General features: G+C 35.6%; 1 protein-coding gene across 6 annotated transcripts; it reads left to right on the plus strand.

Annotated features, from left to right (window-relative positions):
* Positions 1 to 1026: 1026 nt before the first annotated feature.
* On the plus strand, positions 1027 to 59498 carry EXOC1 (exocyst complex component 1). 6 transcript variants are annotated; one of them, XM_039249033.1, is made up of 20 exons: positions 1027 to 1323; positions 2362 to 2460; positions 5847 to 5980; positions 12063 to 12193; positions 14729 to 14888; positions 19241 to 19428; positions 21392 to 21619; positions 21821 to 21953; positions 22824 to 22933; positions 30947 to 31096; positions 37230 to 37335; positions 41709 to 41753; positions 43020 to 43183; positions 43741 to 43848; positions 45538 to 45614; positions 46139 to 46367; positions 53113 to 53296; positions 54551 to 54750; positions 57063 to 57257; positions 59075 to 59498. In XM_039249033.1, the coding sequence occupies exons 3-20, from the start codon at positions 5857 to 5859 to the stop codon at positions 59225 to 59227; spliced, it is 2685 nt and encodes an 894-aa protein (XP_039104964.1). In that variant the 5' UTR covers positions 1027 to 1323; positions 2362 to 2460; positions 5847 to 5856; the 3' UTR covers positions 59228 to 59498. The 6 variants fall into 6 exon arrangements, with proteins under 6 accessions (XP_039104964.1, XP_039104967.1, XP_039104969.1 ...); XM_039249036.1 differs by having other exon boundaries at positions 1027 to 1159; XM_039249038.1 differs by lacking the exon at positions 41709 to 41753.
* The last annotated feature ends 6907 nt before the right edge of the window (positions 59499 to 66405 follow it).

Raw genomic sequence — 66405 nt, forward strand, 5'->3', positions numbered from 1 at the left:
GTGTCCTCTTCTGAATGGGATTCCTGTCTTTGGATCTCCAGCACCTGACACAGTGCCTGGGATAGAGGTGGCACTGTTTGTCAAACTGATGAATGCAAGCATGAATGGATTCCTATGGAACACTTGCAAAGGACTGTGTTGAGCAAGAGCAAAGAAATCACACCTTTGAATTTTCAGCACACTTATCTAAACTGTAGGTTTCTTTGGTCACTTATTTTGTGTTTTATTTCATACGTATTTGGATCTACCGAACTGTGAACTTCTTCAGGGTAGGATTCATGTCTGAATCACTTCTGCATCTGTCAAGGTGCTTGGCATAAAATGAGAGCCAGGAATATAGAATATGAATTACCAGTCTTGCAACCAGCAACCTTGGCATTATCTGTGCTTCTCAAACTTTTATGTGCACAGGCTTCATCTTGTTAAGGTGCAGATTCTGATTCAAAAGATTTGAAGTGGGCCAGAGAGGCTGCAGTATCTAAAAAGCCCTCAGCTGATGCTCAAAGCAGCTGGTCTGAGGACTATACTTCGACTATTAAGGTCACTACATTAATGGTTCTGGGCCATATTTTGGAAGATATTTTAAAAGTACTAACAAAAGAGATAGAGGGAAGAAAGAAAGAAAAAAACAAAAAAAGAAAAATTGATAAAAGAAAGTAGTGAAATCTGGGTCTCACCCCTCAAAAATTCTGATTTAATTCATTTAGACTCTCCATGCTGTAAGTAGCAAGGATCTAGAGTTGACAGAGCTTTATATATACAAAAAATAAAACACTTAATCAGATCTCTTCTTAAGTGAAATTGCGGAAAATACCTGAATAACTCTTCTAAAAAGAAAGTAATATCACGCAACACCGAATTCCAAAGTGTCCAGTCTCCGAGCGACAGAGACCCCGCCCCTGCCTGTCCGTGACCTGCCTCTCCAGCAAGACTTTGCCCCGCCTTGCCACGCCCATCACTGCCTCTCCTTCCTTTTCTACGGGGTCGACTTCCGGCGTGATTTGTCACGTGCCCGGAAATGGGAAGTGGTGGCGGAAGGGCCGCTTCCCGTTCACGGCTAAATTGACGGGCTCATCCTAGTAGCGGTGGCGGTGGGCCCTGTCCTGTCTCCGTCTTGGAGGACCCGCCTCGGCACAGCCGGGCTCGGTCGGGCCTTGTGGTAAGCCTTGGGCCGCGTCTGCTCAGTAGTTCCGGCGACGCGGAGAGACTAGCAGATAGGCGCGCCAAGGTCTGAGGCAGCGTTTCAGCCCCGCTGTTTGCTCCGCGTCCGCGGTCGGGTGCCTCTCACTCTTCTGTCTGGCCTCCCTTTCCCCGCGTGTTTGGGTAAGGCGCAAAGCCCGCTAGGAGTATCCACCAGCTCCTTGCTGCCCTACGGGCTAACCGCAATCCTCACACATTCCTTCCTGGTTTCATCCATAAGAACCAGATTTCATTTGTGCAAAACGGCCCTAATCATTTGCCTTTTGGCGTGGACCGGGAGAGGAGGGCGTGGCAGTGCCTTCTTTGTCCAGATACACATTTTTTCCCTAAATCTTTAAGGCGCATTCCCCTGTCTCTGCAGTTTTCTCTTCTGGATGACAATGCCTCCGTTTGCTGCGTTGTCTCGATAGCGTACAGGGCCCAACCCACGCGGGCACTCGCGTTGACAAACTCTTTGTCACGCAGTGTAATGGTCCAACTGAGTTTAAGGAAACAAGAACCAACACAGTAAGCAGTGGCAAACTGCTTCTGGAACGTGGTCAGACGTAGATTCCGAAACCCGGAAAATAGTTTTAGAGGACCTCTAGTGATTTATTCACTGACTTACACAAAAGTAGTCTGAAGACTCGACCCTTAGAATGTAAATGCCCCGGAGGCACGTCTGTTCTGGTCTTCGTGAACATGTCTATCATATTCACTTATAAAAAATTTTTTTAATGTTTTATTTATTTCTGAGAAAGAGAGAGAGAAAGAATGAGCAGGGGAGGGACAGAGAGAGAGGGAGACACAGAATCCGAAACAGGCTCCAGGCTCTGAGCTGGCCGTCGGCACAGAGACCAACGCGAGGCTGGAACCCGCTAGCCGACGAGATCTTGACCTGAGCGAAGTCGGACTCTTAACCGACTGAGCCACCCAGGTGCCCCTATCATATTCACTTCTAACCTAGAACAGTGAATGGCACATTAGTCTTTGCTGAATGAATACGGGTGCAATAATGCCTTTCATTATGCCTAACTGCTTTATGAGGTATAACCAACCAGTCCTTTCTTGCTTTACGCTTAACCATACACCCAGTTGTTGATTTAGTCCAAAGAGGAATGGTGTGTTAAACGCTGGCCACTATTAGTCATTCATTTGACCAGTTTTTACTATTATCTTCAGGTTATCTGAAGAGGTACTTGCTGACTACCTAAGAAAGAACATAGAACTATTCTGGAGAACCTCTTCCTCTCTTTCAAGAGAGTTCTTGAGCTCTCCAAGGTTATTACCTCATGAACCAATTGGACTGCAAGTGCCTGATTGTTTAGTAAATACAGGAGTGCTCTAGCAATTGAGAGGAGAGATCAACTTGAATTAAGATCTTTATTGAATCAATTTCATATAGATCATGAAATGTAATTAAGGTTTGGATAGTTGATATTCCCTGCATGGAAAAGCACCTAAGGAAAAATTTTAAAACTGCACTGAGCAGAAGGTTTGGAGTGGAAGATTTGTATTTGGGAACTTTAGGAAAATGTTGAGCAGTGGCATGTTGTGATGAAAGCTGTGTTTTAATATTATTTGTTTATCAAGGGTTTGGGGATTGTGGAAGCTTGCAAAGAGATAACCAGGTACAGAAGTGTTAAATGGATTTGGTTGATGTGAAACTGAATTATTGTGTTAGCAGTGGGAACAGAAAGGAAGGGTAAATTATATGTAGATGAGAAATCAGCAGAACGTGGCGGCAGATTTCATGCTGACGGTGGATGAGAATCAAATATGAGAGATTTTTGTTTTTGTTTTTGTTTTTTTAATGTTTTATTTATTTCTAGGAGAGAGAGAAACAGCGTGAGCAGGGGAGGGTCAGAGAGAGAGGGAGTCACAGACTGAAACAGGCTCCAGGCTCTGAGCTGGCAGTCAGCACAGAGCCTGACGTGGGGCCCAAACCCATGAACCGCGAGATCATGACCTAAGCGAAAGTCGGACGATTAACTGACTAAGCCACCCAGGCGCCCCAAATATGAGAGATTTTGAACCTGGACATTGGCTTACAGATGTGAGAGTTGGAATGGGAAAATCTTAGGGAAACTATAGTTGTCATGTTATTTGGTGCTGTCATTTTGCTTAATTTTGAAATGCCTGTTATGTCTTTGCCAAGCTCTAGAAATAGATGATTAAAATATGACCTTTTCCTACAAAAAGCTACCTTTAATGTGGGCGACAATTCAACTAACTAGAAATTTTGGTTTGTAAGTGCTATGTTAGTCAAGCAGAGGGGAAGTGTTTGAGTAATATAAAAGGAATTGTTCTTTTGTCTGTGTGTGACTACTTCACAGAAGAGGTGGCATTTTAGCAGGGTCTTGGAAGAATGAGTTGGACTGTTTAGGAGGAAAAGAATTCCAGGAAAAGGAAATTGTATGAACAAAGCCCAGAGATAGAAATGTAAAGTGGCCATTATGCAGTGTATCATGGACATCAGGTATAGTAGAGCTTTTAATGCAGTGTCTAGGCCCTAGAACATATTAAGTGATTAGTAACATGGACACAAATTTTTGCAATAGGTGGAAGAGTGGTTAGGATGGATGAAGATGTAACAAGATGGGGAAGAAAACAGTTGGGGAAAATTGTACTTCTTGACTTCTATATCCTCTGCAGGGTAGATGGTGACATCATTTGCAGAGAGGGTGGAGGCTGACACTAGAGTTGGGAATTGAAGAAGGTAAATAAAGATTTGGAGCACACTGATGGGGAGTAGGAGGAAGTCTTCAAAGGAAGTGTTAACGGATTGCTGAGCAACAGTTGAAAGTCTAGCTTTGACTGGATTTAGATACTTGTAATGAATGCAGTGAACATGGACATATGGCCTTCTTGAGTGGTATATGGCAGCCCATGAGAAGTGGAGAAAAATACAGTTCATGGAAATTGATAAAACATGGTGAACTAGTCCACAGAGTAAGATAATTGAAGGAGATAGTGTGGGTGAACACTGCCTCCAGGCTAAGTGGAAAAGAAATTAAGCTTGGAGAGACTATGTAGATGATCAGAACCGGAAGGAGAGGTAGGTCAGAAGACTAGAGGTTAAGATGAGGTGAGAAAGGTATGAAAGTGGGAAGATGTGATTTTTTTGTGAGAAAAGCAGTTTTCCGAGTTGGAGCATAGATTGAAGTTTCACAGATTGAGTAAAGTATAGGAGATAACCTAGTTTCCAAATATGTTGTTATATTATAAAAATTCGTTTTGTGTCATTTATTTAAAACTTATAATTTCTTCATTTTCCCATAGAAAGTGTGTTAGAAGTTAATTTCCTAAGCAAGCTTACCTGTATAAAATACTACACAGTTGCATTGGAAATAGTAATATATACATAAATACATATATTTAAAAATAAAGTAAAAAAGACATTTAAAAAAATTTTAACATCAGTTGATGTTTGAAAAAATACATTGAATTGAGAAAAAGGAGGTAAGTGGAAACCCATTTCTTTATTATAGCTTTATTGAGATATAATTCACATGCCATAAAACTCACCCTCCTCAAGCATATAATTCAGTTGTTTTTAGTATATTCCCAAGGTTATACAACCATCACTGCTCTAATTCAAGGACGTTTCATCACCTAAAAGAAACTTCTTTCTCGTTAACAGTCATTTCCCGTTTCTCCTTGCTCCTACCCCTAGCAACCACAAATCATTCTGTCTTTATGGATTTGTCTACTCTGAACATTTCATGTAAACAGAATCCTAAAATATGTGGTCTTTTAACAGGCTTCTTTCACTTAGCATAATATTTTCAAGTTTCATCAGTGTTGTAGCATGCATCAGTATTTCATTTTTTATGGTCATATGATATTCCACTGTATAGATATACTTCATTTGTTGTATCAGTTCATTAGTTGGTGGATATTTGAGTTGTTTCTATGTTTTGGCTGTTGTGAATAATGCTCCTGTGAACATTCATGTACAAGTTTTTGTGTGGATGTATATTTTCAATTCTCTTGAGTATATACCTAGGAGTAGAATTGCTGGATCATATGGTAGTTTCATATTTAACTTTTTGAGGTGCTGCCAAACTGTTTTCCAAAGTGGCTGCACCATTTTACAATCACCAACAATGTATGGAAGAGTTCCTTTTCCTCCACATCTTTACTGACACTTGTCTTTTTAATTTTAGCCATTTGAGTGGGTATAAAGTGGTAGGTAGGTATCATATTTGGTTTTGGTTTGCATCTACCTAGTAGTTAATGATGTTGAGCATCTTTTCATTTGCTTATTGGCCGTTTGTGTATTTTCTGTGGAGTAATGTCTATTCAGATTGTTTGCTCAGTTTTTAATTGGGTTATTTGTTTTTTTATTGCTGAGTTATAAGAACTCTTTGTATAGAAATTTTTTATTTAAAAATTGAGCATGGGTTTTTTTCTTTAAACTTTTTTTTGTATCATAATATTTGGTAAGCATTTCTAAAGGTTTTAGAGTTTGATAACACTGGTTCTCTAATTTCCTTTCCAAACATATGACTTTTTATTTTAATGATGTAGGTGTATTGATATATTAGACTATTCTTCCTATGCTTATTAGCTATAAATAAGATCATTTTTTAAATTACAAATGGAACAATAAAGGACAATGATTTTGAGAATAAGCTTATAATCTATACTCTCAATTTTTTCAGCTGATTAAAAATGACAGCAATCAAGCATGCATTACAAAGAGATATTTTTACACCAAATGATGAACGCCTGCTGAGTATTGTCAATGTCTGCAAAGCAGGAAAAAAGAAAAAGAACTGTTTTTTGTGTGCCACAGGTGGGTATTTAGTGAAAAAAAAAGCTCTTGTTTGGCATTCTTTTATTGTTTTATTCCCTAGAGGACTTTTCCTCCTTGTTTTTAAAATTCTCATTGTCTCTATAATTGGAAAAACAAATTCATTTTTTTAAATTGTCCTTAATTAAGGGGTGCCTGGGTGGTTCAGTGAGTTAAGCATCCGACTCTTGATTTCCACCCAGGTCATGATCTCACAGTTCATGAGATCTAGCTGTGAGTTGGGCTCTGCATGGACAGCACCAAGCCTGCTTGAGATTCTCTCTCTTCCTCTCTCTCTGTCCCTCGCTGCCCCTCCCTTCCTGCCTCTCTCTCTCTCTTTCTCACTCTCTCTCAAAATAAAAAAATAAACTTTAAAAGGATTGTCTTTAATTAAATATTGAGTAGATACAAAAAAGACCTATATCATATATGTAAGGTGTGAAGACTAACCATACAGTGAACACTTGTGTGCTCACCACCCAGTAGAAGAAGAATATTACCATTACCTTTGAAGTGTCCTGTGTGCCCTTTCCATTAAAAAAGAAGTTTATTTTTTTGAGAGAAAGATAGAGTGCACATGAGCTGAAGAGGGGCAGAAAGAGAGGGAGAGAGAGAATCCAAAGTAGGCTCTACACTGTCAGTGCAGAGCCCAAAGTGGGGCTCAAACCCACGAAACTATGAGATTATGACCTGAGTTGAAACCAAGAGTCTGACGCTTAATCAGCTGAGTCATCCAGGTGCCCCTATGTGCCCTTTTCTAATCCCATTCCCTTTCCTCATTTATTAAGAGGTAACTAGTATCCTGAATTTTGGTTTAGTCTTTCCTTGCTTTTCTTTATCATTTTACTATATATGTTTGTAATGTCTGATAACATATTTAGTTTTGCGTGTCTTTGAAATTTGCATGAATTGAATCATAGTGCATATATTCTTTTGTGACTTCTTCCACTCAACATTATGGTCATGTTCATGACTTTTACTTCTGTTCTTTCATATAACCATAATTCTTTCATTTTGACTCCTGTGGAGTGTTCTACTCTATGAGAGTACCATTTATTTACGCATCCTACTAGTGATGAACATTAGGTTTGTTTTCAGGTCTTACTGTTTAGACAGCCCTTCTGTAAACATGTTTGTCCATATCTCTTAGTATATCAGGCAAGAATTTTCTAGGGTAGATCCCTAAGTGTAAAATTGTTGGATTATAGATATGTGAATGTTCAACACTACTCTAATACCAAATTATTTTCAAAATTAGTTACACTGGCTTTCAATCCCACAAGCAGTGCGTATTTTGTGTTCTTTCTCCACATCCTAGTCAAAACTTGACTTAATTGATTCCAACCTGGTGGAAATTGTATGTGAAATATCTTATTGTGGTTTGAAATCTCATTTCCCTGTTAATGAAATTGATGAGTGAAATCTTTTCATGAGTTTATTGACCACTTAGTTTCCTTGTCTTAGAAATTTGCCTTAAAGCCTTTTGCTCATTTCTGTCTTGTATTGGTTATCCTTTTACTAATTTGTACAAGTTCTATATATTTACTAATTCTGTGTTGGTTATATGCATCCCAGATTTGTGACTTGTGTATTAGCTTTTAATGATGCCTTTTAATGAAATTTCTAATTTTACTAAAATCAAATTAATCAGTCTAATCCTTTATGACTTCTGCTTGTTTTTAAAAAAATTTTTTAAATGTTTGTTTATTTTTGAAAGAGAGACAGACAGAGCATGAGCAGGGGAGGGGTAGAGAGAGAAAGAGAGAGACACAGAATCCGAAGCAGGCTACAGGCTGAGTTGTCAGCAGAGAGTCCAACGTGGGGCTGGAACCCAGAAACCATGAGATCATGACCTGAGCCTAAGTCGAATGTTTAACTGACTGAGCCGCCCAGGTGCCCCTCAAAAATAAGTATTTTAAAAATACCTATATATACTTCCCTGGAATAATGAAAGTATTTTCCTACACTATGTTCTGAAAGTTTTATAATTTTGCTCCTCACATTTTAGTTTTTAATTTACCTGTGTCCATGTTTGTAGTGATGAATGTGAGGATACCTATTTATGGGTTCTCTCTTATATCTGGTTTTTATTTTGTCTTGTTTTGGTTCTTTATTTTTCCACCTAAATTTTAGAATCAACTTGGCAAGTTCCAGATTTTGGGGGGATTTTAATTGGAATTGTTTTGAATATGTAGTTCAGTTCGAAGAGAACTTGTATTTTCATAATATTGAGTCATCTTGTCAATGGACATGGAGCAGTTCTCCATTTATCTAGATCTTCTTAATGCCTTTGATTTATTTTTAGAGTTTTAAAGGCTTTCAATAAGTTATATAGTTTTAAATGTTTTGCACCTATATTGTATTTATTCCTAGATTTTTTGATACTACCATAAATAATAACTTAATAGCATTAAAATGTTTTTTTTAAAAAATTTAATGTTTTATTTATTTCTGGGAGAGAGAGAGAAAGGCAGTGTGAGCAGGGGAGGGTCAGAGGGAGAGGGAGATACAGAATCCGAAGCAGGCTCCAGGCTCTGAGCTAGCAGTCAGCACAGAGCCCAACACGGGGCTCGAACTCACAAACCGTGAGATCATGACCTGAGCCCAAGTTGGACGCTTAACCAACTGAGCCACCCAGACTCCCCATTAATACATTTTTTAAAGTTTATTTATTTTGAGAGAGAGAGAGAGAGAGAGAGAACATGTGCACATGAGCAGGAAAGAGGCAGATAGAGGGTGAGAGAATCCCAAGCAGGCTCCATGCTGTCAGCCCCAACTCTGGCTCAGTTTCACAAACCATGAGGTCATGATCTGAGCCAAAATCAAGAGTCGGACTAATAACTGACTGAGCCACCTAGGCACCCCAGTATTAATACATTTTTAAGACTTAAATTTTTTAGAGTAGTTTTAGGTTTACAACAAAATTGAGGAAGGAGGGACACAAATTTCCCATATACCCCATGCCCCCACATATGTTTGGCTTCCCCCTTTATCAGTACCACTGGCAACATTGGCAATAATTTGTTACCAAGAATGAACCTACATTGACATATTGTAATCACTCAAAGACCATAGTTTCCCTTAGAGTTCACTCTTGGTGTTGTACATTGTATGGGTTTGGACAAATGTACCTGTATCCACCATTGTAATATCACAGAATAGTTTCACTGCCCTAAAAATCCTGTGTCTGTCTGTTCAGCTCTCCCCCAGCCCCTACTCTTTTCAACCACTGTTGTTTTTACTGTTTGCATGGCTTTGCCTTTTCCAGAATGTCATATAAGTGGAATCATATAGTATGTAGCCTCCTCAAATTGGCTTCTTTCACTTAGTAGGATGCATTTACATTTCCTCCATGGCTTTTTATGGTCTGATAGCTCATTTCTTTTTAACACTGAGTGATGTTCCATGCCTGGATATACCAGTTTATTTATCTACTCATCTACCGAAGGATATCTTGATTGTCAATTTGACAGTTATGAATAAAGATACTATAAACACCCATGTGTGGATTTTTGCATGGACATAAGTTTTCAACTCCCTTAGGTAAATACCAGGGAGTGCGATTGCTAGATCATATGGTAAAAGTGTGTTTAGTTTTGTAAGAAACCACCAAACTCTACCAAAGTGGCTATATTGTTTTTGCAGTCCCACCAGCAATGTTTGAGAGTTGTTGCTCCACCTTTTTGTCAGCATTTGGTGTTGTCAGGTTCCGGAATTTGGCCATACTAATAGGTGTATAGTAGTACCTTGTTGTTTTAATTTGCATTGCCTTGATGAAATATGGTGTTGAGTATCTTTTCATATGCTTATTTGTTGTCCGTATGTCTTCTTTGGAGAAGTGTCTGTTAAGGTCTTTGGCCATTTTTTAATCAGATTTTTTGTTTTCTTGTTGAGCTTTAAGAGTCCTTTGTATATTTTGGATAACATTCCTTTATTAGATATGTCTTTGGCAAACATTTTCTTGGAGTCTGTGGCTTGTCTTCTAATTCTCTTGATGTTGTCTTTTGCAGAGCAGAAGCTTTTAATTTTATTGAACATTAATACATTTTAAAAATCATTTATTGTTAACATCCAGAAATACAGTTGGTTCTTTATATAGATTTCTATATCTATCAATTGCTAAACTTTCTTATTAATTCCATAGACTCTTTGTAAGTAGTGGCATTTTTCTTCCTTCCTTTATAGTCTTTATATTTTTTATTTATTTTTGTTGCCTTAGTCTGCTGGTTAGGACCATCAATACAGTGTTGACCCCAAAGGGATTATCATGTATGGTAATTGCTGTATTATCATATAGAAATTTTTTTTTGTAGCTATCCTTTACAGTGCTAGGGAGGTTCCCTTTTATTCTTGACTTCTTACTTTTTTTTCTTTTTGACTTTTTATCACGAATGGATGTTCAGTTTTATCAAATGCTTTTTCAAATCATTGAGATTTTCTTCCTTAATTTGTTAGTGTGGTGAATAATTGTACTTGATTTTTCAAATAATCAAGTTCTTGGAATAATCTAATTCAATCATGATATATCATATGCCATCTATTATAACATATATCATTTTATGCACCACAAGAAAAAAATGCTGCAGGGCCACCTGGGTGGCTTAGTCGGTTAAGCGTCCGACTTTCGCTTAGGTCATGATCTTGCGGTTCATGGGTTCGAGCCCCGCGTCGGGCTCTGTGCTGACTGCCAGCTCAGAGCCTGGAGCCTGTTTCAGTCTGTGACTCCCTCTCTCTCTGACCCTCCCCTGCTCACGCTGTCTCTCTCTCTCTCTCCTAGAAATAAATTTTTAAAAAAATTTAAAAAAATTTTTTAAAAATGCAGCAATATTACTTCGATTGTTAAGACATATTCTGATTTCAGAGATGTTAAAATATGGGAAAAAATGTGCATCTCAGAATTAGTGAAATGAAATATTATCTTTTGTATATTCGTTTGGGTTAAGTTTGCTAATGAAGTATTTGTTTGTAGCTATTTGTATATTTGTAGTTAAAAGATTTTTTACCCATGTTCTTTAGTGACATGGTCTTGTAATTTTCTTTTGTACACTGTCTTTGGCCTTGCAACCAAAGTCATAAGGTAAGTTGGGAATGTTTCCTGTTTTTTTGTACAGTGGAATAGTTATGTACATTTAGAATGTTTCCTCAGAAAGCTTGACAAAAGATACCAGTAAAACTGTTTTAGACAAGGTTTTTGGGGAGAGATTTAGTGGTTATAGATCTTTCTATATTTTCTATTCCTAAGTCAGTTTTGGTAATTTACATTTTTTAGAGATTTAACCACTTCATCTAAATTTTTTAATGTATTGGTTCACTCCAATCCATCCACTATTCTGCTGCCAGACTAATTTTTAGAAACACGTTAGAGCACATCATTTACCTAATTAAAATCCTGTAAGTGAACCCCTATAACCTCAGATAAAGGTCCTTTGTGATTTGAACTTTCATCTTTTTTGGTAACTTCATTTCCATCCAGTTTAGTATATGTACAATCCATACTGAAGTGCTTATCATTGTTCTTTAAAGTGGTGTTATGCTCTTTCAAGCCCCTTTGGCTTTATGTATGGTAGTCATTCTTTAGAGCGTTTTTCTTTAAAAAGTTTATTTATTTTGAGAGAGAGAGTGAGCACATGGGTGCCGGAGGGGCAGAGAGAGAGACAGAATCCCAAGCAAGCTCTGCATCATCAGCATGAAGCCCGATGTGGGGCTGGAACTCACAAACTGTGAGATCATGACCTGAGCCGAAATCAAGAGTTGGACACTTACCTGAGCCACCCAGGCACCCCTAGGATTCTTTATAATCTATCTCATACTATTCCTTCAAAACTGATCTGAAGCTTTACTTCTTAAGGAATCTTTCTCTGTCTGACCCTCTCATCTGATTTATTTCCTTTGATACTTTGTGCATTCATCAGTCATAGCATGTGTTAGGAAATACTACTCCTAATTGGTTTAACATAATATATAATACTGGTTAAATAGTGGTTTAGTATCACATATAGACACCTGACAACTATATATGCAATGAGTAGATGAATGGATACAGAATGAGTGAATATTTTTAGTGAAAGTGTCTTTTACTCAACAGTGACAACTGAACGCCCCGTGCAGGTGAAGATGGTCAAAGTCAAGAAATCTGACAAAGGAGATTTCTACAAAAGGCAGATTGCTTGGGCCCTTAGAGACCTTGCTGTGGTAGATGCCAAGGATGCTATTAAAGTATGTTTTTCTTAGTTCTTTGACCTGTGTTCAGAAAGTGTCTTTCATTTTATAACATAGTATTAGGTCTTCTAAGATGACCTACACTTCTTGTTTTGTGACCCTCTGCTTCACCAACTAAGCCAGAATTAGTCTAAAGTATTTTATTAAATCTTCCATTTCCCACACCTCAGTCTCTAGCAACTAAAATTAAAATGTATGCAAGTTTGTTTCATTGTTTTTACTTTTTTTGAGCTACAGTTATGTTTGTGCACAACTTATGTAAACTGGAGCAAAATAACTATATATTTCTGTATTTAGATTAGGTATATTTTGTATAAAATCCATATATAAGTACACCTTTTAAAGTGTCGTATGAGTGGTTTTTTAAAAACCTACATTGTTTTGGTAAAACTTAATTAAAAGTGATGTGTAATACTATAACCAAAGTGAGTCTTTCTCAGTCTTCACAAATTAATGTAAAATCATCATCTGAGGCAACCAGGCTGTCCTTTTGAGACCATGGTTTTGTATTTGTGGCTCAAGTAAAGGAAACAATCGTGAGTTAAACATCTTGTTTTAAGGAACTTAATAAAATATAAGAATGTAAATACTACACTTCTCGCTTAAGCCACACTCAAACTTTAAGGCTTACATTAATGTAATTTCAAATGCCCTTTGATTTAACCCTTCCAGTCTCACACATTTATTTAAAAGGTTCAGAGAAGTAAAAGCTACCTTTGTAGAGTAATCCAATAAAATAAAAGTCTGACTTTGCTCTTACCCTGGGATAAACTTCTGGGGAACCAAAAGCTGGACAAAATGACAGTTGAGTCAGGTGCAAAATACTTTTTAAATGAAGCAAAAACAGCTTCAGGAGAGCTTCACTTATGTAAAATAGTGCAATTCAGAATTCAGATTTCTAACATATGTAGAGAATGCCTTTCTGTAAGTATTTTAGACACAGTAGGCCATTGCTTTATCCCTAGGGGGCACCCAAGACGCTTCAGTAAACTAATAAATTCTTTTACCGTGGGAAAAGATCAAGAGTAGAGACTTTTTTGATACGTTACTGTTTAAAAGAAAATACTGTAAGGGCTTTTTAGAAATGTGTCTTTATTAAAGAGGCTTTTTCCTTCAATAGTTTTGCACTTTATAACCCCATTGACTTGCATAATTTACTAACATTGCTGATGCTTATTTGAATGCTTTCTCACAGCTGACGCTTCATTGCTGACTTTCTTAATGGATTTTATTTTTCATTTTATGTAGGCACCTTGGCGTGTGTACACTATATATGGACATAAAACATAAAATTTTTATACATAGCCTAACATTATTAGCCATTTAGTGTCACACATTGATTTGTGTGAGTGTTGCCACTGGAGCACTCAGCTTCTTTTATGGCATTATGGGAAATATTCCCAGGGAAGAGATCATTTCCCATCAAGTTTTGGATTAGTTGCCAGTACTCTTAGATTTTTTTTATAAGTAATCATGCAATTACCTCTTCATTATAAATGCTAGTTTTTTAGTTTTTGATGCTCCAATTCTGCTTATTAAGGTAATTAGTAGTTCCATACTACCGTAATGCTATTTACCCAGGTCAGGTCCTGCTACCTAAATCATCCCAATTTTTCACAGTGCAACTCTGATATAACTTCGCTTACCTTTAAGGTATTTGCTACATTTTCTCCTCCCCTGAATAACACTTCGAATTAATTGAATATAGTTTTATCCTTTTGTAGAACATTAAGAACATTTGAATCTATGTTTTAATTCCTTGGATGTGAAGAAAAGCATACATCCATATGTTTTCATTTTTTATGGCAATCAAGTGATTCTACATTCAAGGAAGAAGAAGTAGGCTGGTATGAAGTTACTGCTGCAGTGTGGCTTAAGAAACAAGAGAGAGAGCATGATGCACTTCTGTCACAAGAGTTGAGCTTCTTTGTCATTAGAAAGAACTTCCAGGCTAACCAGCATTTTTAATTTTTGAGGCACCTTTACTCATTCTCTATTTTCAAAATTGAAAACTGAATCAGTCCCTGCTTTTTACCTCATTTGTTCTCGGAAACCACACTGGGATGTAGATTGTATTTTTTCTCACATGTTGTAATTAGAAGATATGTTCTTTACTAAAAAGTTAGTGTCATATCACAGTTATGAATAATAGTGCATTATCAGGCAATTTAAAAAGAAAAATTAAGTCCACATCAAAACTGGAGATCACTGTCACCTCATAGACTAGGAAGCTGGGACACAAAACTTTTACCATCCTAAAATTCCACTCATACTTCAGGGGCTTAGGAAAGAAATGACCAAAACACTGTGTTGTTTTTTTTTAATCCAGCTTCTTTGGGGAGGTAAACAAAGTTTTTCCTATAAATTGAATTCCCTAAACCATTCTCTATAAGTCACTTAGCTGATTTTTAATGGTGATTTTTTTTCTTTAAGAAGAACTTCAACTTTTCATTTTATTGAAATGTCAATTGTATAATAATGAAAAAGGGATATGATCAAAATAATATCATATTTTGTATATTTTTATTTCAGGAAAATCCTGAATTTGATTTACATTTTGAAAAAATATATAAATGGGTTGCCAGCAGCACTGCTGAAAAGAATGCATTTATTTCATGCATTTGGAAATTGAATCAGCGATACCTCCGGAAGAAAATTGATTTTGTCAATGTTAGCTCACAGCTGTTGGAAGGTAAAGTTAAGTAAAATTGTGTATGTAAAATCAAGTATACCTACAAGTGTATATATAATTTGACATTACTCAAAATGATTAGAACACTGATTTACTTTATATTCCAAAGGAAGTGCAAAGTAATTTTTCTTATTGCATAAGTGATACTTATTCATTATAGAAATTGATACATTAACTAAATAAAAATCACTTATAAACTTAGTCCTCAGAGATAACCGCTGTTAATCTTCCAATGTTTTTTCTATGTATATTTAAACACTTTTTTAAAATAAGGAGATTCACATTATTTTCTGAAGTACTTTTTCTTGTAATGAAGATTTTCCTTACAATGAACATTTTTCATGTTATTAAATACATTATTTTTAGTGGTACCATAGTATTCCATTTTATGGATATGCCATAATTTAACTAATGGTTTATTTTAAATTTTCCAAATTTTTGCTTAAACAGCTTTGAAATGAATATCCTTGTAGCTGTATTTTTGTGCAGAGTATAGGTATAGTGGTCAAGAACACAACTTGTCAGACTGCTTGGACTCAAATCCTGGCTTTGTCACTTACCAACTATGTGACCTTGGGTTATTCTATGTTTCAATTTTCTTTATCTCAGAAATAGAGATAAAAATTGTTTCCACTCCATAGGGTTGTTGTGAGGACTGAGTGTCTTAACATATGAACATGATGAGAACAATGTGAGGTATATAGTAAGTACTCAAATAAATGGTAGCTGTAATTATTATATTATCAGGATAAAATCGTTAGACATGAAGTTAAACAGGATATTTTTGATCAGTGTATCGTCCGGGATGTTACTACGGATTTTTTTGTTTTATAAGACAAAAATAACTCTACTGTTATTTATTTAAAGTATACAATAAAATTTTATTCTTTTAAAATTTCTTTCATAAAGACATAAACATTGTAAGATGTGGAGATAACAATTTGTGTTATATTCTTTATCTCAAAGAAAGCAGTTGAAATAACAGCTAGTATGCAGGTGAAAGAGTTGTTGCTTCTCTTTATTAATAAAAAAACCCAGATTTGTCCTGCATAATATATATTAGAATATTTAGATTTGTCCAAGCAATATATTAGCATTTTCAAATAGAACCTTCATTCTATTCGGTTGAAACATTTGAAGCAGCCAATATTCAGCCATTTTGACCTATAAAAACTGCAGTTTCAGATGTTTCAAACTGTTCATGTACTTAGCCACTTGCCCCTGTCCTTTCCCTATTCTGTTTTACTTCTTCCTTTTCTGTTTGACTCTAGATATTTCCCCTCAAATATAGTACTGTATTCTTTCCCAACACTTAGTAATTAGTAAGCCCGTTATTGGTTTCAGGTTTAATGTGTGTGCTATGCCCACCAGTGGGGCCCCTGTGTAGGAGCCCACAGGACTGCCATCTCACCAACATTAGACCCCAGTGTCTTGGCAGTTGAGCATGTTGAGGGAATGACTTTCAAGAAGTTGATGGTAATTTTTTATGCCTTGAATACTGGTTTATTTTGTTTTGAATAGCTTTTATTCATTTATTTATTTATGTATTTATTTACCATTTCAGGGTGGAAGAATTTGATGAGGGAATGATTGCTATTCGGTTTTTAATTATTATGTATCTCCAGAACTTATTCATTGCCTACCATGTGTTTTAAACCAATACATTTCATTGAGGCAACAATATGGGAAAATATATATGTGCTACCTGGTTTCCCTTACTAAGAAATATTACTAGAACCAGTTAGAAGAAGATTGCTATTTTTTAGAACAAAGTGTCTAGCTTTAAAAATAAAGACATTTAATTTTTTAGGGCCTAAAACAGTGTAGACATTTTCATGTTTATAAAAGTTACCCCTAATTCAAATCCGTTTTAGGAATGCTGTGAAGATCCTTAAGAATCTGATTTTGAAAATCACTTCCTGTAACTCAGAAACTGTTGCTTTGGTTTAGTGGAGTTCAGAAAATATCTTTTATTAATGTCTGCAAACTTGTTTTAATGTTCTAATGAATTTTGAAATCATAGCCATTGATTCCCATTAAAAAAATAATACACATGTCTAAGCTTTGGATGATGTTAGAAAACATAAGAAATTATCACCATTTACTTTTAAGAGATAAATAATCAGCCAACTACGATTTCATTGTGAATGTTAGCAGTCAATTGCATTGTCAATGCAACTTGAGTGGCTTTTTATTGGTGATAATTGAATGTTTATGCTAGTAAGTGGGGCTTGTCAGCAGAAGGTTTTTAAAGGAAGATTTTGTTAGCAGTTGAAGTAGAGTCAAGTTTTTGTTTGACTTTTTCTTTTTCATTCTTACAACTAGATTAAAAAAAAAATCTTTGACTTTAATCCTTAAAAACCAGTTTGAACTGGTATCTCATGTGGTTTTTTAAAAAATTGTTTCAATCTTGTCTTTTCTAACAGTGTTTTATGACTAATCTATTGTGAGGGAATGTCTGGGTAAAGTTTTTAGGCCTTGAGTGAAAATAACCAGACTAAATGCATGAGTCACAGCTGACCTAAAAATAATTCCCAGGAAATGATCTATTTCCCAGTTTTCTCCAAGGACTAGTCAGTGGTATTTCTTAAAAGAAAGAGAATAGATAAATGTATTTTTAGTCATTGTTGGAAAAAGAATGAAAGAATTAACTCTGGAAACTTAGTGTCCGTGGATCTTTCCACTTTGTAGTTGATTTGGATGTTGTCTTTTAAACTTTAAAGTACCAGAAATTCAAATGAAATATGGGTAGTATTTAAAATTTTTAAACCTGTATACTTTTCTACCCAGCTAATATTCTTTGCTTACTTTCCTCTGCTTTTTTCATACCTTTTTACTCTCCAGAACTGCCTAAAGTTACAGAAGGTGCGTAACACCTTTTCTTCTTATTCTATTCCATATATTTTTATTACTTGCCTTTGTTATGTACTGTTGGTTGCATATTTTATGAAATTGTGCATAGGGACAGGTTTATTACCACAAAATCCATATAGTAATAAAATTAATGATAGGATTCATCATTGACTTCCAAAGAACTGTTTCATGGAAGCCGTTATGATCACTTAAAATATTTGTTTAAATATCTGCTTGTAAGGAGCTGTACAGAATGATTTGGACAGTCCCTGCCCCCTAGTGGCTAGTAAACTATGAGATATGACAGTTTTCCATTTCCACAGTGAACTAGAAAGGACTCATTCAGAGGACAAGGAGCTAAGTGATGCCTATCTAAAGAATTTATATACTGTAATCTGTATTGCCTGGTACCAAAAGTTTTATTCTCCTTTTTTTTTTTTTTTCTGGGACATTATCTAAGTCTGCCTAATTATTTTCTTAAGAATAAATCATTTATTAATTTGAATTGGTTGGTGTTTTTGTAGAACAAATTAACATATGCCAAGTCATACTGAATATAAATATTCATTTTCATACAAAATAATGAATATTTAAAGTGTCCAGAGGTTATGATTTAAGTTATGTCCCGGTAAGTTTATGAAAATCAGTGACTTCAGTTAGAGTTTTATTTAGGGAGTAAAAAAAAATTTTTACACTTTACCTATCCTAACCTCAAGCTTTATATAAAGTCCCACAAGCCAACTGTATTTTCTCAAAAATTGAAACATTTATCTAGAAGACAGCTCATGTTTGACCTTTTGGTCTTTTGTTAAGAAGCATGAAAACCAGTTATATTTTTGTAATTTCAGATAGCCATGTTATTCTTGCTCTTTTTCCTGTAGACTTGTTGAGAAAGCTTCTATACCTGATCTTTAGAAATTTTATCAATGCATGTGAAACTTTTTTAAACAAATGGAAAATTCAGTTAATATTTTCAATAACCAAAATAAATTGTGAATGCATTTTTCATTTCAATTAAAAGTTATTTGAAAAACAGAACAGAACACAACAAGGACAAAAAGAACAGAAAAAAAAAGTTACCGGGGAAAAAGGGAGGAGCAAATTATTTTTTATGTGTCCTAAATTTATAATCATTGTTTTATTAGTGCAACAACCACCTCAGGAAAAAAGATTAGGCTTGCTTCCATATGTTTTGTGTCTGGTTTTGGATTTATTTTTTTAGTTTAATTATATTTTGGGAAATTGTACTAAAGCCTATTTTAACACTTGTGAGTGAATTAGACTGCATGCTTTGTATTTGTTATAATTGTTACAATAAACATTATATTAACATATGCAGTCTTTCATAAAAATAAGAGGTTTTTTTCATATATCCTAAATCATTCTTTCCTATTTTTCAGCCACTAAATGTGACCTGTGCTTATAACTGACTATAAGTACCATGTTATTATCCTTACTGCTTTTTTACTACTTAACGTTTTATTTTTACCCTTTTTAAGAATCTGTTCCAAGTGGAGAAAACCAGAGTGTGACAGGAGGTGATGAAGAAGTAGTAGATGTTTACCAAGAGTTAAATGCAAGAGAAGAGCAGGATATTGAAATAATGATGGAAGGCTGTGAATGTGCAATCTCTAATGCTGAGGCCTTTGCAGAAAGGTTGTCCAGAGAGCTACAGGTGCTAGATGGGGTAAGACATTTTTATAATCTATGAGTGAGTGATGTATAGTGGATTGAGAAGACTGGGGATGTTCAAATTTTACTGCCTTAGCACTTAAGCCTTTATAATGTGATTATTGCCACCTTTCTCTGTAAGCACATTACCAGATGCCATGTCTTTCACTGTTCTTGTTCAAAAAACAGAAGCATTCCTATTAGTGAGGCCAATGAAGGCAGTTGGCTGAAGTTCAGGATTTGGGGAGGGCCTTGACATGAAGTGATGGAAGTAAAAGGTAGCCAAGCAGAAACCAGCCTGAGGGTTGCTTCCCTCCAGTCTCTGAAACACCACAGAACAGTTCAGTGCAAAAGAGTAGCATTTTTGTGGTTTGAAAAAAAAATAGGTACAAATTAGAAATAGGAAAACTAAGGGCACCTGGGTGGCTCAGTTAGTTAAGCATCATACTTCAACTCAGGTCATGATCTCACGGTTCAAGAGTTCAAGCCCCACATCAGACTGTCTGCTGACACCTGGGAACCTGCTTCAGATTCTGTGTCTCTGCCACCACTCACACTCTATCTCTCTGAAAAATAAACATAAAAAAAGAAATAGAAAAATTAGGTTGAAATAAATCATTCTATTTACCCAAAAGGACCAGAATAAGTATAGCGAAAATGAGAGAGTTAGGGAAAAAGGATGTTTGGCTCGTCTGCTGAAATGTTTTGGGATAGCTCTTTTTAATATGTATGCATGGTTTCTGAGTCAGTAAACTAAATGCACATCTTTAGAAAGTAAGGAGCTAAAAGATATAGCTAAAAATAACACCACTAATGTGAGAAAATTCTAACACAAGACCATGTGGTACTTTTTGTTTTGTGTACACAAGTAAGCATTTAAGAAAAACACAGAATGAGGAATATTTCAAAGGCTTAAAGAATTTGGACATTTTATACATGAAAGGTACAGAATTTATGAGATTACACAAATAGTCCAAGTTTACAAGTTTATAACACTCACTGGAAGCAAAGCCTTGAAGAAAGTTCAAGATGTTAAAATGGAAACTGTCCTGGACAGGCTCAAGCCACAGGTCTGCTATGTAAGATAAGAGATATATTCAATGGCTGTGTAGTCTACTCTTATAGTTGGGTTGTACTTACAGTTGAGTTAATATGAATAGCATATAAAATAATATGTGTGGAACTACAGCATCAACTGTGGAATGAAATTCTTTTCATTCCTTGTCCAGGTTTTTTCCTCATACCATGTTAACCTGCCTTCTTAATGTGGCTTAGTGGTTTATGTTTTCTTTTCTAATTAATATTGCATATATGTTCGAAGTTATATTGCTTTCCAATTTTATTTTGGATTTGACAGCTTCCATATTTCAGGAAATTTAGAATCAATTAGTCAGAATCACTTAGAAAGCAATGATAAGGAGATGGTGATTTGTTACTGCTTTGCCTGGGGAAAAAAAAATACAGTAGTTGCAAATGAAAGTGAAAAGAAAGAAGACAATAGAAGGAGCTATCTATGAATATATAGTCTGATCATGTGATCTTATGGTCATGGCTCTTCCACATATATAAATACTAATTGTACTACAATTATAAGTTAGTTCTGTGTATCCTTCAATGACTGGTATACCACTGTTACCCTCTTGGGTAAGGTGGAATTGGATGAAGTTTCAGAACTGGGAATATATCAACACTGATGATTCATTGTGGGGCAGAACCCTACTTATACAATCTGTATAAAATACTGAGGAAATATAAAATACTGAGGCATGGTCCCTAACCTTGATACAGAGGCAAGTGTATCTTCTTGAAATACTGTGTAAAAGGTGGAACATAAACATAAAGCGATAAACTAAGATAAATGCATAGATGTATACCACTCTGTTACTCGTCTGTCAAAGGGATTTAGCAGTATTTCATCTTAACACTTCTTTTAGACATTCAAATAATATGAAGAGTTACTTTTGTTTTTCACTTTGTAGGCTAACATCCAATCAATCATGGCCTCCGAAAAGCAAGTGAACATCCTGATGAAGTTGCTGGATGAGGCTCTAAAGGAGGTAGATCAGATTGAATTGAAACTGAGCAGTTATGAGGAGATGCTCCAAAGCGTAAAAGAACAAATGGATCAGATCTCTGAAAGCAACCACCTAATTCATCTTAGTAACACTAATAATGTAAAACTCCTGTCTGAAATAGAGTTTCTTGTGGTAAGTATGTTTGTAGAATGCCACCACCAACAAAACAAAAAATCTAATGATATATAAAACCCATTTGTAGATTTTTTTCTCATTTCCTTATAAGAATCAGATTTAAAATAATTCCAAAGACCTTAGGATAGGATTGAGTAGCATCTTACCATAAATTTCCCGAAATTACATGTGCAAATGGTACATTTATATATATTCCAGAACCACATGGACTTGGCCAAAGGTCATATAAAGGCCCTTCAGGAAGGAGACCTTGCTTCCTCCAGAGGCATTGAGGCCTGCACCAATGCTGCAGATGCCCTTCTACAGTGCATGAATGTAGCTCTTCGACCAGGTAATGTTCATTAAAGATGACAAAATGTAACCAAGAGTCTGAGACTAAGCCTATAACTTGGTATCAAGTTTTGACAAAAAATACATGGGGCAAGTGGTTTAGGGTGACTTTAGTATTAGCTCCTCAAACAAGCTTCACTTATTTTCCAAACATGTTTCTATTGGTATTAAGAACATTTTCATTTCAGTTCCTCTGATTGACTATCAATGACTCTAGTTAACACCGTGATTTTTCTTTAGTACTGTCCATAGAACCTAGCACAAGTAGATACTTGATTAGACCAGACAGCATGAGGTTTTGCTAAACCAGTAGCTCTAAAACTTCACTTTGCCTCAGAATCACGGAGAGGGCTTGTTAAAACATGTATTGCCAGGCCTCACCCCCAGATTCAGTAAGTCTCGGCCAAAGCCCTAGATTCCACATTTCTAACAGTTCCCTGATGATGCTTGGAGAACCACTGTGTTGTACTATTTTTTTCTTTTGCTTACCTGTCTTTTATATAACATACAAATAAACCAATAAAACTCTGGGTTCTTCAAAACTGATACACAGATACTATTATAAATGTATTAATTGATGGGGCACCTGGAGCTCAGTCGGTTGAGTGTCCCACTCTTTCATCTTGTGTTGTGATTCCAGGGTCATGAGATCGGGCCCCACATCGAACTCTGCACTGAGCATGGAGCCTACCTAAGATTCTCTCTCTTTCCCTCTGCCCCTCTCCCTAGCTCACACTTGCGTGGTTTCTCTCTCTCTCTCTCTCTCTCTCTCAAAAAATTTTTTAAAAGAAAATTTTTAAAATATGTATTCATTGAAGATCAGAGAAATCTTTTTACCCATTAAATCAGTCAAGAAATATTCTGATTTCAGGCCATGACATGCTCCTCGCAGTCAAACAGCAACAGCAGCGTTTCAGTGATTTGCGAGAGCATTTTGCTCGGAGACTGGCCAATCACCTCAACAATGTTTTTGTTCAACAGGTAATTTTATTTCATTATTAAAATTGGCATGTTTCTGTAGCTTTTTAATATATTACCTGAAATTTCACAAAAATGTAATGTGTTTAATTGGGATCACAGTATATCCCTTCTCACTTTTATTTGATCTTAAGATTTTTAAATAAAACTTTAAAACATTTGCTCTTAGAAGTACATTGGGGCTCAAATGCCTCCTTAAGTAGACAGTCTAGTTCCTTCAGCTGAAACTTTCTGACTCTAGAAATAAAATAAATAATATGCTTACTTGTTATGTGTACATTTAAATGTTCTTATTTATAAAAATAAGTTCAAACTTGTTATATGTTTACTGCTTGGCCTATTTTATTTTTCAGTATTTTTGAGGTGAGAACCAGGATTTGATTCAGTGCTTTAACTGTTTCATTGGCTCTATGTATTTATATATATGAAGAAAATGACTGTGGTTCATTTGCAAATTCCATATGATTTAATTTTAAAAAAACTCTTTGTCTACACTTTTATATGACAAAAGAGGTTATAATTAAGATTGTGGCAATAATATTAATAATATTAAGAGTACCTTAGAGGGATTTGAACACAAGGCATTTTAATCTGCCATAGTAGATTAGATTTCTTAGTTTTTCATCTCTTATTAGGATTATTAGGCCAAAAAAAAAAAAAAGAGAGAAATTTTCAAGAAATGCTGTCTGAAACATTGTATTCTTATTTTGTTTTCACTTTGCAGTATTCTAAAACAATTGTATTTACTATATTTTATTTCTGATTAGTTTACTCAGGCCCTCCTTCAACTCTATAACAGGTCCTACTTTCTTTCGGTGCCTGTGAGTACATCAAATTTGGCTCAAGCTTCTCTGATTCTTTTTTTTTTTTCCTGTAAAATTTGCTAAACTTAACAGCAGCAGAATCTTTATAGATTATAACTTTACTGACTTAAGCTGCCTGTTAACCATAATTATAGCTGTTTTTTTTTATGTCCCATAGCCAAAAGTTTCTTTTGGCCAAAAAGGCATTTAATCTTATTCTGCTTGCCTTTCTTCCTGTCATTCTTTCACTCATTCATTTATTTAGAAAACATTTACCGGGTGATTGGGATGCATACCCAGCATCTAGTTGGGACAGACGAGAAGCTGATCCTGTCCTCGAGTAGCTCACAGTCTAGGGAAGGGAGATACAGATATACTCAGGAAGGGTAAATGCCATCATAGCAGTAACATACACAAACATAAAGGAAGACCTCTTAGCTCAGCATGTGAGGAAAACATTGGGGAAGACTTTCTTAATGTTTCACTTGACCTGAAAAGTATCAAGAAAAAAGTAAATTTAGAAGTCACACAGAAAATACTAATCTCATTTTTCTTACATTAGTATTTCAATAATATCTATTTCTGCACAATTCAGTAGACATTGTTGATAGTGATGTTATCCACATTTGTAGATGGTATTGGAAACACCAGAAGGTAAACAGTAGTCCTTTCTGCACCCTTAATTGTTTGTTGTAACATGCAGTTATTTATGATTTTGCCTCCTTGCCTTGTAAACTAATGGCTTCGTTTAATATGAATGCTTCCAGTTCTGAAAATCTAACATGTATTGTTATATGTGAGTGATGCATGTTGAAAAAATAGAATGTTGCAACAACCTGGGATGTGCTGAAGAAAGTGGAGGAGGAGGATGTCCCAAGTACAGAAAAGAGGTTTTCTGTGTGTTGAATTCAGTGCATCAGTCACCTAGCAAAAGAGTTGGGAAATGGGATATCTCTGTTCCTAGTTGTAGAACAAACTAACTGGGAAAATTTGATTACCATATTATAGTACGTCTCTTTGTCAGTCACCAGATTTTTACTGTGTGCCTATTAAATCCTTGCTGAAGTCCACATGTAAGAATAAGAAATGGCTCCTAAACTTGAGATGTTTATAAGGAGGCATTAAGACTAACGTACTTAAAGCTCTATAGCAATGCATATATTAAATTGTTAATTATATGACTACGTATACATATATATGTATACATAATATATACGTGTATAAGTGCTAAAAAGGTTTAATCAAAAGTGAGGTTACTGAGAATGTAGATCATAAAATATGGCATCATGCATAAGACAAGAGTTGAACAGAGTCTGTGCAGTGAAGTTTTTGGCAATGTATACATATTCAACATGTGTAACTTCTGTACAGAAGAATCCAATAATCTGTTGTTAACAAGGTAAAAGTAATTTAAGAGCATTGATTCTCAGTCTTTTTAAAATTCATACATCAGTAAAATTAAAAGAAATAAAATTTGGAGATTTACCAAGTCATCAACTTTTTATTTTACAAAGTTAATACTTTAAAAAAGAAATTGTGACACCCATTTTCACTATCTTTTTATCTTGGCACTAAAAAAAAGACTATAATTTCAGACTTCTAAAAGGAATACATTTCCCATTATGAGAAACTCTCTTCCATCCTTTTGTTTCTTGGTGCTATAGACCAGTAAAAAGCATCTTCGCATCTGGGAATCACTGATCCAGAGGATTCTTATCTGTAACGAGCTTTCGTATTAGTACTTCCACCTAGCTGTATTTTAATGAAACTTGAAATGTTTTTCACTTCATACTATATATACATATAATAGAGTCATATTTTTAACAACCGACTATATTCTTTTGGCTCTCCTAGATCTTCTTACACACTCAGCTTGCATTGAAATGATAGACTCTTACTCATAATTTTTACATTTAATAAGGATTTGTGTATCTAAGAAGATACTCATCTAAAGAATTAGGTCAGTTACACTACTTAGGATTCTGATATTGAAAGCAGGCAATCAGATTAAGGCTAATGAAATTGAGGAAATAGTTGCATTAAATGTATTTCCTTTAAAAAATTATCTTGGATGTTTTTTTGAAATATTTGGCTTCAAGGGATAATGCTTTCTGCCCTTCTTTGTCTCCTTGGAGCTCCGCAGAAACCTCATAATTGTGTACATTGTCGTTTACAATAGGATGAGAAATGATTATGCACTGAACTAAAAGTACAACCAGGAAAGAGGCTCCTGGGAGGCACAGTCAGTTAAGCATCCATCTTTTGATCTCTGCTCACAGTTCGTGAGTTTGAACCCCACATTTGGTTCTTTGCTGATGGTGTGGAGCCTGCTTGGGATTCTGTCTTTCTCTCTGCCCCTCTCCTGCTTGTGCTCTCTCTCCCTCTCTCTCTAAAAATAAATAAGTAAGCTTAAAAAAATTTACAAGTACAGCCAGAAAAAACTGAAGCTGTAGGGGTTTTGCTCTATGCTTAAGTTTCGGAATTTTTCTTTCAACATGTATTTCTAGAAATATCATATACTAAAATAAAGCCTGTAAAATATTCCACCAATATTCAATTCATTTCACAAAAATTGTTCCCTTAAGCATGTTTCTTCTCAATTTTCTAAACATAGGTTAATGATCTGTAATTAAAAACTTAGAAAGAATTATTATTTAAGGTCAGTTTTTGTGATATTCGAGCTTTGTTCAGATTTTCTTTTTTCTTTGAGAAAACAAAAATAAAAAGAAAGATTTCCCAAATCTTGAAAATTTATTCAACATTTATCTTGAGTGTATCATTTTTGTTTCAAAGTCAGTATAGTAAAGTGGTTAAGAGTAGGACAGTGGAGCCAAACTTCCTAGATTCAAAACCCCGACTCTGCTACCTCCTAGCAGGGTGACCCTGGGCAAGTTAATTAATCTCTTTGTGCCACAAATTCCAGTAATATATACACTAATGAAAATTCATAATGCACTAAGTTTTTAGAAAATATGTTTGTCTTTGGATAAAGCAAATGCCATATTATTTTCAAATTATGTTTATAATAGAATTTTGCTATTTTTAAATGAGGAGAAAAGTACTTTGCAAGGTTATTATGAACATTAGAGTGTGTGTGTGTGTGTGTGTGTGTGTGTAGAGAAAGAGAGGGAGAGAGAGAGTGGGAGGGAGGGAGAAAGGGAACCTGGCATGGTGACAGGCATTCAATAAATTGTTATTGTTTCTAATTCATTATTATTTAAAATAAGAAATTTTAAACAATGTCTTTTTATTTTTAATGTATAAAGAATATTTGTTTGAAGTTTTATTTTTTATTTATTTATATATTTTAAGAAATAAATTACTGGTTTATTTGTATGGGAATATCCAAAATGCTACACCACCAAAAGCATAGGGCAAAGCAGAGCCCCCCCACCTCTGATTCCTTTTTTTTTTTAAAGAATGAAATTGTGCACACATGAGAGTTCTAGAAGTGACAGTTACCTATATTCTTGATTGAACAGTTAAAAATTTTTATTTTCCTATTTTCTGTAGTTATTTTAGAACTGTTTTCTCTAAAATTAAATGTTCCGTTAGCACTAATCACATTTAATCTATCTTAATAGTAATAGTTTGAAGGTAATGATGTTCTTCATAGCAGAAGGGAAATTTTCAGGTGATGGTGATCTTAAAATGCTGTTTGCAAAAGAAAGCTTTGAATAGTAATATGTGAAAGAGCTTTGTAAACTGTAAAATGCTCTACAAACACTAGTAATTCTCTACTTTTAGGGGAGGGGAAGGTTTTTAAAAATACTTTTTAATGTTTATTTTTGAGAGAGAGACCGAGGGTGAGTGGAAATGGGCAGAGACAGAGGGAGACACAGATTTGGAAGCAGGCCCCAGGCTCTGAGCTGTCGGCACTGAGCCCGACATGGGGCTGGAACCCACGAACCACAAGATCATGACCTGAGCCAAAGTGGGACGCTTAACTGACTGAGCCATCCAGGCACCCCAGGGAGGAGAAGATTTTTAATTAAAGAACTATCCTGACTCTAAATTAGATAATATAATGTAACATGTAATGGCCTGAGTGAACAGTTTTATAAGAACATAAACAATGGTTTGGGGGCATTTTGATGGCTCGTTCAGTTAAGCCTCTGACTCTTGGTTTCAGCTCAGGACATGATCTCATGGTTTCGTGAATTCGAGCCCTGTGTCAGGCTCTGCACTGGCAGCAAGGAGCCTGCTTGGGATTCTCTTTCTCTCCCTCTCTCTGCCCCTCCCCAGCTTGTAATGTCTCGGTCTCTCTCAAAATAAATGAACTAAAAAAATATTATTTAATGTTTTTTATTTATTTCTGAGAGAGAGAGAGAGGCAGCATGAGCAGGGGAGGGTCAGAGAGAGAGGGAGACACAGAATCTGAAGCAGGCCCCAGGCTCTGAGCTAGCTGTCAGCACAGAGCCGGACGCGGGGCTCAAACCCACAAACTGTGAGATCATGATCTGAGCCGAAGTCAGATGCTTAACCAACTGAGCCACCCAGGTGCCCCTAAAAAAAATACTTTTAAACAAACAATTCTGAGTCTTGATTCACTAAGAAAAATCAATGAGAAAGATTATTTTGGATGATAAAAGATGTCTAACATTGTTATTAATAATTTTAAAAATAAACCTATGGCAACTGTGATGAGAGATTAAATATAGTCCAGTGATAATAACTATATGTTTTATTTAATCTTATTAATTTTCTTCATATTTATTATTATGTCTCTACTTCACAGAAAACATGTAGGTAACCAGGCATTCCAAATATATAGAACAGATCCATTTTTCAACACTGTAGCTCTTACTCCACAATGATTCTTTTGGAAAGTTTGATTGTTTTATATTCAGTCAACCATTCAAAAAAGAACGTTCACACAGGTCCATGCTCCCTTATCCACAACTCTTGAGGTCAGCTGTCTTTTTAGAATTTTTCAGGTTTTAGGAAAGTAAAATAGTACATATAGTGTATATTACATAACCACTCCAGGAGTGTCTGGAGCTGGGCTCTATGATTAGGCACACAGTAGTCCAACACCAAAAAATATGAATAATCATTCCAAACAGTATAAGTAGCCTCATGTCAGTTCAGGTCAATTTTTGCCATCAAAATAGATTTGGCACCAAATTTAAACTGCGTTTTCTGAGCTTTTCGTATTTTAGAATTACAGAAAGGGATCATGGACCTATATACAATGTACACCTTGTGTGTAATGTCTATGATAGCTGTGAACTTGTATTGTCTCACCCTTTCTGGTTCTTATTTTGAATTGGTCATCTAATTTTCTGATAACTTTTCTGCTGTCTCTTGTCCAATTTCCTAAGTAGATATCAATAAGATTGATTTAGAAATATGTAGTGCTGCTTGGGTGGCTCAGTTGGTTAAGTGTCCAGCTTCAGCTCAGGTCATGATCTCACAGTTCATGAGTTCAAGCTGGTGTCAGGCTCTGTGCTGAAAGTTCAGAGCCAGGAGCCTGCTTTGGATTCTCTCTCTCTCTGTCTGCCCTTCACCCATTCAGGTTCTGTCTCTGTCTCTCTCTCTCTCAAAAATAAATACATATTAAAAAAGTTTTTAAAGAAACATATTGATTGCTCTATATAGTTTTATATGTCATTTCTATATAATGAGTCCTTGTATTTATTTCCATTTTAAGTTGGGGATATAATCTCACAAAAAGAAAATTATCCAACAGACTGATTTGAAAGCTTTAATGAAGAAGGAACTCAGATAATGATATTTTATTACTTAATGTGTCTTATACTCCTATCTTTCTTACTCTAAAGGTACTTCTCAGTTACTAGAGAAATCTTTGTTTCCCTAATTCAGAAATTTTTTCTAGATACTGTGTATTTGAAAGAAATTGTTTTAAAAAGTCCATATGCACTAAGTTCTTATTTTATGTATATAGTAAAGCAAATAAATTAGATGGAAGAAACCTCTTTTAAAAGAATTTAAATTCAACCAATTTATGTCACCTAGTCTAATACACACATAATTAGGTGTAGGTAACTTTACTAGGAAATGAGTTAACCAACCCCAAAACTCAATCACTGTCATTTTCACAGAATGCTAACAAATAACTTCTGACAAAGCAAATTAGATTAAGTCAGAATGATGTTGAAGAAATTCCGTCTTTATTTTCCCTTTCCTTGGAACTAATATTTTCAAGGGGAATCAACTCCTTTAATCTTTCAACTCCCCCATCTCTTAGACCCTGACTTTGAGTTTCATGACAAATATTGATCCAGTAGCAGAGAAAGAGAGCTAGAGTGTTTCAAAAAAGGGCTGGGAAGATTTTTATTGTTTGTTTTGTTTTTGTTTTTGTATTTTAGATACCAGTAACTAGTCAGCATTTGCAATTTTTGAGTCTGGTTAAAATGATTTTGTTAGATATGTTTTTTAAAAGAAAATGGAAGTGAGACTCACATGACTAAGGTTCCAGTTCTTGTTTCCTTCCATTGTGACCTGAGCAAATCACTTAACTCTTTAAGTTTCAATTTCCTCTTCTAGAAAATAAGGCTGTTGGATCAGATGATCTTCCAGGTCTGTATTTTTCAAAAGAAAAGTCAGGATGTATCACCTAAGACTGTTTGATAACCTACTAATTTATTTATATAAAAGGCTTGTCAAGGTCTTAAAATAAAATCATGGTGTACTTATTTATTTAATAAACTACTAGAACAATTAAGATTACACTATTATTAAGGATTATCCAGGAAACCCCATGATATCATCATCTGTGGTACTTCCTAGTTCCAAAATTCTATACTCTATATGTTTTAACCATGGTTTTAAATATTGTAGGCTCTAATAGAAATACCATAGATGTTGACAATTTGTTTTGAATGACTTCCCTATTTGATGTGTTTCTCAATACAGTTGTATTGTGAAGTTTATTTGCTTAGTAAATTGTAAAATGATATGGCATGGGAGAGAAGAGCTTGATTAAAACGTTCATTGTCAATTCCTTTAGAAGATGACATGTGTAGTTGATTTATCAGAGTGCCATTCTTGCATGTTTATGACTATTTATGGTGATAGTGTTCGGTAAGCTTACACGGGATGATAAAAGAAGACAAGTAAGTAGTTGGTTTTTATCTTTTTTCTATCTTCCTTTGCTTTTCTTTGGCTACATTTGGTCATTTTTTAGAATTTTCAATGACCTGTTTCTTTGTAATGTCAATATATTTATTTACTTATTTACTCATTCTAGGGTCACGATCAGAGTTCAACTCTTGCTCAGCACTCTGCTGAACTGGCTTTACCCAATCATCATCCATTTCATAGAGACTTGCTTCGATATGCCAAGTTGATGGAGTGGCTAAAGAGTACAGATTATGGAAAATATGAGGGACTAACAAAGGTATGAATTTGATATCAATTACTCCCTGAGTAAGGAGCATAATCTTCTGGAATCAAGAGATCATGTATTCAGTTCCCCATGTGACATTTGAAGTATTGTAGTACATTCTTCAGGAAGCAGAAAATAATTGAATTTCTGAGTGCTCATTTAACCAGGCAGGACATTTATTTCATTTACTTGGGTAAAGAAGAGCTCAGTTTCAAACTCCAATTTAATATAGTAGTAGACGGTACTGTAGCCTTAAATATCATTCAGTTTAGTTAAATGCAATAATTATTCCCTGAGTTTCTTTATATGCAATATAAAAACTAGAGAATATGAAGATGTCTAAGTGTGGCATTGCCCTCTAAGAATTGATAATGTGTTTGATAAAGCAAGTGCAGATTGCCTGTTTATGAAGCAAGCATATCACTATTCCAGACACACACAGCTTAACAAACAAGCCCTACTTCTAAAGAACCTTATATCTGACCGGGAAGAGCAATTATACTTAAGACAAACAGCAAAAAATTAAGTGCCGAACTGAAAATGAGTTTAGAGAAGAGAAACCCATATCTTAAAACCATGAGCTATGAGGAAAACTTCATAGCAGGTATTGGATTTGAACTGAGTTTTTAAATAGTGAGTGGATTAGATAAACCAGAAAAAAGGGGAAGGGCATTCCAGGGAAGAGGAGCAAGACATGCAGACAAAGGTGGGAGAGTAGGCCCTTTTCAGAACAAGGAGGATGCAAGGCCATCTGAAGTAGAAATGTCATATTCTGGGGCAGCGAGAAATTATGTTGAAAAAGATGAGCCATGAGACCTAATAGCATTCCTCATACATGGGAAAAGACTAGGTGAGGCAAATTCATTAAGAACCTAATGTAATAATTCAGATGAAGTGAAATCTGAATCAGGAAGATAGTAGGAGAAGTAGAGAATATAAGCCAAAAGGAAGACTCCAAAGATGGAAGAGACAGGATGATGCCAAACTTTCTAGGTTTGGAGACTAAAAGAACAGTACTACAAACATCAGCAGTAGGAGAAGATGAGTCATTCATTCATATATGAATTGAACACCTGCTTTTTGCTAAGTGCTAGAGACACAACACTGAAAGAACCAGGCAAATTTTTGCCTTCTCATACCACATGTTTCAGTGAAGAAAGACCAAAAAAAAGTCAATTGTGTGTTAGAAGATACTGTTGAGTGTTCTGGAGAAAATAAAGCAGGGAATTCCAGGACTGGGGGAAGACTGTAGTTTCAAATAAGGCATCGAGAAGGTGACATTTGAGCATAGATCTTAAAAATAAGCAAAGGTGAATGGCACCTGGGTGGCTCTGTCGATTAAGTGTCCTACTCTTGATGTCAGCCCAGGTCTTAATCTTGGGTTCATGAGTTCAAGCCCTGCATTGGGCTCCACGCTAGGCATGGAGCCTACTTAAAAAAATAAAAAACAAAAAAAACTAAGGTTGAAGGGAGCCCAATGCCTGGCTGGCTCAGTCAGTAGAGCATACAACTCTTGATCTCAAGATTGTTCAGGCCCAGTTTTGGATATAGAGATTATTTTTTAAATCTTTAAAAAAAAAAAAATTAGCAGGGGTGAATAGTAGGAGTTTCTTGGGGAAGGCTTCCCAAGCACAGTACAGGTGTCCTATGGTAAGAGCATGCCTAAGGTACTGGAGGAGCAATAAGGAAGCCAGTATAGTTGGAGCACAAAGGGCCAGAGACAGGACCTTAGAAGAAGATTGGCGAGAGGTAAAGTGGGGTGGGGCGGGACAGATAGGTAAGGGACTGTGTGCATTGGTAAGGATTTGGCTTTTATTATGCGGGAGGTGGGGGAGGGTGTTTGGGTGAGCTTTGAGCAGTAGAAACACATGATCTGATTTAGCTTTAATAAATGGCTATTGTGGCAGGAAGCCATGGATACAATACTTTTCTGGCATTTCTGCAGTGACCTTTAGTATTGAAATTGACCATATCACTTAGGGAGCTAAAAAATTGCTACCTAATTCAAATATATAAATAGCTATATTTATATATCAGGTAAAATAGCAGTTTACCTAAAAGTCTAAAAATACCTTGAAAAACAAGTAAAATCCTTTATGTGTTTTTATGAATTTGGAGTTCAAAAATTAATAAATTTAAGTAAGGTATAAGCTATTTTAATAGTAATAATTTATGTGGACAATATGACCTTAAAAGATGTTCTTGTGTTGGAAAGAATGATGTGTTTTGTTTCTTGGAATAAAAACAAAAATACTGAGATTGTTAATATAAAGGCTTTCCCCTCAACCCATGTGTTTAGGACCAAAAATTTCCTAACAGAATTTAGCTAGCAAAATTATCTTATTTTTTTGCTAATTTTGCTTGCAAAAAGTTTTCCTAGTTTTATTCAAAAAGTGGTGCTTTCTTTTAGAGTGTTTTATAATGATTGATTTCTCTTAGGAGATTAATATTTATACATGAACCCATTTTATCTTCATACTTACTGAAATAATTATTACAACTCATCTAGTCTTGGGCTCATGCTTCATGAGAATGCAGTGTTTGAGGTAGAAATTTGAGAACTATGATGATAAGAAAAAAGCAGTTTGTATAGTCCTACCAGTGTATCAATATGAACACATTTGGCAATAGGACATTCTTGTAAATCAGTCTCTATGTATTTTCTCTTCAAAGTGCCTTTGCTCATGTAAAGTAAGATCTGGCTCCCCCTACTTCTAAACTGAGATCATAAGGGAGCATAAACCTTGGTAAAGTAAATAACATTTTTAAACTGTAATTTAAAAAATGCTTTTCAAAGAGAACGTGAATATCCTAAGGTATGTAATGTACATCTTATCTGGCTAGCTATTTTAGGTAAGATTATTTTTGTTCCTCAGACCTTGTCTTTTAAGTGTTCTGCAACTCTATTGTTGTGTTATATTTTGTTTTGTTTTCATTCAACAGAATTCTGATTTGGAGATATCTTAAGGAAAAGTATTTACAGTACTGGAATTCTTTGCCTTTTGAAGTTTTAAGAGGATTAATATTTTGAATAATTAAACATTATTATATCTCCTTAAGAGTTTTGTGCCAACAAGTGCTTTGTCCCCTAGTGAATATTCAAATAAATAAAGTAATCAATAAGCTTTTTGCCTAATTGTGTTCTCAGTATTATTGCCCTATCTTTGTATATGATGCAGTATTCATGAATGTAATTTAAGTGAAGAAACAAGACAATAGCCAACCTAGCAATGATTTATAGAATCATTCTCTCCTCACAGTAGTTTTTGATTGACAATATTAATGAGTTTTTTTAAATGAAATTGACTTATTTCCCAGGAATGTTACTTGCTGCTGTGGTTTGAACTTTTGACAGACTGTATTTTATCTTATTATCTAATTTGATTGAGGAAGAAGGAAAAGAGGAATGAAAGAAGGAAGGAAACAGACAAACCAGTGCTTCTTTAATAAGAAATAATAATTAGGGGAGCCTGGGTGGCTTAGTCGGTTAAGCGTCCGACTTTCGCTTAGGTCATGATCTCGCGGTTCGTGGGTTCGAGCCCCGCGTCGGGCTCTGTGCTGACTGCCAGCTCAGAGCCTGGAGCCTGTTTCAGTCTGTGACTCCCTCTCTCTCTGACCCTCCCCTGTTCACGCTGTCTCTCTCTCTCTCTCCTAGAAATAAATAAAACATTAAAAAAAATTTTTGTAATTAAAAAAAAAAAAGAAATAATAATTAAATCCAAATACCATGCACTTGGTTGGGTATCCACAGCTTACACTTTTTGGCAGGAACAAGAAAAGCCTGTTTCACATTCTTTAAGGGATAAGAATCACTAGGCACTGCCCCAGCTCTACTTATAGCTGAATCTAAGGAAAGCCCTGATTTTTGATATACATAATTAGAGCTTATAGACAATAGCTCAACTGCCCAGATTCCTTCCTTCCCAGGAGTCTGACCCCTATTTGTGGTTTGGGTTATTCATGTGGAACAATTCATAATAGAGATGGTCCATCCATGTTTGGGTATGAAATGAGCTCTGCTCTCCTAATAATCTCCTGAGGTTCACAGTCAGCCTTGAAGATTCTCAGACATATTCTTTCAACTTCAGTGCTACATTTGTGCAGTTTACCTTTTGGTGTAAAGAAAAAGTAAAATATAGAGACCTCTGTAAGGCTACAGTCAGCACAACATAAAGTTGAAGACACTGCCTGAGACAACAGTATTTAAACTCATGACAGTTAAATTTAAGGTGCTATAATCAAGGTGCTAACAGGCACCTCATGAGAGACTTCTTTCAGAATTTGGTAGATGAATGAACTGATGGTCACACCTGTCTGTGGCCTTTCCCACCAATGAGTTCTGTTACATACTGGAGAAAAAAGGTATCCAGTCATAGAGTTGCATTGGAAAAGGGGGTGATCTTCAGTAGTCTGCTCATGTCACTGCTTTCTAGATACCAGAGGAGCTGTTTTGAAATTGCTTAAATTGCTTGGGTAGTAATGTGTACTTTAAACAATCTGGGTATTGGAATGCAGTCTGTTATGTTATTTGAGTAGAAACCACTGATGAAGATTTTACAAATTGTGTGAAGCTAATTTCCCATTTGTCAACTATTTACTGATTTGCAATGATCAAGATTTTTATGGTAATTTAAAATTGAAAAAATGAGACACTGAAAAAGTGTGACTGCCCAATGAAATAGGAATTAATTTTAGGGTATATTTTAATTTACATTTAAATTTTTATTTATTTTTTTAAACTTTATTAATTTGTTTGAAAGAGAGGAAGAGCAAGAGTGGAGGAGAGGGAAAGAGAGAATCCCCAGCAGACTCCATGCTCAACAGGGCAGAGCCAATGCGGGACTCAATCCCATGATGCTGAGATCATGACCTGAAATCAAGAGTTGGACACTTAACTGACAGATCCCCCAGGCGCCCTAGCTTACATTTGTTTTTAAATTTATGCAAAGATCATGGGAAGGACTTGCCAATTTGACTATTGCAGAGACTATATGAGAAATATATGCGGCCTACAAATAGAAAAAGCAGGATCTGTATATTATGTTTCACCCAAATACTATTTTGTAAGGATAATATAAGCTTATAATACTTTATAAGCAATGTAAACCTGCTCTAAAACTGAATGTTTTAATTTGAAAAAATAAAGGAAGCTGAAACTTAGATTCCCTGATAAATTTAAAAGAATAGCCAAGTATAGCTTTTCTGCAATGGATTTATTTAAATTTAGTCAAACTGTATATGTATTTAATTTAAGACTTGGAAAAATATATGGTCTCCTCCCACTGTTGAAGAATCCTTCTTGAAAGCATAAAATATTTCTATGTCATAATCAGATATGATGAAGAAATGAGTTTGAATGTTTATTAGATGTTTCTGTTTGAGCTAGAATAAATCAAATTTGTGAAAAAAATTGTGATAACTATAAGATGTGCTAATTAGAATTAAATTGTTATTGAAACCTATTTGATGTGCCTAAATACCTTAAGCTTATTGAAAGATTATTGAAAATAACCTATTTTGGTATACCTTAATACCCTAAGTTGACAGAGTACACTGAAACCGAATGTATTCCTTTTTGCCATTGACACTACCTGTTAGTGTGATTGTTTTTAAAAGCAATATAGCAGTATAGAAGAACAGTTATAAAGCTTCCTATATACTTTGGTCCTGTATTTCCACCCTTAGGAAATTATTCCAAGGAAACAATTTATTAAAGATGAAAAGCTTGTTGTAACATTGTCTATCATAGCAAAATATAGCAAATCCCCTGTGTTAGGGGGTTGGTTTGCTGAATTGCAGTACATCAACAAAGCATAATAACTGTACAGTCATTAAAGTGTGCGATTGGACAAACATGATTTCTCCGACCCAAATATCCTGTACAGTATGATTGCAACTATATTTAAAATCAGTGTAAGATAATATGTAAAAATGAAAACATAAGTGTGATTATGTTCAACTTCCTATTTTTGTAAATTGTTTTGATGCCTGTTCAGTTTTTTTTAAGACAGAAAACAGCCGACTTTTTATATCCTATGAAATCCATCAGAATTTTAGACCATAAAATTTAAAGCAAGCACGAAGCAATTGTTACATTGTCATATAACAATATATAATAAAAAGTACCTGTTACTTTTATTTTAAGAATTACATGGATTATTTATCACGACTGTATGAGAGAGAAATTAAAGATTTCTTTGAAGTTGCAAAGATCAAGATGACCGGCACAACTAAAGAAAGCAAGAAGTTTGGTAAGCTAAAATGGTTTTATTTATGACAAATAATTCTTAAGACTTTTTGGGCATAGTGAAAGAAGATACAGTAGAATTGACAAAAAAGTAAGTCTAATGTGTTGGTTTGATTTACAGATATTCCATAGAACAAATATTTATATATGTAAATATGGTTTTTACTAGAATTCTGTAGTATGTTAATCTGACAGCAATTGTGTATTCATGCCTTAAATGAAAGCATCTATTCATAGATCAAGCAGTTGGCCGGAAAATGAAGTGCGATCTGGTAGAGAAAGTAGGAGGCAAAGAGACACACGTTGAGAGTTCAGTTTCTGACTTCCTTCCTAAAAGACGTTTTGTAATAGTTGGGGGCAAATCATTGATCTCTCAAGTCATTGCTCTCTACAGGGAAATGAAAGTGATTCCTGGCTTCTTACTTCTCACTGGCTATTTTGAATCAAAAAGAAAGTTTGTGTTTTTTCTCCATCAAGGGGCTATAAAACTGTCACCCAAATTTCTCTTGTGGTTATACCTTCTTTTTCCAAAGGGATATTTTTCAAGCATGTTATTTTTTGTTGCTTCTAAATATGTTAAGTGGACAGAAACATGATTTGAAAGGATAACCAGTGAAAGTATTAAGTTGCAAGGAAGGTGATTTGCTGAGGCCACATTCTGCTCTTGCATGTACCCATCTCTGGAGTTCCTTTTGGATGGAGTTCTGTGCTTATTCAAGTCAAAACCTGGCCTTAAATGGCTACAATGTGTACTCAGTGTGTCTGCATAGTTCCCCTTTAGAATAATGAGTTTAGCATTTGCTTGTTGAAAGGAGCCTATGCCCTAAGCAACTTCTGGTAAACAGGAAACAGGATTGAAATTGATAGCACATCTTTCCATTCTTTTCTTCAGGACAGAGAAGACTGTCTTTAGTGGGTAATTTCAAGTAATTCATTGTTGTTTTTGTTTTTAACACTAGTATATTGATTATACTAGTCCAGAATTTTGAAATGTTTTGAATCTGTGTACAAATATGTTATACTTAGGTATATACTGATGAGAATCTTGGGACAATAGGCTTTTGGAAACGGAAATGCTAACTCATCCTAAAGGTTAATTGTTTTAAACAGCAATGTGTTTATATCCTTGTTAATGTTTCACTGTGGATATGTTATGCTTTTTTTTTTAGTAAGCAACATATTAATTCAGTTACATGTTTAATGTTTCCATTTAGTATATTTGTCACCACTTGTTAGTGAACCATTTTATTTTGAGAGAACTCTTCTACAGTTATATGAAAACTGGAGGCAAAAGGGAAATCTTTCTAAAATTATCTCTTTAAGAGGTCATTAATCTCAGTATTATAAGTTTATCAAGGCTAAGATTCACACTGAAATAAATGACATAATAAAAATATAACTTAAAGTACAATAGTATTTTAATGGTATCATTGCCTTAACCTGAAAATTAATTTTTTTCTTTTTTTCCCTCTTAAGAGAGAGGGAATAATTTAAAATATTTTTAAATTAGAAGTTTAAAAGGCACTTTTATCATTTTAAAACAGCATTAAAATTATGCCTTGTTATGTATCAAATTATAACGAGAGTAATTTGTGATGGTTGATGGCACCAGAAAATTACAGTTTCAGTGATTTTGATATCATTAGCTACAAGAGACGGTAAACTAAATAATAAACAATTCAGAGGACAGGTTAAATAGAGATAACTTAAGAAATTCTAAATAAGATAGAATGAAATTTTTTAAAGTACCTTTTCAAAGATTCACATTATGTCTAAATCAACTTTTAATAGTAATTATAATTAAAATAGATACCTGTAGTTTGGGAAAGATAACTTGTACATGAATCAAAAGTCATTATAAATAAAATTTAAATCTTTTTTGTTTTTTACTTGTTCTGAAAATGCTGGGTCATAGAGCTAATAAGAATAGAAAGTCAGATTGAACATACTTTATGAAAGGAAAGGTATAATCAATATAGTCATAAAGATTCAGGGAAATACTCTTTGAACCATTCTTGACTCAACTTTAATATCACTTTAGTTCAAATAATTCAGAATAATGTTAAAATGCCAGTAAATATATTTTCTTTGTGATAGGTTTTTTTTTTTTAATGTTTTATTTATTTTTGAGTGAGAGAGGAAGAGACAGTATGAGCAGGGGAGGGTCAGAGAGAGAGAGAGACAGAGACACAGAATCCGAAGACAGGCCTCAGGCTCTGAGCTAGCTGTCAGCACAGAGCCTGATGTGGGGCTCGAACCCATGAACCGTGAGATCATGAACTGAGCCGAAGATGGACACTTAACCTATTGAGCCACCCAGGCGCCACTGTGATAGGTTTTTATGTAGGTCATTGCCTTTTTTGATTAATAGGTTTACTTTATTTATTTATTTATTTTTTTAATAGGTTTACTTTAATAAACTCAGAGGCATGAAATTTTTCCCCCCAAGATTGGGAGTTTTCCCCCTTTTTGTTCTACAAATGTACTTAATGCAATGGCAGGCAAAGAAAATTTTGTAACTATTTTTAAAATTATGAGCTTTTTCTTTCTATAGCTAAGATAACACACACATATTATTTTAGTCCGTTGACATATGCAATTATATAATTACTGCCTCCCTTGTATTTAATATTCCAAAATCTCAGAAGTGGTATGTCAAAATTTTTTTTCATTGTATGTTTCTGCACTAAACATAAATCTTGTTGATTCCTAAAGGAGTCTTGAACACAGGACTGAATTCAGTGCTGGCTAGAAAATAATAAATATTAATTTCCTATTATATAATAAGCACTGCTAGTTACTGAGAATGCAGCAATAAGCAAAGACCATACTTTCATGGAGTTTACAGTCCAGTGGGGATTATTTCAAGATATTTAAAGGGTTACTTAAATATTATTGCTTTTTGCTGATAATGTAGGCTTTTATGAACCCCAAATTATAATTAGGTGACTTTACTAGTAACTATATACATTATTGGCTACCAGAAAACAAAAACAAAAAACAAAAAAAACCCCATGTGTCTGAAGTGCCAAGCTTTGCTCTGAAACTGGTGAACTTAGTATAGTGACACCTTAAGGTCCCAGAAGGTACTGTTGAGACTGACCAGCTAGTAGCTCCAGCAAAATCCCTGCTTGCCACTTTAATGTCCAGCCTTGCTATTTCATACTCCTTTGAGCATCATATAGTTGGGGCTGGAGAGAGCTATATATCCCTGCTATGACAAGGCAGTAGCTTGTACTTGGGCTTCTGCCTTGAAGTTTGGCAGGGATAGTGACAGTTGACTGTTTTTAAAATATTTCTAGGTTACAGTAATATTCTTTTAATTTTCTCTTTCATTCTATAATTTCTTTCTTTGCCTTTCACATTAACTTCAGATTTGAATTTAGAATGTTTCACAAGATGATCTCTCCAGCTGATCTAATAAATATTATATAGAGAGAAGTTTTAGAATAAAAGAAATGCCAAATGACCCTAAAAAAGCTCAAATTCCTATATTAAACCTGTTCCTTTGGCTTTACCCTTTCATCCTCCCATCTCCTGATAATTAGTATTTTATATATATACACTTTTCATCTTAGGTGTTTACAAAGCCAGCTACTAAGTAGTTCAGGTTTATATTTTCAAATTATTTTAAAGTCCCACTCATGTAATATTTTTATCAGATGTACTATAACATTATTTAGTACTGTGGAGACTCAGGAGTTCTCAAGGAGCAAGGTATGCACTAATGTCTAAGTCTGCAACTTCATTCTAATAAATTTCCACTGTATTGAACTTTTACCTGACCATCTGATCTCACTCATATGTGGAATTTAAGAAACAAACAAGCAAAGGAAATAGACAAACCAAGAAAGAGACTCTTAATTATAGAGAACAAACTGATGAGTTACCAGAGGGGAAGAGATGGGGGATGGGTGAAATAAGGGGTGGGGATTAAAGAGTATACTTACTATGATGAAGTAAAATAAAATGATTTTTACAAAATTAAAATAACACTTTTATTTGAACTGTGTGGGTTTTTTTTTCAGAAACCAAAACTTACAAATGTAGTCTTTTAAATTTAAATATACTAGCTGCATAAACTTAAAAAAAATGATTTAAAAGTGTTGGGTGGGGGGCTGACAAATATAGATTTTTTTACCCGAATATTTGAGTAAAAACAATACATTAGACTAGTAAAGTTTTTTTCTCTCAGAATTTGTCAACCACTAGCTGACCCAACTAAACATATGTTGCACCTCTTGTTACCTGATGCTCATGGTTCTTTGCATGTGTCTTTTAAACTAGAGCTTTAACTTCCTCTTGTGCATGGTTTGTGCAAATTGCAGTTTATTAACTTGTCTTTGTCTTTGATGCTTGCAACCTAATCCATCACAGCTACACTGCCTCGAAAAGAAAGTGCTGTCAAACAGGAAACAGAGAGTGAGTATGCTTAGTGTATTAGTAGGTATTCTCAATGCATGTTTGTTTAATGTCTAGAAATTAGTTTTGTCTTGAAAAAAGTGACACCAAAAATATTAATTGCTCTGAGTTGCCAGGTATTGATTGGTGAAAGAAAACCGACATGATAATAGTGGTATGGCTACATTCAAGAAATGTAGTTAAAAATATATGGTGGGTCATCAGGAATTTGTGAAAGCCTTAACCATTAAACTTCTGTTTTCAGGCTGTGTTTAAAAACTATAAAAATTCTAACAGATATGGTCAGATTTTGCATAATGAAACTGAAGTTTACATCTTTAATTGTCCTTATGGTATCTTTATCTGTCCTTTCTGACCATCAGCAAATCATACAGGTTAACTGAGAAATATTTTAGAAGATTAAGAAAAACTATTTATATTCAATTCTGAATAAAAATATTCCATTTTCTTGTAAAAATGGAAGCCTTTAATTCCTCGATGTGTATAGAATGTTGCTCAGCCACATTGTTCTCATTTTTCCTCATGGTTATGATGGATACCTATGTTTATAGCTAAACAAAGATGTCCCATATTATGCAGTTCATGGTGTATGTATTATATTTTAGTTGTGTTTTAAATATAACAAGTTTCCAGGGTGGTTTTTATTTTCTCTTCATTTTGTTTAGTTTATTTAAAGAACTATAGTTAATCAGTTATCTTATTATAAAGGCGGAGTTTCTGGATTCAGGAATGTGTAACGTTGAATCATATGTAACTGACTCTTTATAGGGCAAGAATGATGGAGTATTGGCAGTTTGTATGGTTCAACCCAATATTTTCATTTTTAATGTGGAAGCAAGTAATATTGGGAAATGGCCATTTTCTTCAGAAATAAAAATGTCATGTTAGCTAGTACACCAAGGAGTCATTGACCTTCATCTGTATTCATGTCTTTTGAGTAGGAAGGAGATCTTTATCTAGTTTAACCTAGAAATATCAGACAATTTTGGTGAGACTGGGTAGGGTATATAGATCATGTGATCTTTAAAATGCCTTCCAGTCCTATTCTGTGGATCTATGTAGTTTTGCTGCTCTTTACAGTATGCTCAGGGCTAAGACAAACATTGACGAAGGAGCAGGACACTGTACAGCCCGTCCCATGTGGTGGACTTGAGCTGTAACTAATATGAGCACTGGAAGACAGAGGCAGTGGAGGACAACCCTGGTTTACGCTATGGGTCTTTTATTCATGAAGGTAACAACTTTCAAAGTTTTATTATTTCTTAGGTCTTCATGGAAGTTCTGGGAAATTAACTGGATCCACTTCTAGTCTAAATAAACTCAGTGTTCAGAGTTCAGGGAATCGTAGATCTCAGTCATCTTCTTTGTTGGATATGGGAAACATGTCTGCCTCTGATCTCGACGTTGCTGACAGGACCAAATTTGATAAGGTAAAATAAAATAACAAGTACTTCTTTAACATTAGTTTTCTAACAGCAGTTTGTAAGTGTGTTCAAAAATTTGGGCTATTGTCTCTCTTAATTAACTATATCTTACTTTCCAATTCTGAATCTGAAAAAAATGCTAGTCAAATGACAACTGAAACTTGTATTATCAATTCATTGACATAATAGCTTAATTAAAATTTATTATAAATCATTAAATGCTTGCATCTCTATCTAAGTTCTTTGAGCCAACTACAAAGTAAAGAAGAAATAATAGCTTTTATGAAGCTAAACTATTCCCAGCAGTGTATTAAGTTTAAAAAGTTTATCTCTGTTCCTCTTTCCAGATGTCAAGTGAATGATTGTTGTGAGTTTTATTTTAGGTATGTCTGGCCCTGTTATGCCGTGGTACTTCTGCTTCATCCTATCAATCCTGGAATAGTTTCTTTTGGAGTTCTATTTAGATTGTTATAGATAAAGCACCTATGGCGCCTGCAGAAAAGTACATTAAATGTGGGAGATTTTTTTAAGCATTTGGTGCAGTTCATTTTTGTTTTCCTCAGATCTTTGAACAGGTACTAAGTGAACTAGAACCCTTGTGTCTGGCAGAACAGGACTTCATAAGTAAATTTTTCAAACTACAGCAACATCAGAGTATGCCTGGAACTATGGTATGGCTCATGTTTATTTATTGGTTAATATATATGATCTGTAGCCTAAGTAGCCTCATTAATTTATTGTCACAATTTCAATATCAGAACAGATAAAGAAAAAATTTATGATGTAAGGATGTTTCCAATAATTTTTATCACATCACAAGATAACAAAAACAGTGATAGTTAGACTTCGAGCACCTAATTTAATATTCCAGACTGTCTTAGGCCTATATATCCTTCAAATTAGTGAAGGGGAAAATGTCTGAATATACTTTGTAAAAAACATTATTCAAAAAGAAATTTTAGCATTTTAGTAGTCACCAAGAAAAAATATAATTAAAAAAAATGATACTTGAGTATATATACCATGGTCTAGCAGAAAAAAAAAAAAGATGAAGAAAGAAGCCTCAAATCTGAATCTTATGTCTTTGTTACTAACTAGCATTAAGACCTTAAACCGATTATTAAATCCCCAGTTTTCCTCATCTGTATAAGAATATAATAATGCCTGTTCAGCATGCTTCTCAGGTAGCATAAATGTAAGAAAATAAAATGAGAGACTGCTGCAATATTTTGAAAAACTTAAAAGCACAATGCAAATAATTTTTTTTTTAAGTAGGCTCCATGCCTAGCGTGAAGCCCAGCACGAGGCTTGAACTCATGACCCTGAGATCTAGAGTCGGATCCTTAACTGACTGAGCCACCCAAGTGCCCCAAATAAAGTGATTTTTTTTTTTTAATTTATTTATTTTGAGAGAGACAGAAACAGCACAAGTTGGGGAGGGGTAGAGAGAGAGAGGAGAGAGAACCCCAAGCAAGCTGTACACCATCAGCGTGGAGTTCAATGCGGGGCTCGAACCCACAAACTATGAGATTGTGACCTGAGTTGAAATCAACAGTCAGATATTGGGGTGCCTGGCTGGCTTAGTTGCTTAAGCATCCAACTTCAGCTCAGGTCATGATCTTGCTGTTTTTAAGTTCGAGTCCCTTGTTGGGCTTTGTACTGACAGCTCAGAGCCTGGAGCCTACTTCAGATTCTGTGTCTTCCTTTCTCTCTCCTCCTCCCCAACTCATGCTGTCTCTTTCTGTCTCTCAAAAATAAATAAACATTTAAAAACAAAAAAAGTCAGATGCTTAACAAACTTAGCCATGCAGTCACCCAACGAAATGATTTTTAAGATCACCTTAAAAAACAGAACCAACATATAAAAAGCAATCATAAAATTAATGTTGTTGTAGATAATGGTGGTAGTAAATTTCCTTATTTGTTAGCCTCTGTAAGAATTTTTGATAGCATTTTTTAAATGCCAGAGTTTTGTTTGAATGATTGATGAGATTTCTTTAATTTTTAAAATTCTGTCTTAAAAGTTTTTTGTTTTTTTTTGAGCTGCCCCCCCATTCCCACACCCCCTCTGAGCCTCCTGCCCCTCCTCCGTCCCTGCTCTCCCCTCCTGTGTACCCACACAAGCACAACTTCTCAGCCTACAATAATTCTCAGATCAAATCTAAAAACATAACATTTCATAAACATTCTTAAGCAACATACTGAATTTTACAGTTTTATCGGTACTACTACCTTTAAAAATCATTATTTTTCATAATGTATTCTCTCCTAGGAATTTTAAGACTGAGCAGGCTTTTGCTATATAAACTAGTCACATTGTTGGTCTTTTATTATGTAAAGTGCCTGAATAATTTTTGCAGACTGAAGCAGAGGACCTAGATGGAGGAACATTATCCCGGCAACATGCTGTTGGCACACCACTGCCAGTTTCATCTGAGTATGTGTTTGTTCCTATCTGTCATTTCTTTGGGAGGAAAAAAAAAAACTTAAAATTGAGCCTCAGGGAATGCCGCTCTGGGAGCAGCCAGATGACTCTGGTAACATGACTGCACACAGAGCACTGACACGTGTGCCTGGCATCCTCTTGAACGTCTTACCCTGTTGTCTGACCCCACAGCTCTTCTTTGCTCTGGTGATCACAAAAAAAGCGGTCAATTTTGATGTTTGCTGGTAAGAAGTACTATTTGAATTGTGGTGTATTTCTCAGAAACTACAAAGCACATTTCAGGATCCAGCTTTACCAATGACATAAAGTTATATTTTGAGTAATAAAACTTAACTTCAAAAAAATAATTTTATGTTGGAAACTGATGTAGAATAGTTAGTTCGTCATAATTGGACATTTTTAATTGAAGTAACAAATTTTAGTCATTTTGGATACATGCAATGAGTGGATTAAAGTTAAAGATGAAAACACTTGAAACTTGTAATAAATCTGTATTTTGTATGTTCTGTGAACAGGAAAGATATGATCCGTCAAATGATGATTAAAATATTTCGCTGCATTGAGCCAGAACTGAACAACCTAATTGCGTTAGGAGACAAAATTGATAGCTTTAACTCCCTTTACATGCTTGTCAAAATGAGTCATCATGTGTGGACTGCACAAAATGTGGATCCTGCTTCTTTCCTGAGTACTACATTGGGAAATGTTTTGGTGACTGTCAAAAGGAACTTTGACAAATGCATTGTAAGTTCTTTTTTTTTTTTTTTTTTTAAAGTAACTTACAGTTCTAATCATTGCAAAAATTAGGTAAATGTATTTAAATCAAGAGATTTCCAGCTTTCCATTGGGGGATCTACTTTTCACATCCCTCAAAGCCCTGAAGCAGGGTGTCGGCTGCATTTTATATGAACAGAGTTTGATGCTACTGTGCTGGCTTTCCCTTCTACACTGTGAATCTTGGCAAGTTCTGGAGTAGGTGGCAGAGAGGTAGCAGCTGCTTGAGAGATCCACTAGGTCAGCTGAAATCTCAGTTAACTGGGGCATCTGGGCGGCTCAGTTGTTTAAGTGTCTGACTTTGGCTCAGGGCATCATCTCATGGTTCGTGGGTTTGAGCCCCGCATCTGGTTTAGTGCTAACAGCTCGGAGCCTGGAGCCTGTTTCAGAATCTGTTTCCCTCTCACTCTGCCCCTCCTCCATTCACACACTGTCTCTTACTCTCTCTCAAAAATAAAAAGAAACATTAAAAAAAAAAAAAGAAAGAAACTTAAATGTCACCTCAGTAGGCTTGTTAATCCTCTTTCCTTACCATGTGATTTCACTTGGGATTTTAAATACTTTGAAATTTGACCACTTAAGGCTTATCCTCTTCCCTCTCCCACATTCTCCAGAGGTGATGATAAACCTGGAGGTTCTGACCGCAAGCTGAGAGCCAGAGGGGAAAGGAAAAGCTGCTAAAGACTAAGATAATGAGTCCTGTGTGACACAGCAGGAACACTAAGTCATGAGGACACTGTGCATTTCCAGATTATGAAGGCTTTGTTGCTTTTATTAGTAAAACATAACTTTCTATAACATCTGTCAATCCAACAGAACATAATTATTAGAAGCATAGGATGTAGTATCAGGAAAATGTAGATGTGGGTTCAAATGAAGTGCTTAGCCCACTGCCCTGCACAGAAATAAGGTCTTACTAACTGATAGCTCATAACGGCGGTGGTGGTGCTCACACTGCTGCCGGTAGTAGTAACAAATAATAGCTTATTAAAGAATGTTCATGTTGTTCTCAAAACAGAACAGTGGAGAAACAAAGCAAAATTAGCTTAGACAAAGTGCAAACTCAAATATTTTCATGTAGAAATTGAATATATTTCTAAAGGATATATCTTTTGTCACTAGGGAAAGATAGTTCCTTCTCCCCCCTCTCATCTCTGTCTCTTATTCTAACTCATGTCTCCTCACAGTATCTGGTGGATCGTGCATACTTCATAAGTGCTCTCTGTTTTGGTGTTTGGGACAAGATTAGGGCCTATGGCATACCTTGAAAAGATAATGAATGGGTCTGTTTGTATTTTTTCTTCAGTTTATTTATTTTTGAGAGAGAAACAGAGATGAGAGGGGGAGAGACAGAGAGAGGGAGACACAGAATCCAGAGCAGGCTCCAGGCTCTGAGCTGCCAACACAGAACCCTCCGCGGGGTTCGAACCCACGAACTGTGAGATCATGACCTGAGCCGAAGTCGGACGCTTAACTTACTGAGCTACCCAGGCGCCCCTGGGTCTGTTTGTATTGAGCCAAAAGCATGAATGGCTGTATTTTCTACAGATGGCTGTAGAAAATAGGATAGCACCTGTGTTTGGCTCTTTCATTTGGTGGCCAGGCTCAAAGTATCTGGTGTTATTCAAAGAACAGGACTAAGAAAGCTAGCCTAACCTGAGCTAGAGCTAAAATGAGAAAGCAAGTGACATATCAAGTACTACCAAGCTCTGCTCTGCTGTCCTATACATTCTTACCTGCACTTAATTTGCTTTTCAGGATTCCTCACTTTAGTGATGCAGATTTGTGCTCTTAAACCTTTGAGAATGATGTGATTTGGTTAAGTTGTCAAGGACAAAGCATGGATATGCCTCACATGCTATGTGCCTTGCATCAAAGTTATAGTCTTAATCACTGAGTAACCTCTGTGTCGAGTAATCAGCTGCAAATAATGTATACATAGAGCTTGAGAGAAATTTTATTTTTATAAGATTTAGTTCATTGATGGCTCTTTTCTTAAATGAATGCATTGTTTCTATTCTACCAGTTACAAAACCAGAAAAGACAACTGTCATTTAGAATATTTCCTGTTAATATTTAAGTATATTCATACTATACTTCTATTCTGTGCATTTAAATGCCCCACCAGGGACCTCTAGGTTACTTAGTCAGTTAAGTGTCTAACTTCAGCTCAGATCATGATCTCATGATTTGTAATTTTGAGCCCCACGTTAGGCTCTGTGCTGACTGTGCAGAGCCTGGAACCTGCTTCAGATTCTGTGTCTCCCTCTCTCTCTGCCTCGCCTCCACTCATGCTGTCTGTCTCTGTCTCTCTCTCTCTCTGTCTCTCTCTCTCTCTCTCTCAAAAAAATGAAAAAACATCCAAAAAATGTTAAGTGCCACACTGAACAAAAATATTCATGCAGCTTAATAACAACCATAGACCAGCATTCATATATTAGTGTTTACTGTGTACCAGACACTGATCTAAGCACTTAGCACACATTATCTCATCTAATCCTCACAATTTCCTCCACAAGATCCTCCACATCTACCTTCCTTTACATAAGGTAGATGCTCTGAGAGTTTATGTTACTTTCTCCAGGTCAACAGTAAAAAGTAACGGAGTTGGTATTCATACCCTGACAGTGTGGTTCCAGCGCCTACAGTCTTATACTACTCTCTCTACGGCATCCATTTTTACTCTTCACAATTATCAATACTGATAAATAAATACTGGAACACAAGAATACCTCAGAGATACTGCAGCTTCAGCTGGTCCAGGCTACCGCAGTAAAGCGAGTATCACAATAAAGCCAGTATTGCAATAAAGTGAATTCAGATGAATTTTTTGGTTTCCCAGTACATATAAAAGTATTTTTATACTATAATATAGTTTATTTAATGTTTAATAGCATTATGTCTAAAAAGCAATACATAATATAAAAATATTTTATTGCTAAGAAATGCTGACCATCATCTGAACTTTCAGTGAGTTGTTATCTTTTCTCTGATGGAAGGTCTTGACTCCCAAGTTTATGACTGCTAACTGATCAGGGTGATGATTGCTGAAGGTTCGGGTGGCTGTGGCAGTTTCTTAAAATAAGACAACAATGAAGTTTGCCCCATAAATCAACTGTTCTTCTCACAATTTCTCCATAGCATGGGATGCCGTTTGATAGCATTTTACCCACAGTAGAACTTATTTCAAAATTGGAGTCAGTCCTGTCAAACTCTGCTGCTGCTTTATCAGCTAAGTTCATGTAAATTCTAAACATAGTTCTAAATCTGTTTTTGTCATTTCAACAATCTTCACAGCATCTTCAACAGGAGTATATTCTATCCCAAGAAACCACTTTCTTAACTCATCCATAAGAAGCAACTCTTCATCTATTAAAGTTTCATCATGAGATTGTAGCAATTTAGTTACATCATCAGTCTCCACTTCTAGTTCTTTTGTTATTTCCACCATATCTGCAGTTACCTCCTCCACTGAAGTCTTGAACCCCTCACAGTCATCCATGAGGGTAGAAGCAACTTCTTCCAAACTCCTCTTCACATTGATGCTTTTGACCTCTTCCCATGAAACACAAATGTTCTTAATGGCATCTAGAATGGTGAATCCTTCCAGAAAGTTTTCAATTTATTTTGCCTAGATTCATCAGAGGAATCACTATTTATGGCAGCTATAGCCTTACAAAATATTTTTCTTAAATAATAAAACTTGAAAGTTGAAATGACTCCTTGATCCGTGGGTTGCAGAATGGATGTTGTGGATGTTGTGTTAGCAGACACATAAACACCATTAATCTCATTGTGCATCTCCATCAGAGCTCTTGGGTAACAAGGTGCGTTGTCACTGAGCAGTCCTCTATTTTTTTTTAACAACTCTTTTATGTTTTTTTTTTTAATTATTTCTGAGAGAGAGAGAGAGACAGCCAGCATGAGCAGGGTAGGGTCAGAGAGAGAGAGAGATACAGAATCTGAAACAGGCTCCAGGCTCTAAGCTAGCTGTCAGCACAGAGCCCAACACGGGGCTCGAGCCCACAAACCGTGAGATCATGATGTGAGCCGAAGTCGGACGCTTAACTGACTGAGCCACCCAGGTACTCCTGAGCAGTCCTATTTTGAAAGAAATCTTTTTTCTGAACAGTAGGTCTCAACAGTGAGCTTAAAATATTCAATAAATCATGTTGTAAACAGATGAGCTATCATCCAGGCTTTGTTATTCTATTTATAGAGCACAAGCAGAATAAATTTAGCATAATTCTGAGGTCCCTAGGATTTGGGGAATGGTAAATGGGCATTGGCTTCAACTTAAAGTCACCAACTACTTTAGCCCTAACAAGTAAGTCAGCCTGTCCCAAGGCTTTGAAGCCAGGTGTTGACGTCTCTGTACCTAGGAAAGTCCTAAATGGTATCTTCTTCCAAAATAAGGCTGTTTTGTCTATATTGAAAATCTACTGCTCAGTGTAGCCATTTTGATTAATGATCTTAGCTAGACCTTCTGGGTAACTTTCTGCAGCTTCTACATCAGCCTTTGTTGCTTCTCCTCGTACTTTATGTTATAGAGATGGCTTCTTTCCTTAAACCTCATGAACCGACCTCTGCTAGCTTCAAACTTTTCTTCTGCATCTTCCTCACCTTTCTCAGCCTTTATAGACTTGAGAAGAGTTAGGTCCTTGCTCTAGAGTAGGCTTTGTTTTCAGAGGATGTTGTGGCTGGTTTGATCTATCCTTACCACTCAGACTTTTTCCATATCAGCAATAAGGCTCATTTACTTTTCTTTTTTTTTTTTAATTTTTTTTAATGTTTTATTTATTTCTGAGAAAGAGCGAGAGACAGCATGAGCAGGGGAGGGTCGCCGAGAGAGGGAGATACAGAATCTGAAACAGTCTCCAGGCTCTGAGCTGGCAGTCAACACAGAGCCCGATGTGGGGCTCAAACCCATGAACCATGAAATCATGACCTGAGCCGAAGCCGGATGCTTAACTGACTGAGCCACCCAGGCGCCCCTCATTTGCTTTCTTATAGTTTGTGTGTTCACTGGAGGAGCACTTTTAATTTCCTTCAAAAACTGAGCAATATGTGAATTTGCATTCACAACTTGGTGCAAAAAGCCTAGCTTTTGGCCTGTCATCTTTTGATATGCCTTCCTCACTAAGCTTAATTATTTTTAGTTTTTGATTTAAAGTGAGAAACGTGTGATTTTTCCTTTCACTTGAACACTTAGAGGCCATTAGAGAAGGCTATTAAATGGCCTCATGTCAATATTGTGTCTCAGAGAATAAAATTGTGTTGAGGCCTGAGGAGAGGGAGAGAGATGGAAGAATGGCTGGTTGGTAAAGCAGTCAGAATTCACACATTTATTGATCAAGTTTGCCATCTCATATGGACATGGTTTGTGGCAACCCAAACAAAAGATCACTGAGCATAGATGACCAAAACAAATACAATAGTAATAATAATAATAATAATTTAAAAAGCTTGCAGTATTGCCAAACAGTTACCAAAATGTGACACAGAGATGTGAAGTGAGCAAATGCTGTTGGAAAAAAGTGAAGCACAATAAAATGGGTGTGGGTAGTAGTAAAGATAATATCAAAAGAGGGACAGTACTCCACAGGGCTGTCTAATACTAATGCCTGTAGCCTGGAAAAAGCCCTTACTTTTCTAAGCCACATGTCATTTGATTTTCAAGTTATACCCCCCAAAATCATTTATGAAATTTTAGGTAGAAGTAAAAATGATCTAACAGTGTTTAGCAGTGTAATTCTTACTGTGAGTAGATCTAGATCCTCTGAGAAGTACACAGAACCATAATTGAATTTGTGGATCTTTTTGACCCAAATGTCTAGATTTTTGTATATATGAGATACCCCTTTTGCACTTTGTCACCATCACACACAAGCACTTTGTGAAACAATTTAGAATAAATAACTAATAGACACATGGAAAACTGTATAGTGTGTAAATCCATACTAGAAATGCCCATTCCCCCTCTCTGTGTTCACACTCAGAAATTAAAGAACTGTTCTACCCAAACACAAAATTTAGGCTAATGAGAATTGGAAATGACCCATGGTTCTCAAACTTGGCCATGTGCCACCAACCAGAAATAACCTAGAGAAATCCTGTGTGTGCTCTGTTATCTATTCTGCCCCAAAATGAACAATTGCCTTATACTTATCTTTCATTAATAACAGAATTGTTTACTGCTTGTTTTTCTTTGAACAAATATTTGAGTTTCACAATGTTTGATTGTATCTTGTTTAAAACAGTTTGGATTTTTTTCCCCTTGACATTATTTTCTTAAAATATATGTACTTTTTTTAATTTGAAGTTTTTATTTAAATTCTAGTTAGTTAACATTTATAGTAAAATTGGTTTCAGGAGTAGAGCTCAGTGATTCATCACTTACATATAATATCCAGTGCTCATCACAAGTGCCCTACTTAATACCCATCACCCATTTAGCCCATCCTCCTACCTACCCCCCCTTATCAACCCTCAGACCCTCAGTTTGTTCACTATAGTTAAGTCTCTTATGGTTTTAAGCTATAAAAATGGTTTTTCTTGGTTATCTTTATTGCATTAATCATTAATTAGTAAGTATCCAAAATGTCCTAGGTACTAAATTATGTCCTGCCACTATGATGTATACATTTGCTTATGATTATATGTTGTTCCTAAGCTGCTTAGCTTTTTCTCTCCCCTGCTTTCTGCCTAACATCAGAGTAATCAAATAAGGCAAATGGAAGAAGTAAAGATCTCAAAAAAGAGTAAAGTAGGAATTCTTCCATTTGTTGCTGAATTTGAAGAATTTGCTGGACTCGCAGAATCAATCTTTAAAAATGCTGAGCGTCGTGGAGATCTGGATAAAGCATACACCAAACTTATCAGAGGAGTATTTGTTAATGGTAAGCTCTTATTATGTTCTAAAGAATTTTTTGGTTGGTTGTTTTCACTATTTATGTGAAACTCAAGTTGGTAACTCAAGTTGGGAGATAAATATGTTCATTTTCCATATTCTATAGTCTTCTTTAAGTTTTCTGAAGGTAATTATTTCTTAAAGCTGAAAAATAAGCAGTACATAAAACCCATTCATATTCATCAGTAACCACTTCTATTTTAGGGTTCATATGGGCTTATCACTGCAAAATTGTAATTCCTTTTTTAATCACCAAAAAATGACCTTTTTAAAAATTTTTAAAATTAAAAACTGAGATTTTACATTTGCATTTTAGCAAATGTCTGTGTAACCTTATGCAAATCAATATACTTCTTTAGGCCTCAGTTTGCATATCTGTCCTATAAGGTATATTAATGCTAAAATACTATATAATACACTGTCTGATTGTAAAGTAATATATGCTCATTACACACCCCCAAAAATCAAAAAACAAATTTTATAAATCAAGAAGAACATAATTTTTAATCTCATCAGGCAAACATAACATTTAATTTTTATCCTTCCTAACTTTTAGTATATCTCCCTCATATATATGTGCCTGTTGTATATATGTGTTTGTGTGTTCTTTAATATAAAAATTTTTATCATACCTTATATTCTGTTTTGGAACCTGCTACTCCATAATTCTAGTGCTTTTCCTTGTCAATTTATATTACAACTATAATCATTTTTTCATGATTCCATAGTATTCCATGTATCATTTATCAAATCTCCTATTAGTAGGCATTTAGTTTGTTTCTGATTTTTGGCATATATTTTTTTATTCTTGTCCAATCGTTTCCTTGGGATAAATTACTGGAAATGGAATTACCAGGTCAAAAGGCTTTCATATATCTCAAGGCCTTTGCCAAATTGCCACACAGAAAGGTTATACTAGTTTAGTGTTCTGAATGGTTGGTGAAAGTTTTCATGGCAAATAGGAATCCAGACTTAGTGTATTTGAAATATATGTACATATGCAAAAAGAATATATATATGTATGTACACACACATTTATATACACATATATATATGACTGTTTAGAGTTATTTTTTAATTAGATTTAAGTGGATGTGAAGACCCTTCAGTATATTTTATTAAGTCCAGAAATGTGCTTACTTCTTAAACTTACAAATGAAAAAAATCATGTAAATATTTTTATAGCTAAATATGGTCCTATTCATATCAAGATGTTATTATATTTTTTCTTTTTTGATTTTAGTGGAGAAAGTAGCAAATGAAAGCCAGAAGACTCCCAGGGATGTAGTTATGATGGAAAACTTCCACCATATTTTTGCAACACTTTCTCGTTTGAAAATCTCATGCCTAGAAGCTGAAAAAAAAGAAGCCAAACAAAAATACACAGATCACCTTCAGTCTTACGTCATTTACTCTTTAGGACAACCTCTTGAAAAACTAAATGTAAGTATATTTTCATTCAGTATATTTTCCTGATTTTGAACCTGTGTGCGTATGTTTAGATATGAATAACACAAGACATTCATTCTAATTTGCTTATATATTGATACAAGAAGATAAGGAAGGAGGGACTCAGCTATCGAAGGTTCCAGAGTGCTAAGACACTCTTAGGTGCTCTATACCTTATTTCTTTTAATTCTTGTGAAAAATATGTGGGCTAAGGTAGCATCAACCCATTTTACAAATGAAGAAATTGAACATAAATAAATTTGCTTGAAGTTATAATAACTGGCAAGTAGCAAAGCTGGGGGAATGAACCCTAGATTAGGTTTTTCCTTTGTACCAGCCTCTCTTCTTACCTCATAATGGCTGATCTTTAACCCTAGTTCAAATGAAGGTTTTGAAAACTTTATCAAGATTAAAAGAAAATCAAAACTTGGTTTTCTTCATTGCCTTTTTCTTTCCCTTCCTTTTCTGAAGTGAGTCATTCTCCAGAGTGCATTTGATCATTAAAATTAAGAATGGATGGTTTTAAAGAACTTTACAATAGTGGAAGCTTCAGTGGACCCTTATAGATAACTTTGTTCACAATGTGATTGGTCCTCTTTCTTAAGTTTTTACGTTGAAATTTAGAGTAAAAAATGTATTTGTTGTCAAAAACAAAATAGTTAAAAGATACTTAATCAAATACACAACCAATTCCTTCTAAAACTTAAGAAGAGACAGATATTATTCCCCTAGAGTAAAAGATCTCTTTCTCAGACTGAAAGCCTACATGATACTTAACTGCAACATTAGAGCCATTCCCTTTGACATCAAATTTAAAGGGGAATCATTGCTAGATCCTTTAACATTTAACATTGTTACTGAAACCCTAGCCAGTGCAATAAGACCAGAAACATAAATAAAAGATATAGAAAGGAAAGTCAAGATTATAATTACCTGTATATAATAGGTTGAAATTACTGATCTATGATAAAGTAGCAGGATTCAAAATAAGTATATAAAAAAAACAATTTATTTCCTGTATATTGTAATAACCAATTAAAAGGTTATTTAGAAATAAGGGTGCCTGGGTGGCTCAGTCAGTTCAGTGTCTGACTCTTGATTTTGGCTCAGGTCATGATCTCACAGTTCATGAGATCAGGCCCTACATAGGGCTCTGCACTGCCAGTGCAGGGCCTACTTGGGAATCTCTCCCTCTCCCACTCTCTGCCGCTCCCCCGCCTGCACGTGCCCATGCACAGGCGCCACCTCTCTCTCCTCTCAAAAACTTTAAAAAATAAGTTTTATGTAGAAACAAAATTTTTAAAAGCACCAAGAATAGACATCAAAAATATTAGTAGCAAAAACATAATAATAATTTGATGAAAAACAAATAATGCTTGCCAAATATTAGAGAAAGGTAATGAGAGGGGATTTGGCTTGTTAGTATTAAATCATATTGTATAGTGCTCAAATAAGGCATTTCAGTCAATAAAACTGCATATTTAAAAAAAATATATTTCAAAGACGACCTGAGATCAATATTTGTAACAATACAATAGTATATTTAACGTAAAATGCCTTTTTAAAATCAATAAGGAAAGCACTAAGATCTCAATGTGTAAATGAGCAAGGATTCTGAATATACTATAAAACATATGAAAGCAGTTAATTGTGAAGTAAAACAACAAATAAACCTTTTTCACTCATCAAAATGTAATTTCTTTAAATTGTGATGATTCTGATCATAATATGGTAAGTAGCAGTTTCATGTACTATTGACAGAAATATAAGTTGATTGAACTTGGAAGCAAATTATGTATTTGAAGAATCTTCAGAATACTTAAAATGATGCTCCTCAACTGAGGAGTCATAGACCTTGAAATTTGTGCTGGAAAGCAATCATTAATGTGGGTAGATACTTATGTATGAAAAATATTTATGACTGTGTGTATAGTAAGTTTCTTTTAATTGGAGTAGATTTTGCCAACTCTGAAAAAGTGAAAAATTTTAAATATCCAGTACGGGAGCAATGAATAAATTGTAGTTCAGTCATTAGATAGAATGTTATGCAACTGTTAAAATTTATACCTTGGAGAAAACAGAATATCAAGTGGAAAATACAGCATATAATATAACCTGATTTATATATTCACATCAAAAGACTAGAAGGAAATCTAAAATGTTAACAGTGGTAGTGTGATACATTTTTATATATTTTCTGAGTTTCACACAGTGAATAAATACTAATTTATAATGACGATTTTTTTTTTAATGTAAGTGATAATAAAAGCAGTTCTTAGCCATTATTTCTTTTCATTTCCTTGAAGCATTTCTTTGAAGGAGTTGAAGCTCGTGTAGCACAGGGTATAAGAGAGGAGGAAGTAAGCTACCAACTTGCATTTAACAAACAAGAACTTCGTAAAGTCATTAAAGAGTATCCTGGAAAGGAAGTAAAAAAAGGTCTAGATAACCTCTACAAAAAGGTTGATAAACATTTATGCGAAGAGGAGAACTTACTTCAGGTATGCTTTGTTCTTTTAACCATCCTAGATTGCACATCTTTACATAAATTGCATTTCTCCAGGAGTCTTCTAGAAAGGCTACAGATTTTCTAATTTTAGTGCAGGAGGAAAGTTCCATAAATTATAGACCAGATTCAGGAGTTGTGAGGAAGAAAGGGACAACACTGATAATATGAGTTTATGTGCCTATTCCTGCTTATCTTATATTTCTGCTCTATTGTTTTGAGGCATTACTTGTTTTTTTCTGTGGAGGTGTGGGGATTTTTGAGGGTTTTGTTTGTTTTTTAGACTTGAGGAAGGTAACTAAGTGGAATAGAGTATAGTACAGTGGAGTGATGCTGAGCATGGGGGCCAGAGTTAGAAATGCAGCTCCTGATGAAGCTGCATGACTTTAGGCAAGTTACGTAACCTCCCTGAGCCTCAATTTTCTTATTTGAAAAGTGGAAATAATACCTCCCTAATATAGTGGACACTACTATTATTGTCATTGCCATTTTACAAATGAGAAAATCAAAGCTTAGGGAGGTGGAGTAACATGACCAAGATCCCATAGCTAACAGATGGTAGAATGAGATTTAAACCCCATGTTGAGCCATTATTCTTTATAAAGCATATGGAAAGACCCAGAGGTGAGTGAGAATAATTCAGATTTCAACATCATCAAAGGCTTTATGAGGGTTATTGCACTTATGTTAGCCTCTGAAAGTCAGGTAGGTCAGATAAAGCAAGAGGAGTGGCACTCCAGGTAGACGAAATATCATGAGCTAAAAGATATAAAGCAAGAAGTGTCATACTGTTTAGTAAATAGACTTAAAGGGGACAGGAATTTAGTATTGATGAGGTTTAGGGTTTATAAGGAAAAATCCTGGAAGAATACATTCCCTTATCTGTTGAATATTAATGATGGTCATAGCACCCACCCTCACCAGGTAGTCATGGTGTAAATAGGATATAAATAGATGCAAATAGGATAATACATATATAAAGCACTTTGTACTGTGCTGATACACAGTAAGCATCAATAAATGTAACCTGTTATGGATGCCTGAGATTGAGCCCTACCTTGAGCTCCATGCTGAGCATGTAGTCTGCTTGGGATTCTCTCACTCCTTCTCTCTCTGTCCCTCCCCTGCCCTTGCTCGCTCACTCACTCACTCTCTCTCTCTCAGAAAAAATAAATAAACATTTAAAAAATAAATAAATGTAACCTGTTAGTATTAGCTAATATGTCTATGTATATATCAGATTCTGCCTTGATAGTTGTTTACGTAGTTACTGCCACTGCTAAATCATAAATCCTTGGATTGCAGACAATCCATCTTGGTGTCCTTCATAGTATCAAACAATGTTTTATGTCATCAGTTTTAGCTAAAGAAATTTTTAAACTTTCATCTGAAATGGAATTAAAGCATTAACTGTTGCATTCCATTTCATTACTAGTCTTAGTTCCATATATACTTGTGCAAATACACATCTGTATTGGATATTGTAGTAGATATAATAATGGCTAAATGTCAAACATGTACAAAGCACCTTATTATGTACATGCACTCATTTAATCCTCATACGAACCTTATGAAGAAAGTATCATTATCATTATCATTACTACCCCGGCTTACAGATGAGGAACTTGAGGCACAGAGTAGTGATGTAACATAATCAGGGTCACATATGTTGTAAGTTGAAGGAGCCAGGGTGCACGTTCTTCACCATTACACTCTGCTAACTTCTTACAATGTGCCTTGACATAATTTCTACATACCTGATTTATATTGCCATTCATAATTTAATGACTTTTATTTTCATTTTTATAATAGGTGGTGTGGCACTCTATGCAAGATGAATTTATACGCCAATATAAGCACTTTGAAGGTTTGATAGCTCGCTGTTATCCTGGATCTGGTGTTACAATGGAATTCACTATTCAGGACATTCTAGATTATTGCTCCAGCATTGCACAGTCCCACTAAAAAGGAAGAGATGAATCAAAGAAGTGTCTACTATTTTATGTATATATGTGAAAATAAAAGATTTAGGTGCTAGGGAGCCCCCGCTGCTAAGTCAACAGACTGGGAAGGAGGAATGGTTAAATACAACTTCCCTTACCTGTGTAACTAATATCATGAGACTTCCCTGTTACAGGTGACCACTTGGCCATATGTGCTAACAGGGGCATGTGAAAAGAAAAACAGCAAATTGAGTATCCCAGAAAGTGACAAACCATACTTTTGTCAAGTTTATTTAATCCACTGTGGTAGAAAAGGTACAGCTCCAACAACATTCAAATTTTTTAAAAATTCAAAACCTTCTGAAAGAAGAAAAGATAAATGAAAAAAACACTCTGGGTACACCAGACACTCTTCAGAATTATCAAGTTAACTGTCTTGAGAACCCAGACTTGAAACTTTATTATTAAATGTCACATAAATGGGTAATACCATACTACAAATATTCAAAAGCAAAAGTACCAATTTATGTAGTTTTATTCACCCAATAGATTGTGTACTATAACTGAACAGAAAGTTTTCTTTTATGGCCCACTTTCTTGTATTTGAGAATGGTTATCCTGTGTGTAATGCATTGGGAGTTTTTCAGTTTTCACTAGTTCACAATTCTTTCAAATCATGTAACTACTAAAATGTTGTACAGAATTTTTTCCCTCTGTCTAACTAATGTGTATATGGATAGGGATCTTGTGATGATCAGTTGTAAACTTAGACTTTGAGGATTATGTGACTCTATGTAGCAATGAATCTGAAATAAAGAAATTTTCAAAAAAAATTTTTTCATAAAAGTTAAAATTTGTTAATACTCTTAGATCTGTTATATGCTATTTTTTGTATAACAGCAAATTCTTACAAAATCAATATACAAAAGGTAATTACATGTTCATTTACCACAAAACACTTAACAGTATAATAAGAAAAATAAAACCACTTGTAATAGTATTTAGGACTAAATCTAACAAAACATTGTACTATGGACTGAATTATGTCTTCTCAGAATTCCTGTATGGAACCCCTAACTACCATCCCCCCACAATGTGACTGCATTAGATATAAGACCTTTAAGGGAGACATTAAGGTTAAATGAGATCATAAGGATAGCACCCTGATCCAATAGAAATGGTACCAGAAATGGCTTTATAAGAAGCCACCAGAGCTCTTTGCCATGTGAGAACACAGCAAGAGGCAGCCATTTGCAGTCCAGAAAGAGGGCTCATGGGAACCCAACCATGCCAGCACCCTGATCTTGGACTTCCAGCCTCCAGAACTGAGAAAAATAAAGTTCTATTGGTTAACCCACTCAGCCTATGGTATTTTATTATGGCAGCACAAGATGTACAAGACTTTTATGAAGAAAATTATAAAACTATTGAAAGATATTAAAGAAGACCTAAGGAAGCGGAGGAATATTTCATGTGTCCATGTTAAGAACACATAACATAGTAGTAATGGCAGTTATTCTCAAATGTAAGGATTCAGTACCGATTTCCGGTTTCCAGCCCTGTGCTTAAGAAGCTTGAAAGTCACCTCTCCATTCTAACAAGTGAAAACGAACAAACTGAAAACTCAGCTCTTCTTAGATATGTAAGAGAAGTGAGGTCACAGGGCGACAACTGGAGAGATCCAACAGTAGAATACAGAGAACCCCAGCTTACTGGAGCAGAAACCTACAAGCCAAAACCCACAGGAACCAGTGCCCAGGCAGGGAAAACTGAACTGTAATTCACAAACTGCCTGAGACTGAGTGTGGGTTAAGTCTGAGAAATAAAAATTCCAGGCAGACCCAGTCCTTTGGAGTCCCTCAGATATTTGTGAGTCTTACATCCTAGAGTTATACCAGGTTCTCACAGTGAATATCAGAGGAAAATCCCTTTGTGCTTCCAGCAGGGGACTGAGAAAGGGTTTATTTTGAAATATTGCAGAGTACTCTGCATAAATTCTGCCCTCTGAAGAAACTGCTTGAGCACAGCTTAATTGACCTAGGAAGAAGGAAATATCCAACTCCAGCTGGCTTAGCCTTGTACATGGAGGAAGGGAAATACCCATCTTCAGTCCACTTCAGTCATCCCTTCCCACATAAACGGGGAGTGAGGACTGAAAAGCACCAATAAAGTTCATAGTCTGGAGGTACAGTTTCACTAAAAGACTGAGACCTGTTCATAGGACTGTAGAACAGCCCCCCCCCCAACACCTCGCCACCACATTACTAATGGCCTATTTACAGCAGTTCCTTTTACCCAGTACATCACATCTGGCTATCAAGAAAAAAATTACAAGATACATTCAAGGCAAAAAAAAGTTTGAAGAGAGAGAGCAATCATCAGAGCAAGATGCAGATACAACAGCGTTGTTGGAATTATCAGACCAGCAATTTGAAACAACTATAAGATGCTACGTGCTGTGATAGATGAAATAGCATGCAAGAATAAATAGGCACCATATGCAGAGATGGAAATTCTAAAAAAAAAAAAAAGTCCTAATGATCAAAACACTGTAATAGAAGTGAAGAATGCCCTTGATTGGGCTTATTAGTGGACTGGACACAGCTAAGGAATCTCTGAGTTTGAGGATGTCTCAATAGAAGCTTCCAAAGCCGCTTTTTTTTTTCCTGTCTGCGCTCTCAGAGAAGCAGGGCTTTCGGAGAGATATCCCACCTCTAACTGTGGGGCTTTCCTTGGACTGGTGGCCTCGGTCTGGCACTGGACAGTGGAAGTTCCCTCCGGGTTAGGTGGTACCCCAGGGACGCGGTCGGCATCAGGAGGAACCAGTTCCCTGCCCTGAAGTGCCTTGGCTTGTGGGATTGCAAGTTGGGTGGTATCATTAACAACGCACGGAGTGAGGGCGTGAGCACGGGAGACGGCCCGCCTCCTCTGCGCCTGTGGCATAGGCTACTTCAAGGAACAAACCTAAAGTGCACATCGTGGAGAGTTCAAAACATCACTACGAGTAGAGAAATAAAACCAAAGTCACAAGAGAGACCAAGGGACACCCTTCAAAGAAGACTTCCTGAACGGCCAGGCCCTGGACAGTGTATGAGCCTCCTTTAATATTAATATAGCAGCACTCACACGGGCAGAACACATCACAAGCTTTTAAAACTAACGAGAAAGAAAGCTAGCCAAAATGACAAAACAGAAGAACTCTCCTCTAAAGAAATTCGAGGGAGAAATAACAGCTAGAGAACTGCTCAAAACCGATCTAAGCAACATAACTGAACAAGAATTTAGAATAATACTCATAAAATTACTCATTGGGCTTCAAAAGGGCTTGGATGACATCCGAGCCATTATTGTTGCAAATACTGATGAACTAAAAAATGCAACACAAAATAAAATGGAGGCGTTGGCTACTGCACGGATTGAAAAGGCAGAAAAAATACGTGAATTAGAAGATACAATTATAGAGAAAGAGGAAGCCGAGAAAAAGAGAGAGAAATTGGTCCAGGAACATGAAAGGAGAGTTCGAAAGCTGAGTGATACAATCAAACGGAAGAATATCCATATCATAGGAATTCCAGAAGGAGAGAGAGAGAAAGGAGCAGAAGGTGTACTTGAACAAATAATACCTGAGAACTTCCCCAACCTGGGAAAGGAAACAGATATTGAAATCCAAGAGGCACAGAGAACTCCCCACAGACGTAAACTGAATCGATCTGCACGACATACAGTGAAACTGGCAAAATACAAGAACAAAGAGAGAATTCTGAAAGCAGTTAGGGATAAAAGGGCCCCAACATACAAAGGGAGACATATCAGGGTAGTAGCAGACCTATCTACTGACACTTGGAAGGCCAGAAAGGAATGGCAGGAAATCTTCAGTGTGATGAACAGGAAAAATATACAGCCAAGAAGCCTTTATCCAGCAAGCCTATCATTCCGAATTGAAGGAGAGATCAAGGTTTATCCCAACAAAAAATGGAGGAATTCATCATCACTAAACCAGCCCTACAAGAGATCCTATGAGGGAAATGTTGCAAGGAACACAAAGTCCCAGAGACACCACTACAAGCATGAATCTAACAGAGAACACAATAACTCTAAACCTGTATTTTTCAATAATAACACTGAATGTAAATGGACTAAATGCTCCAATCAAAAGACAGAGTAGCAGAATGGATTAAAAAGATTAGATCCATCTATTTGCTGTTTACAAGAGACCCATTTTAGACCTGAGGACACATTCAGATTGAAAGTGAGGAGATGGGAAAACATCTATCATGCTACTGGACATCAAAAAGAAAGCTGGAGTAGCCATATTTATATCAGACAAACTGGACTTTATTTTTTATTTTAAAGGCAAAGAAGGGCATTATATAATAATTTCAGGGTCTATCCATCAGGAAGAGCTAACAAGTATAAATGTCTATGCACTGAATTCAGAAACACCCAAATACATAAGACAATCACAAACATCGATAAGAATGTGCTAATAGCCAAATATGGAAAGAGCTTAAGTGTCCAACTGATGAATGGATCAAGAAAATGCAGTTTATATATACAATGGAATACTACATGGCAATGAAAAAGAATGAAATCTGCCATTTGTAGCAACATGGATGGAACTCAAGGGTATTATCCTAAGTGAAATATGTCAGGCAGAGAAAGATACCATGTTTTCACTCATGTGGAACTGGAGAAACTTAACAGGACCATAGGGGAGGGGAAGGGGGAAAAACAGTTGGGGGAGAGGGAGGGAGGCAAACTACGAGAGACTCTTGAATACTGAGAACAAACTGAGGACTGATGGGGGGAGGGGAAGGGGGCTGTTGGCATGGGGAAGGGCACTTGTTGGGATGAGCACTGGGTGTTATACGGAAACCAACTTGACAATAAACTATATTAAAAATATATATATATAAAAAAAAAGAAGCTTCCAAAGCCAAAATTTAAAGAGAATAAAGACTAGAAGGGGGGGGGGGACAAAAAACAATAAAAAAAATTGACAATAAAACTCCCCTATGACCAGCAATAGCACTGCTAGGGATTTACCCAAGAGATACAGAAGTGCTGATGCATAAGGGCACATCTACCCCAATGTTCATAGCAGCACTCTCAACAATAGCCAAATCATGGAAAGAGCCTAAATGTCCAACAACTGATGAATGGATAAGGAAGATATGGTTTATATATACAATGGAATACTACTTGACAATGAGAAAGAATGAAATCTGGCCATTTGTAGCAATGTAGATGGAATTCAAGGGTGTCATGCTAAGTGAGATAAGTCAGGCAGAGAAGGACAGTACCATATGTTTTCACTCATATGTGGAACAGGAGAAACTTAACAAAGGACCATAGGGGAGGGGAAGGGGGGAAAATAGTTAAGGAGAGGGAGGGAGGCAAACCATAAGAGACTCTTAAATACTGAGAACAAACTGAGGGTTGATGGGGGTGGGAGAGGGGGAAAAGAGGTGATGGGCATGAAGAAGGGCACTTGTTGGGATGAGCACTGGGTGATATATGGATAATAAACTTGACAATAAACTATAAAAGAAAAGACAAAGCAATAGACAAAAAGGACAAAAAATAAAACTTGTACATTTCACAGAAGGAGGAAACAGAATGGCTAATAAGCATATGAAGCATTCACCTTTAGTTGTTGTAAAAATGTAATTAAATTTAAAAGGATGTGTGGCCACCAGAACAACAAATGTTTTGGGAAGAAGCTAAGTTGGTAAATAACTTAAACAATTTGACACTATCTAGTAAAGTTAAAGGTTAGTGTAACTTATGACTCGCAATTAAGCCACTCCTAAGCTCATGTTCCACACAGTAGATCTCACCCCTAACTACTATGGTGTGCTGTAAATTCCTCAGATAGCCACTGTGGGCTGTGGGAGTCTTCCCACTCCTCTTGGCTAACATAGCTCTACCTTTTACAGGGTAGGAACATGACCAAACAAAGGCAAAAACTCAAGACTGGTAGAAACCATTGGATCTCAACCTGCTGCATACTAAAATCACTGGGAAAATTAAAACATATCTGTACCCTACCTCAGACAAATAAGAATTTCTGAAGATGGGGCCCAGGTTTCTTACAAATCTCCTGGGTGATTATAACGGGCAGCCAGGGTTGCCCTGGTCCAAGGCAGCATGACAAAGCATGACTCCTTTGCCTATGTTGGGTTTAGAGGTTATGCATCTGTGTAACCCCATTCTGTCACTGAGATATAAGAGAAAATCTGCTAAGAAGTCCTGGAAAGTATTTTCCACCTTGATAGGAAGTTTACAAGATTTATATAAGGATCTTAGTACATTTATATACAGGATCTTTTACCCTTACCTCTTCTTCTGTCTTGGTGTGTCATGATATGAGGAGATCGTTAGAGCTGCAGTCATGAAAGGCAATGGCAGGTGCGCTGAGATGACAGACCACATAAAGAAGAGTCTACTTGATTCTAAATCTTCCCAGACTTCTTGTTATGTGAAATGACTCAATGTCTTTACTATTTAAGCCACAGTTATTCTATGACTTGCATATAATTCCATTTTCCTTCCTACTTATAATATAACCCTTACTCATTCTTTCATTCATAAATGTATTTATTTATCAAAATAAAATGCATAACAGTTAAGAGCATGAGCTTTGCAATCAGCCAGCCCTAGGTTTAAGTCCCAGCCCTATTTAGCTGTTACTAGTTGCATTACTCTCTAAGCTTTGTTCCCTCTGCTATAAAAACAATGGTGCCCACTTTATAATTTCATTGTGAGAATTAAATGAAATAATATGCAAACAGCACTTAGTACAGTACCCAGCACTGCACTCTTTCAATGATGGCCATTGCTGTTACAGGCCTGCTCTGTCCAGAAGTTTTCCTCTTGTCCCATTACATTAAAAAAAATGAGAAGTGTATCCATTCTGAATGATATTTAGTAATATATTTGATTATTAAATACTACCTCAAAACTTTCCCAGAGATATAATCTTGTTATTCACAATTTATATTTTAGCATTTCCATTGCATCTTCAAGTATGAGATCTATAACTGAATAGTGGTTTGTTTTCTACACACACTGTATGCAAAGAAAAACATATTCAATCATCAGTAGTCTGGCTCCATTCATTTGCAATTAAAATTAGAAGGGGAGAGGCACCTGGTGGCTCAGTCAGTTAAGCGCCAGCCTTCAGCTCAAGTCAGGATC

This window comes from Hyaena hyaena, unplaced genomic scaffold (genome assembly GCF_003009895.1).
Source record: "Hyaena hyaena isolate Hyena2069 unplaced genomic scaffold, ASM300989v1 scaffold_329, whole genome shotgun sequence".
Taxonomy (NCBI): domain Eukaryota; kingdom Metazoa; phylum Chordata; class Mammalia; order Carnivora; family Hyaenidae; genus Hyaena; species Hyaena hyaena.

Bases quoted from the DNA above. Each gene is read 5' to 3' on its own strand.
- EXOC1 (XM_039249033.1), top strand. From the start codon at position 5,857: ATGACAGCAATCAAGCATGCATTACAAAGAGATATTTTTACACCAAAT. The intron at 41,754-43,019 runs GTGAGTATGCTT...ATTATTTCTTAG, and splicing joins TGTCAAACAGGAAACAGAGA to GTCTTCATGGAAGTTCTGGG. The intron at 53,297-54,550 runs GTAAGCTCTTAT...TTTTGATTTTAG, and splicing joins CAGAGGAGTATTTGTTAATG to TGGAGAAAGTAGCAAATGAA.